This window comes from Saccostrea cucullata, unplaced genomic scaffold (assembly GCF_032062105.1).
Source record: "Saccostrea cucullata isolate Sc308-1 unplaced genomic scaffold, CSIRO_AGI_Scuc_v1 ctg5517, whole genome shotgun sequence".
NCBI lineage: Eukaryota > Metazoa > Mollusca > Bivalvia > Ostreida > Ostreidae > Saccostrea > Saccostrea cuccullata.
In genome coordinates this window covers 12,995-85,083 of record NW_026939745.1, presented here as the reverse complement: position 1 = coordinate 85,083, position 72,089 = coordinate 12,995, and the positions used below count along the sequence as shown (strand labels likewise).

At 32.3% G+C, this 72,089-nt stretch overlaps 4 protein-coding genes and 1 long non-coding RNA gene across 5 annotated transcripts; 3 read left to right on the top strand and 2 right to left on the bottom strand.

Annotated features, from left to right (window-relative positions):
- Positions 1–12,920: 12,920 nt before the first annotated feature.
- Positions 12,921–13,670, top strand: LOC134253858 (uncharacterized). Its single transcript, XR_009989183.1, has 2 exons — positions 12,921–12,983; positions 13,563–13,670. It is a non-coding gene; the product is annotated as an uncharacterized LOC134253858 (long non-coding RNA).
- Positions 13,671–22,015: 8,345 nt separating this feature from the next.
- LOC134253856 (uncharacterized) lies at positions 22,016–24,673 on the top strand. Its single transcript, XM_062736446.1, has 2 exons — positions 22,016–22,118; positions 23,859–24,673. Exons 1-2 carry the CDS (start codon positions 22,022–22,024, stop codon positions 24,089–24,091), a joined length of 330 nt encoding a protein of 109 aa, XP_062592430.1. The 5' UTR covers positions 22,016–22,021; the 3' UTR covers positions 24,092–24,673.
- A 7,596-nt stretch (positions 24,674–32,269) lies between these two features.
- LOC134253852 (uncharacterized) lies at positions 32,270–34,919 on the bottom strand. Its single transcript, XM_062736442.1, has one exon. The coding sequence runs from the start codon at positions 34,896–34,898 to the stop codon at positions 32,997–32,999; it is 1,902 nt and encodes a 633-aa protein (XP_062592426.1). The 5' UTR covers positions 34,899–34,919; the 3' UTR covers positions 32,270–32,996.
- Positions 34,920–41,560: 6,641 nt separating this feature from the next.
- LOC134253859 (uncharacterized) lies at positions 41,561–45,361 on the top strand. The gene is made up of 3 exons (XM_062736448.1): positions 41,561–41,871; positions 42,581–42,751; positions 45,129–45,361. Exons 1-3 carry the CDS (start codon positions 41,568–41,570, stop codon positions 45,359–45,361), a joined length of 708 nt encoding a protein of 235 aa, XP_062592432.1. The 5' UTR covers positions 41,561–41,567.
- Positions 45,362–49,260: 3,899 nt separating this feature from the next.
- LOC134253853 (uncharacterized) lies at positions 49,261–54,279 on the bottom strand. Its single transcript, XM_062736444.1, has 2 exons — positions 54,226–54,279; positions 49,261–51,538 (listed from the first exon to the last, which is right to left on the bottom strand). The coding sequence occupies exon 2, from the start codon at positions 51,414–51,416 to the stop codon at positions 49,455–49,457; it is 1,962 nt and encodes a 653-aa protein (XP_062592428.1). The 5' UTR covers positions 51,417–51,538; positions 54,226–54,279; the 3' UTR covers positions 49,261–49,454.
- Positions 54,280–72,089: the final 17,810 nt, after the last annotated feature.

The window sequence follows — 72,089 nt, the reverse complement described above, 5'->3', positions numbered from 1 at the left end:
GCGCATTGTTTTCTGCACCAAAGCCGCAAAAATATGAAACCCGCTTTTTAAGGTACACATACACAGTATTTTGTATAATCTGGTTTGGTATGGGAACACCCCCCCCCCTTGACAACAGCTGAATCATCTGTATCCATCAATCTCCTATGTCCAGTTATCAGGATTCATGGAAAATTCTAAAAATAAATGTACCTTTAACACCAAACACTATACCTCTGTAAACAAACATCATGGCTGCTAGGTCTTTATATCAGTTATTACCTCCCCTCGTTTCCCATCACTTCCGTTACTGCGGTTGTATAATTAAAGAGCAAATTTCAAAACATGAAATGCAACACAGTTTTACATTCACAGTTGTTTAATTAATTTAAAATTACATTATAAGGAATGACTAATTCTTGGCCAAATTATCGAGTATAACCTGGTTTGGGTCAGTTTAAGCCTTAAGATACTCCGATCCTCAGGTTCTGAAAATCAGGCATTGACTAATTGAAAATGCTCACAAAAATTTCTCAGAATTCTCAAAGTAACGTTTTCACCCCTACTATAAATGTGTTTGGAATCTTTTATTTTTTCGGTGATTCTGCAAATTATAAAACCCGATGAGTTCCGAGTACCTCTGGCAGTGGCTCTGGCGAGAGTTAGCGAGACTATAGCGAGATAGGGTAAATTATTCACGGAAATGTGACTAGGAAATGACTAGCACGTGGAGACATGGTAAACAGAAAAGTTATGTTGTGTTTCAGTTTTCACCACCCTATAATAATTCTGTAGAAATGTAATTTAGTTGATCTCTTGAATTCATTCAAACTTAGATAATCATTCTTTTTGGTACAATTTTCTGCAGTCATGAATTAAAATTTCTTTTTGTCTAAATATTGATATTTTTGCATGGGAATCGGGACTATATTTTTTGGTGTCAGAATAGCAAATGAGGCACCCACATGACTTAAGCTCAATGGCATCATCTCGGGTCTTTCCGTCAGAGGTTGGAAAAACCAACCTCGAATGTATTAACATCACCGGATGTTAAAAATTTATATATTTCCTGTTTAGTCAAATATAGAATAGACGGAGTTAGAAGTCCCTTCTATAGCATATTTTAGGTAATATCATTACATTGAATAAAAGATTTAATTTTCAAGCTTAATTTTGAGACTTTTTGAATTAAATTATAAATTAAAGAGTTATCCTTCCTGGCTGAGGATCGAAATACCTTAAGCTTTTTTATATTATAATACCCTTCGCGGATTATAAAGCGTAAACTGACCCAAACCAGGTTATACCGGTACACGATAATTTGGCCAAGAATCAGAGTCATTCCTTAAGGAGGCTAGAGGGTCAGCAAATTATTTTTTTTATTAACCACCAGATATAACTTTGGGATATGATATCTAAAGCTGTCAACTATCATTTTGCAAAGAAAAATTAAATAAATTTTCAGTTTTAAAATTTGATCATTAGCTCTACTGGTCAGAGACCAGAAGAGCTTATGCGATAGTAATGCGTCTGTCTGTCTGTCTGTCCGTCTGTCTGTAAACAATTTTTCAAAACGCTACTCCTCCTACAATTTTAGTCTGATTTCAGTATTACTTGGCACACAAGTAGACTACACTAAGATACATAGAATAGTGCATCGGTTTTTAATTTCGATGAACGGTGTTGCCATGGTTACTAAAAAGAGAATTCTCTGTGAAATTCCTTTAAAAGGCAACTCCTTCTACAGTTTTGGTCTGATTTCATTATAACTTGGTACACAAGTAGACTACACTAAGATACATAGAATAGTGCATCGGATTTTTGATTTTGATGAACGGTGTTGCCATGGTTACTAAAAATAGAATTTTCTGTGAAATTCCTTTAAAACGCTACTCCTTCTACAGTTTTGGTCTGATTTCAATATAACTTGGCACACAAGTAGACTACACTAAGATACATATAATAGTGCATCTTTTTTTTATTTTTTTGAAAGATGTTGCCATGGTTACTAAAAATAGAATTCTCTGTGAAATTCCTTTAAAACACTACTCCTTCTACAGTTTTGGTCTGATTCAATATAACTTGGCATACAGGTAGACTACACTAAGATACATAGAATAGTGCATCGGTTTTTAATTTTGATGAACGGTGTTGCCATGGTTACTAAAAATAGAATTTTCTGTGAAATTCCTTTAAAACGCTACTCCTTATACAGTTTTGGTCTGATTTCAATATAACTTGGCACACAAGTAGACTACACTAAGATAGATAGAATAGTGCATCGGATTTTTGATTTCGATGAACGGTGTTACCATGGTTACTAAAAATAGAATTTTCTGTGAAATTCCTTTAAAACGGTACTCCTTCTAAAGTTTTAGACTGATTTCAATATAACTTGGCACACAAGTAGACTACACTAAGATACATAGAATAGTGCATCGGTTTTTGATTTCGATGAACGATGTCACCATGGTTAATAAAAGTAGAATTTTCTGTGAAATTCCTTTTTAAACGCTACTCCTTCTACAGTTTTGGTCTGATTTCAATATAACTTGGCTCACAAGTAGACTACACTAAGATAGATAGAATAGTGCATCGGTTTTTGATTTCGATGAACGGTGTTAACATGGTTACTAAAAATAGAATTTTCTGTGAAATTCCTTTAAGTAATTTTTACAGTAATGATACAGGATAATCTGATTTACATCATACATAAATATTTAAAAATGTTACACAGTTCTAACAAATTATTTACTTGCCTGGTTTTGGGAAAATAACCTTTGTCACATACATGTAATTTACAATACACATCAAGATTTACAGTTATTTAATCATTCTAGATTCGGTGTCTAATTGTAAATCTTGACACTGAATTCATTATCTTAAATTATATACATAGGAGAAGGGATCAACATTTTTTTTTCTTAAGAAATAGGTATTCAAATAGGAAACAACAATAATATTAAAAGGCATTCATTTCAGAAAAATGTGCCTACTACTACGAAAGCCCAGAAGGCTCATTCGAGATTCAAGTTTCGAAATACGAGATTCAAAATTTGAGATTCGAAATTCGAGTTTCGAGATTCAAGATCCAGATCAACCAATCAAAAGGCTCATTCGAGATTCGAAATACGAGATTCGAAATTCGAGTTTCGAGATTCAAATTCCAGATTAACCAATCAAATGCGGGTTCAACATTTGATTACTCCCCTTTATTATGTTTTAGCTATCAATAAATCGTTTAATATATTTATAACAAAGGAGTCATTTGATTAAATTACAATGCAAGAAAGAGTGTTATATATGTTAGAAAGAAAGTTAAATAATCATTGGATTTTTTATCAGTAAGATATACTTCAATTTATATTAGGACTTCTTAAATATTAAATAGAATACATATATCAGGAATATATATATTTTTGCATTGTCTACTTTATATAAAGGGTTGCTGACATAATAATAAAGTTATAAATAGTGTATAACGATTACAAAATCCCCACCCCAACCCGCAACACCTGCCAATTATTCCCGACACTGAAAATGTTACTTTAAAAACTTGAAAGGCAATGTAGCCTTGATAAATAAAAACTGCGTTCGTTTTCCTAATAGAGGGAATACATAAAAATAAAGTTTTCAATTACTTATCTTCATCTAAGGCTTTGATTTCTTGAATTAATTAACAATTAGATATACAATACAGATTGCAAATATAAATTAGAATAAATGCAGCATTCATTTTATCTTATATCAAACAGTAGATTAGTCTAAATTAGCTGCAGAACTGTAACGGGAGAGGAGAAAATGCAGCGGACCAGACCGGGATTCGAACCCGGGCCCCCTGAAACTCCGGTCAGGTGCTCTACCAACTGAGCTATCTGGCCACCGGCGATCGAACCCGGCTGACCGCCACATTCCTCCCTCCTTAAAGGTCTTTGGCCCTCCAAAGACCCCAACCCAGGCTCATCCCTGGCAGGCCTCTCACCTGTCAATTCCAGGGCATGGCACGGCACCAAATATTATGTAACCGGAAGTAGAAAATGCAGCGGACCAGACCGGGATTCGAACCCGGGCCCCCTGAAACTCCGGTCAGGTGCTCTACCAACTGAGCTATCTGGCCACCGGCGATCGAACCCGGCTGACCGCCACAGAACTATAGCGTTATGGTTTTATATTTTAGTCTCTGACCATAGCGTTATGGTCAAAGTTTAAAATATACTCGGTTTTTATTTATCAAGGCTACATTGGCTTTCAAGTTCTTAAAGTAACATTTTCAGTGTCGGGAAATATTGGCAGGTGTTTCGGGTAGGGTGGGGATTTTGTTTATCTTAATCCACTATTAGAGATTGTTCTATCTGACGTATCCGATCTGTATCCGTATCAAGATATGAAAGGCATCTCGATCCCGATGTCTCAACCATTTAATACAATTTCCGTCTCTGTTTGTGGTTAAATAAGCCACAGTCATGCATTGGAAAATAGCAAATGACAATTTTTTTATCAACAATATTAAACTGCTGTAAACCTCTATCATTTGGCAGAAAAATATTTATCAAAAAAAAAAAAAAAAAGAAAATGAATAAATAAATTCAAGTATAAAATATTTCATTTTAATTATTTTGTTTTAAAATTAAATTCATTTTGTTTCAAATTATTTGTAGGAAATCTCCTTTCTCTTTTTCCTATCGCTTAATATCAGGATATTTTATTGATATATTCTGAATTTGTCATATACCTTTACACGGTATAACGGTATACATACCCCCCCCCCCCACACACACACTGAAATACAAAATACGTTATCATCAACGCGATTGATAAAACACTGTAGCCGTTTTTAAAGAGACTATTCAAACTGATTTCATAATTCGCTTCAGGACCGTTACAAGTATTGAGTATATGCATTGAAGAGCCTGTTCAACTCCCTCCTTTCCCCTCCCCTCACATTGGCGTCAAAAGCAAATTGAAAGTAGGGGGGGGGCTAATTGAAAGAGAAAAATATAAGTTCTAAAAAACCCTGACATGCAAAAAAAGTACTTAAACACTATTTTGTGTGTGTGGGCGGGGGGGGGGGGGGAGAGAGAGAGGGGGTCGAACTTTTCATTGCCATTTTTTTAACACTACCACTTACTCTTCTTTGACTGCAATACAACATGCCTTTTGAAAGTGGAAAGGGAGCTTATCCTACGCCTGCAGCCCCCCCCCCAGTTCCGGGGTCTGTGCCTCACAATGTGCACACACGACATTTGATAACGTCTTTTGACTATCATTCATTAACATCATTTGTGGTTTGATATAAAAACTATTTCAGAATATGGTATTCAAAAAATATAATCTCAAATCTTTTTTATGCTAAGATCAAAATAAATATGGCTCAAAATTTTTAATATAATACATCTTATTTTGCTAAATCTACTTGTCCTTCGTGCTAATTTTCTTCTCTTTCTTATCCGACTTTCTTTTTTATTTATATGTACAATTTAGCCGAGATCGAGATCATTGTGCACAGTGAAGAGAAGGAACTGCTTCAATGTAGCCAAGAAAAAAATCACGCATTAAAAGAAAAAATTACAGCGATGAAATACATGTATCAAAGTTTTTCAGAGCTTGCTTTGTTCACTATAAACTCGATCATGTAACTTTCATAAAAAGAAGTTAATATGCAAATAGAATAGTTTAAGAAAGGAAGATACATCGTAACCTGTAACCTAACATTTACTTTTCTCCCCCTTTATCGACAAGTGTTAAATCAACCGAGTACTACATATACTGCGTTTAATCGCAACACTGTCGGAAATTGTACATAATCAATTCTCAAAATCCTTGAAACCCTGGATACGGATAGGCGTCAGAACCGGGGGGGGGGGGGCACCCCCACTTTCTTGCAAACATAGGCATTTAAAAGTGGGGTTTACCTTGTTTGTTGGTTTAGCCCCCCTTTTCAATTAACGCCCCCACTATTTGCCTGCACCGCCCATGATACGGCTATCGACCTACAATTTAGGGAGTGTATTTAAACCGCCCCAGAATTACCAGCTATCCAATTTTTTTCTGGAGAACTATGACCATCAAATACCTTATAATTAATGGCGTAGAAGATGATAAAAAAGGAAAAAAGGATGGAGGATTTTAGTAAATCCCCCATACACATTTGTTTTGCAATAGGGTGAAATCTTTCCCAGTTTATGTTCACTTACATGTTTTACAATTAATTTACAAGTTTGAGATCAAAAGGTTTAACTGTATATATAATTATATATTATTGGGGATATGTCGTGTAAAATTCTTGTAAATATTAATATTAATTTTAGAATGAAGAATGAATACCCTGAGAGAGAGAGAGAGAGAGAGAGAGAGAGAGAGAGAGAGAGAGAGAGAGAGAGATTTTCGAACAATTTTCTACACATTTAAATAATTCAAATCATGCTTGTTTTTCTAATTTTATTTTTAAACTTTTACCCCCCTCCCCTTCTCCCCCCAAAACATGATGCATAAGGCGTGTACAGCAACTGATATGTTTTTCATTAAAAAATATCACACTACCATTTTTTAATGAATGAGGTTAAAAATCAAACATGAAACGATGGAAATGTAACCAGATTGTTTAGACATCGGGATCGAGACGCCTTTCATATCTCGATACGGATACGGATACTTATACGGATACGTCAGATAGAACAATCTCTATTTATAACTTTATTATTATGTCAACCACCCTTTAAATAAAGTAGACAATGCAAACTATATATATTCCTGATACAGTGTATATGTACCGGGTATTCTATTTAATACAGGTATTTAAGAAGTCATAATATAAATTGAAGTATATCTTGCTGATCAAAAATCAAATGATTATTTAAATTTCCGTCTAATTAATATAACACTCTTTCTTGCATTGTAATCTAATCAAATGACCCATTTGTTATAAATATATTAAACGATTTCTTGATAGATAAAACATAATAAAGTGGAGTAATCAAATGTTGAACCCGCATTTGATTGGTTAATCTGGATTTTGAATCTCGAAACTCGAATTTCGAATCTCGTATTTCGAACCTCGAATCTCGAATGAGCCTTTTGATCGGTTAATCTTAATCTTGAATCTCGAAACTCGAATTTCGAATCTCGAATTTTGAATCTCGTATTTCGAAACTTGAATCTCGAATGAGCCTTCTGGGCTTTCGTATACTACCGATGATCTAAAGATTGTGCAACATGCCGATGATTGCACAAATATGTCTAATAATACAGTCTTTCGAAAAGTATTGAAAGTAATTTTAGAATTATCAAAAGTTGCTGGACTGAATATATTAGAAAAGGGGATATCAGAATTTATTTAAACATAGTATTTTGAAAAAAAATTAATATTTTAAAAGCTAAAATGAAAAGTGGGGCAGATACTGGACATCCTTTACGGATTCTTCTTTGCAATGTATAGGATTTTAATATCTTTCCATTATTTTCTATTTTAAAGATATGTTTATCTTAAGGCTGTTTTATCATCCCAGTTGAATTTGGTCAGAAATTAAACTTCTTGGTTTTAATCATAAAATTATATTCAATACATATGTATATTCAAATTATATTCAATACATATGTATATTCAAAAGTTTTTTCTCAAAATCAAGTAAAAGTAATATACCATCTAAATTATTTTGTGCATAATATTAAAAAAACATCCAAAATCTGTAGCACATTTTTGCCAATATATCGTATTTAGTGTAGGCACTTTGTTCATGTCTAAAAATTTAACAGACTTAGGTTTAATTTGTAAGCTAAAACCTGTGCATATATCTGATAATCAATTATTGCCACGGTTAAAGTTTCAAAAGAATGGGTCAAACCCTAAAGTCAAGGCCAAAAGGACAATAATTTTCATACCCCTTGAAAGGCCTATGAAAGCCTTAGCACCAGCTATATATAAGTTATGGTCAAGCTTAAAGCTCTGATATTTTTGGTTAAAGTAGGACAAACTCTAAAGTCAAGGTCAAAATTGGTGGTACCCGAAAAAGGTTTTGTCACAAGAAATGCACCTGTGAAATAAAAGAGCTGTAACCCTACCAACTCAATAGTAAAATCGAAGGTAAAAGTTTGCGGACAAAACAGACAGATAGACGGACAGACAGGGAAAACTACAACCCCCTAATCTTTGATTACTGGGACATAAAAATTACTTCTTTACATAAAAATGGAAATGAATAGTGCAGTGTAAAATGTCTTGGCAGGGATGTTATCATTGCTTTTTACTTTCTTTTAGATGTTTTTTTTTTTTCTAGCATTGACCCTGCTTTTACACTTGAGTTTTTTCTGGTTTGGTTGTAGATATGAACACAATTTTGAAACAAAAGAATTGGAGCACATCTATACTGACTGGAACTTTCTTGAAGATGAAAACCCTTACCAAACACTTATGTTTGCTGCAGTCCTGTAGCAAATTTGCTGCTAGCTTGCAATAAACAAAATTTTTCGCAAAAAGAAATCTTTCTTGCTCAAGTCAAGTTCTTTATTTCTTTGCGTCATACGATTCATCAGATTACATATAACAATAACTTAATATATCAACAATAATGTATGACTGTATTAGAGTGAGCATAAAGAATAAATATATATAGCAAGTAAACTATGTCAGATTTGTTTTAACAGGAAACTGTGCATTTAAAAATAACTAAATAATTCAATCTTCTAATGGAAGTTTGATATAAATATTTTCCAAGATTACAAAATTCTTTGATATTTTGTACACTTAGAAGTTGAATTTACTAGCAATGCATTTCCAAACACCGAATTTCTTATAATAATACTTTTTAGATATTTGCAGATGATTTCCACTAGTTGCGATTTTGCTGCAAACATTGCAGCAATTTCTTCAAGCTTGCAGCAAGATTGCAGGAATCATTTAAAAAAATGGAATGTTTGCAGAAAGTTCGCAAGGTTAGTAAACATGTCAAATCGGTCAATGAAATGCAGATTGTACTGGGTTGTTGCAACCGTTATTGAAATAACGACCACTATTGAAATAATTCTTTCAATAGTGGTTGGCAGTGCATTTCAATAACAAACATAGTATGCAACCACTATTGAAATACGACCACTATTGAAATAATTATTTCAGTAGTGGTTGAGAGTGCATTTCATTAAGAAACATAGTATGCACCCACTATTGAAATATTTATATCAATAGTGGTTGAGAGTGCATTTTAATAACAAACATAGGTTGCAACCACTGTTGAAACAATGTTTACTTTTGAAATAAATATTTCCATAGTGATTAACATAAAGATTTCAAAAGTGATTGAAATATTAATTTCATTAGTGCTTTAAACAATGTTTCCAATAGATATTAGAATAATTAATAGTTGCTGACAATGATTTCAACACCAAAACCACATTGCTAGCTCTATAGAATATCCCAAATATAAAAACAAATATAAGAATGAATTACACATTCTGTTTTCTAACACAATAAAATATCTTGCTGAGTTTAGTATATGAGAACTAAAGTCGCTTTGTTTTCCTTTTTTGTATAAATTTCAAATAATACACGGACACTCCGTATTATACTGACTGACCTAAAATTTAAACATGTATGCAAATGTTATAAGCAAGCTCCCGTTGAATCTGGCCCAAACGGGGAAAACCAACAGACAATTCCAATCAATTAATAAATCCTCTTTTGAAATGATTTGTTGTATGAAGTTCATTTTTGTCATTGATTTTGAAAGGAAATGATTATAAATACATGTAGACGCTGAAATTAAAATATCAAGACTACAATGAAATGAAGGAAGAAGACTGATAAATTTGAGTACAAACTTAATCCTGGTATTTTTTAATAGTTAAGTTATTTCAACAAGTCTTGCAACGTGGTTTTAGTATTAATTATCAGCAACTATCAAAATAATTTTTTAATCACTTTGGAATCATTATTACTGAAAACTTTATTTCAAATGTGAACATTACTTCAATAGTGGTTGCAACCTATGTTTGGTATTGAAATGCACTCCCATCAACTATTGAAATAATTATTTCTGGTCGTATTTCAATAGTGGTTGCATACTATGTATGTTATTGAAATGCACTCTCAACCACTATTGAAATAACTTTTCAATAGTGGGTGCTTACTATGTTGTTATTGAAATGCATTATCAACCACTTCTAAAATAATTATTTCAATAATGGTCGTATTTCAATAGTGGTTGCAGTACTGGGGTCAAGACAGAATTCGCAATTTTGAAATGTTTGAATTGAAGTTGTAGATGTTTTGACAGTATTTACTTAGGAAAATATACCGTTTTGAATGATTACATAAATATGATAAAGGTGCACATTGGCATTCACAACATCTAATTTTTAAATTCCAATTTTGCTCGCTTCGAATATGTAACGTCGCTCGCATGGCACAGTGGTTCGAGCGTCGCGAAGTAAGGAGTTGGTCCTTACGTCGCGGGTTCGAATCCAACTGTGGAACTTGGATACCGGTCCTTCTGAGGAGGCCGTATAAACCGAGTTCTCGTGTCGCAGTAGGTGCTGGCACAAAACATTCCTCCCTGCTCAATGGCCCTGAGTCCAGAGTATATGACAAAGTTTGCAGTTCTCCACCGGCAATTCATGGCGTCTCCATATGGGTGAAAAATTCTCCATAGGGACGTTAAATATTATACAAACAATCGAATATGTAACAATAATTATGTTTATGTATACCTTTCAAGCATGTTTCAGTAACTGATGTTCTTGCTATTGGCCAAATCTAAATCTTTATGAAAAAAAGTATGAAGATAACGATCAGTATTCATGATCAAAAGTCCATAAAACAATACAAAATAGGAGCAGAGCAAACACGGACCTCCAAAACATCGGAGGTAGAATCAGGGGCCATGAAGGAGTGTGCATTTCAATATTTCTTTTTAAATCACAGTGTATTTGTATGTCTCTTTATTTTTGGAAACTGTTTGATACAGGACAGTGGATCAAAGTAACTTGCCCATATTCTCTTGTATAAATTTTGTTTCATAGGAAGATAAAAACAGGTCGGTTTCAAAACGAGCACTACGAGTGACAATCTGATTTCAATAAATTGTTTAAAAAGTGTCTCCAAAAACTAAGAGCTAGTTGACAATTAACTCCAATGTTATTTTGATGACTTGAGAGGACTTGTGTGTAGAATCAGGATAATTTTAAATAAAGTTAATTTGTTGATGGCAATGATATAGTTAACTAAAGTATTTTTCGTAAGGTGTCTACAGTCTTCATGGCACCAAAACCTGATCTCACCTCAACTTGGCTTCATTTTCAAGAGCTGGCTGTTTCCTTCATATTTTTTTTGGACGCAGAGTGACCGGCGTTGCAAATAGGAAAAGAAAGACAACTTCTCGTCATCAAGGTACCGTTAAAGTCAATAAGGTGAAATATATACATTAAGGACAGTACACAGGCGTGAAATTGAAATATTTGGTTGGCTTTTTTCTCACAGCAGCCAACTTAAAATGTTTATTGAGAATAATTTAATTCTAGTTGTAACACGTCATTTGATTGGATAAAAGGTTTTGTCCATTTTGTATAACATAACTTGCCTACGCCACAATGAGTTACGTCAAAAAAACGTACCGGGGTATACTCCACTTGACGTTACTTTTAAAATATGCTATATTTGAAGCCTTTTTCCGGAGAAAAAAAAAATGTCTCATTGTCTTAATTGAAATTCAATGATAAGGAATGAAACGGTTTATAAAAAAGCGTAAACTGCCACAAGTTATATGATATCGTATAACATAAGTTGAAATGAGATTCATTCCTTATATACTCTTGACGTGTCGCACATTGTTCTTTTCTTTGAAAAAAATTAGGTCACTATAGGGATTAACCTGTCCTACATACACATTTTTAAGAAACAATAATTCTGGTGGATTTCCAAGGTTCAAAGAAATTTTATTCTTTTTAAAATTTATCACCAGTTTACTTTCAGGTAGGCGCTATATGTCCTATTCTACAACACAAAACCCTCTGGCTAATGACTCAGCTATCTTCCTTATTCTTGAACCCAACTCATGCTTTCGACGAAATTTTGATAAATTGGACTTGGCTCTAGTTTTGTCATTCATATTTAATTTGATATGGCCCTTTTTGCATCAAATTTGAAATATTTTTTTTTTCAAAATTGATCAAAGCGATCAAATTCATATTTAAATTTATCTTTTGAAGATACATGAAAATTGTGAAAAAGCCTCTGATGCCTCTTATACCTACATGATGGGGTATCACAGGATAATATGTTTTTTATTTATAAGTGATCAACCTGGGTGTAGATCGGTAGCGATCTATGTGAACGGATCAAAGGTTTTGATTATAATCAGATTAAAGATCAAATAATAGATTTTTCAATTAATTAAGATAAAAATATTTATAATAAATTTGTATAGCATGAAATATATGGAGATAACGAACCGTACACAAGCTCAACATTCTCTGAACAATACAAATTTGGAGCATGGCAATCACGGACATCCCTAAACATCAAAATTGAAAACAGGTGACATGGAAGAGAGAGGATCCGAGGCCGAGCGGACGAACATATAAATCTTAACTTGAAAAAAAAGGTTTTAAAGAATACCCCAAAACGACAACGTCTTAGACCTTAATCATTTTTATAAATGTTCACATGCTACAGTGTATATATTTCAAGTATATTATTGTACACTATATAAAGATACAAAATAAATTTTGGACATTAAAATATATTCGTATTGTTAAGGGTTTGGAAATTATGTACCTTTCAAAGTTTAATATTTGTAAAACTCATATAATTTTAATCAATATTGCGTGCTTACAATTGTATAAGAAATACATGTATTTAAATAATAGATTGAATTTCATACCAGCTTCGGATTCAATTTCGTGAATGCAAATGTTCATCCATACATGACTTTCGATCAATCAGAAATTTGAAGTACAGGTGACTCTCGATCTCTCGAAGTTCAAGGGACCGCGAGAAAAGTTCGAGAGATCGAAGGGTTATTTATTTGTCCCTATTTCATGATTGGAACCCGAATAGCAATTGTAGGTTTGGCTATTCCGCGGCTTGATCGGGTCCTTAGTGTTCAACAGATTTTTCTTAATCGGTATTCTGTCCTTGAGAAAAGAATTTCTTGTGTAATGTTTCCAATACTGGGATTATTTAGATTCTGTATAATCAAAATGAAAGTTCGTAGTCTCTGAGAACTTACTGAAACGAACATCTATAAATTTATTTCAAAAAAATTATCGTCTCAGTTTCAATTCAAAATAAGTTGTGAATTTGTTTTTAATTTACCCCGTGAATAATAACCAATTAATTATAACAACACACGGACGACCCACAGGTGTAGTGTCATCTATGTAAACACCCAATTAACACCTCCATGCCAGCCCAAAGCCTTCACGGTTTCCAGGTAAGTCCAGACTGCATCAAATTTACGCTTGACTGGCGTGTATACACGCGCAATCAAAACTTCGAGAGATAGAGAGTAAAATTCAATGAAATATGTGTAACGGGACCCAGGTTTTGGTTCGAGAGATAGAGAGCTTCGAGAGATAGAAGTTCGAGAGATCAGGAGTAAATTTGCTTAGTTATATAGAGGAAAAAAACGGGACCGGGGGTTCACTTCGAGAGATAGAGAACTTCGAGAGATCGGAGTTCGAGCCATCGAGAGTCACCTGTATTTAAGTAAAGGAGAAAGTCCGAAAACTGTCTATTCTGTGAAAGAAAGAACTGTTCGAGGCCCGAAGGGCCGAGAATAGTTTTTAGCTCACCTGAGCCGAAGGCTCAAGTGAGCTTTTCTGATCAAAATTTGTCCGTTGTCTGTCGGCGTTGTTGTCGTTGTCGTTGTCGTCGTCGTCGTTGGCGTTGTCGTTGTAAACTTTTCACATTTTCATCTTCTTCTCAAGAACCACTGGGCCAATTTCAACCAAACTTGGTACAAAGTATCCTTGGTTAAAGGGGATTCAAGTTTGTTCAAATGAAGGGCCATGCCCTTTTCCAAGGGGAGATAATCATGAATTTGTTAAAAATTAATGGCAATTTTAAAAAATCTTCTCAAGAACCACTAGGCCAGGAAAGATGAAACTCATGTGAAAGCATCGTCAGGTAGTGTAGATTCAAGTTTGTTCAAATCATGACCCCCGGGGCAAGGGTGGGGCCAAAATGGCCGACCCAAGTTTTACATAGGAATGTATAGGAAAAATCTTTAAAAATCTTCTTCTCAAGAACCACTGGGCCAGGAAAGATGAAACTCATATGGAATCATCCTCAGGTAGTGTAGAATCAAGTTTGTTCAAATCATGACCCCCGGGGTAAGGGTGGGGCCAAAATGGCTGACCCAAATTTTACATAGGAATATATAGGAAAAATCTTTAAAAATCTTCTTCTCTAGAACCACTTGGCCAGGAAAGATGAAACTCTTGTGGAATCATCCTCAGGTAGTGTAGATTCAAGTTTGTTCAAATGATGACCCCCGGGGCAAGGGTGGGGCCAAAATGGCCGACCCAATTTTTATATAGGAATATATAGGAAAAATCTTTAAAAATCTTTTTCTCCAGAACCACTGGGCCAGGAAAAATTAAACTCATGTGGAATCATCCTCAGGTAGTGTAGATTCAAGTTTATTCAAATCATGACCCCCGGGGCAAGGGTGGTGCCAAAATGGCCGACCCAAGTTTTACATAGGAATATATTGGAAAAATCTTTAAAAATCTTCTTCTCAAGAACCACTGTGCTAAGAAAGATGAAACTCTTGTGGAATAAGAGTAGTTGGATTCAAGTTTGTTCAAATGATGACCCCCAGGGCAAGGGTGGGGCCAAAATGGCTGACCCGACTTTTACATAGGAATATATAGGAAAAATCTTTAAAAATCTTCTCAAGAATCACTGGGCCAGGAAAGATGAAACTCATGTGGAATCATCCTCAGGTAGTGTAGATTCAAATTTGTTCAAATCATGACCCCTGGGGCTAGGATGAGGCCAAAATGGCCGGCCCAAGATTTACATAGGGATATAAAGGGAAACCTTTTAAAATCTTCTTTTCAAGTACTTCAAAGCTATGATTAGTGATATTTAATAATAAGGAATCATCCTCAGGTAGTGTAGATTCTAGTTTGTTCAAATGATGAACGCCTGGAGGGGGGGGGGAATAAATTCAAGCCCGATGTGCTCAGGTGAGCGCTGTGGCCCCTGGGCCTCTTGTTTCTCTCACAGAATGGACAGTTTGAGGACTTTATCCTACTTAAAACATTTTCTCTATTGTTAACTTAATAAACTGTCCCAGGTGATGGTGATGTATTTGCTATGATTACGTAACAAATTTGATTGTCCAGAAAGTTGGGGCGAAAACAATAGCTGTATTGTTTAACTTAATGGATAAAAGATAGCTCACATGATTTCTGACCACTTCCCATGTAAAGCTTCATGAGTGAAGATGTCCTCATCGGATGGAGAAAGTAATACATATTTCTCCAAAATACGGGCCAAAGGGTGTTAAATACTCTGCAGTAGGTAGACACAAGCAGATGCTTGTAGGTTTGCAGATTCTGAAGTTGGTGTTCAAGTTTTGACAAAAACTATCGCAAATCTTTGTTAACAATCAGGATTTAAGGGACACTGTGATACGAAATATTCTTTGAGAACAACAACGGCGACCCCCTTGTATGAAGTTTGAGGAAACAGTTTATAACAAAAAACGGGCCACAAATCTATTACAGTTTGATCCTACAATTGAACCAACAATAAATAGCAACAGAGAGTAAATGGAATAATTCATGGAAATATGAAGGATTCAGATGATGGCAAGTGTATGAAAAGATAAAATTTGTGATCTCTGTCCCAAAAATGATTCCACCTGCAGTGCATCTAGTGAGATTATTTCATCTGGAAATAACCTTTTTTCTTTTAAATTTTAAATTGCTGTTGGATATATTTTAAACATTCATGGAATGGATCTACCACGTCCAGCATTCATTAACAAATTTTGTGAAGAGGATGAGACGTTTGTTTTTTAATAAAGAAACTTTTGGATGTGGATGTTCTAGAGTTATTATGCATCAGGATTTACACATGTGTCTTTTTTGCGTTGGATTTGTCATTACCAAAGATGATATACTGTTGAACATTTCATATACAATTGTTTGATATTTATGAATGATTGTGCATTAAATCAAAAATTTAATTGCCTATTTTAATTATGTATTGTTTTCAACATTTAAAACCTGTACATTAAGTTACCTTTAATTGTACATTAAGTTGACAAAACGCTGTCGATTAAGTTAAGAATTGAGAGTTTTGTCAACTTAATGTACGGTTACAGGTGACTTAATGTACAGGTTTTAAATATCCAAATCTATTATGCCATGTAATGTACTAAAAGCACAAAGGATTACATAACAAAAATGTTTTAATAAGGTAAGATTGTTTGTTTGCTAGAGAGCTAAAACAGTATTTCGTCACATTCTTTTTAATAACGGATTCTTCTCATAATTCTTGTAGTTAAGAATTAATAAAATTTTCACAGAATCAAGAAGACAATATCACTAAGTGATGGTATAAGTGAGATTAAATTTGACCGTTTAATATTAGAGGCTAGGCCAGGTCAATGTCATTACCTTTTCCCTGGACATTAAGAATAAAATAATACTAATGCCATTTATGCCATTCCTACTTGTATTTCAAAAGATCGAAAGTTTTCCCTTTTGCATAAAAAGATACTACTATGTAGGGCATATATGTTGATTTTAACCAAACTGAAATAAATAATTTAACTCAAATGAATATTGGCTAATCCCTGTTTTCTCTACTATTCTCAAATTTTAACGATATTTTTTTTTTCCTTCCTATATTTAGATTTTTCTCGTGTTTAATAAAATTAATAATGTGAAATAACACATCATATGTGAAAATGTTTAAATCTATCAATAAAAATGTTGTTCAAGTAAAGCAAGGTTCAAGTAGAAAAACATTTGAATAAAATAAGATGAGGGGAAAATTGTGAATTTTGGGACCAATACCCGATCTAATTTTATATCCGATATAACCTCGTCATCAATTCATATTTTAAAAAAATTAAAATAAAATTCAAAATTTTTAGATAAAGTTATTCTTTAAAACAAAAAAGCTAATATCGACCTTAAGATGCTGCAACTGTAATTTTAAGAGATGCTTTAAAAATATAATTAAATATATATTTACATGTAGGTATGAACTAAAATCTCTCGACTTATTCAATATTCAATATATTTTTTAAATCCTGGCATGCTACTGACAAATGTCGATATTGATGTTACAGCGAATTCAACATTCTCATTGAAAGCCAGTTTTATCTGGACAAAGAACGGTGCACAGTGCCCAACAAGTAATTGAAAGGGAGGTCTCTAAAGATTCCTGTCACCAATACAATTTTCACAACCTTTGTTTTGGGAAAGATGGCATTTGGAAAAAAATTCTGATTAGGCAAATGATCAATTAACACGCGATAGTAATGCACTACTAGAGAGTATTATTTTTGACTTTTTCCTTTTAATTCAGTTTTTTATCCACCATGAGTTATCCTTCCTCTTCCAAAAAATTAATCTTTCGTCTTCATCTCAAGGCTAAGTTGTTTTATTTTCAGTAAATTTTCAATAATTGTATATTCAAAACATTGCATGTCAAATAATAGTTTTCGTGCCACTTCACAAATAAAGATATCACGCAATTAAAACATTACGAATGTGATCTACAATATATAGATACATGTATACATAGACCAAGCTGAAAAACGAGAAAACTCTGTTAGTTGTCAACTGAGAAGACATTCCAGTTCACAATGGGTTTCTATTCGTTGATTTTCTTCACGATTGCATTCAGCTGGGTCGCATATGGATATCAGCAGGACGGAACACTGATATCAAATATTGGGAAACTTCATTTTCAGCTTTTCAAATCTCTTCAGAAGAGAGCTGCCTTGGTACGAAGTGCGACATTCGAAACCCACTGCTCCGACGCCGGGTGTTCTTTCAATAAATGTACGAGAGACGCGCAGAATTCCTGCAGTTCCAAAGTGATGAACAAATTAAATTCTCTGGAACTTAAACTTGACCAATTTTCCAATGCTTCATTTGCAAAAACTACACAATGCAGAAAGGGATGGACAAAGTTTAACAACCATTGTTATAAATATGTATCGAAAAAAGTCAACTTTTTCGAAGCAGAAATGTATTGTCGCACGAAAAAATCGTCTTTGGTGGAGATAAATGACAGGAAGGAGAACGCGTGGATTCCCGGTTTTCTTAAAGATCGTATATGGATGTCTGGTACTGATTTAGCAAAAAAGGGAGAATGAAGATGGTTTTCATCGGGAGAAAGGATGAGTTTCACGAATTGGGATAAAAATCAACCACAATATAACAAGGAACACTGTGCAGTATTCCATAAAAATGGTAAATGGCACGACTACCCATGCTCTGTTCAACAAGCTTTCATTTGTGAACATTGATCAATTAAGAAATGAGATGTAATTTATTAGCCTTCAATCTACAATAAATGAATTACTAAATTATTTTTCTTTTTTATTCCATTGCCTACCAGATGGTGTCATATATATGGTTGCCTAACAAAAAGGCGTTTTATGATAAACGAGATGAATTTATTTTTCAATCGTCAATTATCCTTGCTTATATGTATGTAACAATCAACCTTTATCACTTCCATATTGGGTTTAAATCTCTTCACGTGATTCTATACGCAAGAGCATACCCACAAAAGAAGTTTTTTAATACACAGTAAGTTATTGACAAACAAGCTGATGAAACCAGAATCGTCTAGAGGTCCATATTTGCTCTGCTTCTGGTGTGTATTTTATATGGATTTTGGAGCCTTAATTCTGTTCGTTATCTCCATATATGGCATTCCAGCCCCCAAAAGATTATAGTATTTGCTGATGCTCAAGAGTCTTAGCATTTAAATGCATTGATACTTTAGTGTATAAGTTTAAAATAAGGACAGTAAATGATGGATATAAGAAAAATATTTAATGTTCATCTTAGAAAATAATTTTTGATGAAATGCTCCGAAAGTCATAATATAAGGATATAAGACCGCGGTGTTGCAACCACTATTGAAATAATTATATCAATAGTGGTTGAGAGTGCATTTCAATAGCAAACATAGTTAGTAACCACTATTGAAATACGACCACTATTGAAATAATTATATCAATAGTGGTTGAGAGTGCATTTCAATAACAAACATAGTTAATAACCACTAATGAAATACGACCACTATTGAAATAATTATATCAATCGTGGGTGAGACTGCACTTCAATAACAAACATAGCTAGTAACCACTAATGAAATACGGCCATTATTGAAATAATTATATCAATAATGGTTGAGAGTGCATTTCAATAACAAACATAGGTGATAACCACTATTGAAATAATTATTTCAGTAGTGGGCGAGAGTGCATTTCAATATAATAACCATAGGTTTCAACCACTATTGAAATACGAGCACTATACTGAAATAATTATTTAATAGTGGGTGAGAGTGCATTTCAATATGGTAACCATAGGATTCAACCACTATTGAAATATACTTCCAGTATTGAAAGAAAAGTTTTACCGCATCAGCAACTTTTGAAATAATTGTTTCAATATATATTGGATTCATTGTTCAATGCACTATTGAAATCAAAAATTTAATCCATATTGAAATTTTTATTTCAAAAGTGATCATTATTTCAATAGTTGTTGCAACCTATGTTTGTTATTGAAATGAATCTCACCCACTATTGAAATAATTATTTCAATAGCAGTCGTATTTCAATAGTGGTTACTATCTACGTTTGTTATTGAAATGCACTCTCACCCACTAGTGAAATAATTATTTCAATAGTGGCCGTATTTCATTAGTGGTTACTAACTATGTTTGTAATTGAAATGCACTCTCAACCACTATTGATATAATTATTTCAAAAGTGGTCGTATTTCAATAGTGGTTACTAACTATGTTTGCTATTGAAATGCACTCTCAACCTCTATTAATATAATTATTTCAATAGTGGTCGTATTTTAATAGTGGTTACTAGCTATGTCTGCTATTGAAATGTACTCTCAACCACTATTGATATAATTATTTCAACATGTTCAATATAGTGGTCGTTATTTCAATAGTGGTTGCAACACCGCGGATCATTAACTGACAATATTCGAAATTTGCAACATTTCTATCTGTTACAATCAAAATATTTAATGGTAGACAATGAAATGGGAGGGTATAACTCGACACGGACAGCCGAGAAAACATTCGATTAAATTTTTGTTATTGTATTTGTTATTGTATTATTGATGTACATTGTATTATAATAATATTCTCTCAATAAGACCATTCCAAATTTTTCTCTGTGTAGAGTGACAGACCATCCATCTTTCAAAAACCTACCTATACGCAAAAACACACAAGCCAAAAAGAAACCAAGGACTTGAAAGTCATAAAAGTCAATATGTAATTCTTCTGAACGATTTCATTTCATTAATCTCTTTTAAGGAATACGACTTTTTATTTTATTACTCTAATACAGTTTAATTTGCAAATTATTTCAATATCTGGCGAGGAATAAAAATGTATTTATAATATAATTCTACTGTATAAATCAGACCCCGCTTCCTTATCAGTGCTGCTTAACGATTATCTACAACATTTTGGGAAAACCTTTGTATATTACTTAATTATTTAAGAAAGCTATACAATAAAGTATTTTTAAATAGAACAAACTGCATAGGAAAATGTTATAAATCAATATGAAATGTGCATAAAGCAGAACTTTGAAAACTTCCACGCCTCCAATTGAAAAAAAAGGTCTATTCAACTCAGTTTCAGTACAATGCATCGCGGTTACGGGAGGAAGGTTATAACTACTTTTATCGAATTATGTGGTCTTCACCAAGTATAGTGAACTTTTTAAATATACTCTTTATTCTAATGTTATCTTTTTGTGACTGTTTTCTACCATATCACAGGGCTATAAATCACAATGACAAGCCGACGTCTCGGTGTGTTTCTGTTGGTGTGTCTGTCAGTACCCTCGAATGTTTTTCTCTTTGTTTACAATCCTGTATGTTTCTCTATGTGATAAGTCGGGATCGAGATTCCGGATGCTGTTATTGTTGTCCACCGCATACAAGAGGAACTTTGACCATAAATGGAACTCAGTGGATGACTTATTTATTAAACAGTAAGTTAACATTAAATTGAGTCGTTATTTACCTATCTAGAATATGGTACTTCAGACAATAATCTTACTTAACAAGTCAATGCTATTTAAATTCAGTGCATTTAACTTACAAAGGCAAAACCCAGATATGCATCATCAAAATGCGTGTCCTGTTAATATTCCACTTTAATATTCAATTCAATTGGACTTGCTTCATAATTTAAAAAAATGATAAATAAATACAAAAAACTGCATCTATTTTTTTTTATATGCACCCCTATTCTAAACTCTAAACAGGATAAAACAGGAAAATTGCATGATGGAAATTCTTAATTGAAATTTGAGGTATGATCGAGATACATCAAAATCACACCTGTATCTGTATTACTTAGAAATATATGGAGATAAAGAACAGTATTCAAGCTCAAAAGTCATTGCATTTCACACATATATAGGATGCCGCCTCAAAATGCTTATCGTAGCATACAAAATGATAATGAAGGAACTAAGACATTGATACGGTATTTTGATGAGCCAATATCATATATCGACATAATTATATTAGTTGTGAATTAATTTAACTGTATACATGTAAACGAAAAAAGAGAGAGAGACATCCATAAACAATACAAAAATATTCTAATATGTAATAAATGATAAGATTTGTTACGAAGTTTATTTGAAACAGATATTACATGTAAATACATGTATATTTAATTATTTTATGCTGATTATTGGAAAAAAAAACTTATTTGACAGCCTGTCCGAGTGGTTACTTGCTGTACACTTGCACTGACGTCACATCCTGTCTTTGTTTTGAGGAGACATCTGTTATGTATGCAGATGCAAACAACGCTTGTCTGTTGGAAAGTGCAGAATTAATAAGGATGGATTCTGTGGAGAAATACAACGTCTTGAAGAAGTTGATAGGTCAGTTAATTGAGTTTTTTCTTTTAATGTATTTAATTATTTACAAGCTATTGCTTTTTTTTTTACATTTGGACATTCCACTACACGCATGTACATAGTCCTCCCTGATAAATGTCCTAATGGATTTTCGCGAGTATCAACATTGAAGTTGAAGTTGAATAGTACATGAAAAATGGACAGAAGAGATAAACTTTAATTATTAAAATGATTAAATTATTATTAATTAATTCAATAAGTAATAATTACATACTGTGAAATCACTAATTTTCGTGGGGGTTTAATTTTCGTTGTTTTTGAGGTATGAGGAGACCAAAGAATTCATGACCACCACGAAATGTAAAATTTCATATACACAACTTCTAAGAAGTTCTCTATCTACGAAACCAAATCCCTACGAACAACATTTTTTTCCTTAAACCACGAAAAAATTTTGACCCCACGAAAATATGTGATTTTACAGTAATTAAGAGCTATACACTGTAACCACTTACAATATCATTTACACTACTATAAAGTGGTGAAAATGGGAAATGTTTTACATTTATTAAAAATATGTATAATGTTATCAAATCTAAAATTTAGATTAATGGTTTGTCATTTTAATTTTAATTTTTATTTGTTATGTTGGTGAACGACAAGGTGAAAAAAAAGAATATTGTAGGTTTGTCCAGCATTGCAAAGGTATAGAGGATAAGCTATTTTTGTTTAAGAAATTGTTTATCCAATTTTATGCCAATGATACTGTAATTCTTGTGGAAACGGCTGAAGATCTTCAGAGAATATTAAATGAATTTTACAAATATTGTGAATAATGGAAATTGTCTGTGATATCAAGAAAACAAAGATTCTTATTTTTCCCAAAGGGTAGACAGCCAAAGAATAATTTTACTGAAAATGGCAGTGCCATAGAAGAAGTAAAGGATTTTAATTATTTCGGGATTGTATTTTACCCTACTGGCTCATTATATAAAGACTAATTGGATTTGTTTCATAGAGTAGTTTTACCAGTATTGCAATATGGCTGTAAATGGCGTCATGAAAATATCGATATTATTTAACGAGTACATTTACGTTATCTAAACATATATTGAATTAGAAAAGTAGCACTAAGTTATATGATTTATGGAGAAGCTGGGTAAAAAGATAAAATCAGATTAAACCTATAAAGAAGTTATATCAAACTTTTTTGCTTTCCGCAACAATGAATTCTTTTTATTTTTGGTTACTTTTTAACTTATTAATAATTTGCTTTCATTTTCTGAACGCATAATTTATTTAATCAAAATGAAAAAAAAAAATTAAAAAGATTTGTTGACAAAGGTAATAATTATTTTCCCGGATAAGACATCTTTGACTTTCGAAAACAGTCGTTGTCAATTTTCTTTGTTGCAATCTTCAGAAAAAGGACTCTAAACATGTTGAAAATTGCTTTATTTCAACATATGTAAGCTTTGTAATCGTAAGACAAAGCAACATTTACCTCATATAAGTTTATGATACCAAAGGCTTTTTTCATACCTGGAGTATGGAGAAATTTTGGGACTATGTGTCCCGACTCCAATAAAAAGTACAATTCATTACAGAGAATGTCTCATAAAACCTATCACAAGACATCAGAATGCCATGTCTTCAATAAATGAGAAAATGACGGAGTCAAGTTATATTAGAAATTTTTCAATTGAACATTCATTTTAACATTTTCAAATAAAATTTTGTCAGTTTGATACATTTATGTTTTAGAGCTGACAGCTGACATATCGACAGCTGAGGCCTGGATTCAAGGAAAGAAGTCAAACGGAATTTGGGAGTTTCATGATGGTACACAGTTCCCGGATTTCTTCTGTCCTACAATACTAACGAACGGCCCAAGAGAAAACCGTATTAGGTTAAAGGCGTCTGATAATTTTAACTGCCATGACACTCACCACGACTATAAGTACGGATTTGTTTGTGAGTTCTTTGTCAATAATTGATAACTGCCCTTTCCAAGAAAAAAAAGGATAATGTTCATTTTAATATTTTTCTCCTACATGTTGGTTTTGTTTTCATTTTGAAGATGCAATAAAAGTACATGTAATTGGGTAGAACTGGTAGAATTTGTGAATAACATTTACAAGTGAGTATCTTCCAATAAAAATTGTGACTGAAAGACAAGGAAGTCGGAGAATAGGTGTTATTATTTTTTTGGTAAAATATATTTTAAGTAGATTTCAAACATTTAAATTAAATGGAAAGGATGTATTCTTTTCTATTTCCTTCCCTTATGCGTTTAGATAAAATTAATTAAACAATGGAACTAAATATAATGGGGTACATGTATTTGAGCACTTCCCAATTCTTAGGCATTGGGTATTTTAAAATTTTCTTATTCAGAACGTTTGAAACATAATTATATACAGCACTCAATTAGTAGGAATCAGGGAGGACATGCAGATTAAAATGATTGTGCATTACCAATAAGGCACACAGGGTAAAATATCTCAGAAAATTTAACTATAAAGACACCACTACTTATTAATATTTCAATCAAAATGGCAAAATCGTTGTTTCATTAACATCTGAAATAGATAATGAAGGATAGTTCAAAATGTATGTGTATACTAGAGTAAGGACACGAGTTCTTCCTCTTAGTCTTTTATTCAGTGTTTTCTAGATTTTAAATACATGTAATAGTTTAAGTCCGACATTATGTCATACACATATGTTTAGTATTTCGCAAAAGTAAAACGCATCTTATACTTATACGTATATTTACTTATCGTCAGAAGGTGGAAAACTTATTTAAAATATTAAGTTAAATCTGTCACTACACCGTTAGAGTCTGTTTTATTGAAATACTTCACCCGTGGTAGTAAAAAGTTATTCAATTTTTGCACAACAGCTGTTTCAGTAATAAATTGTTCCAAAATCTTTTTACTAAGAACTGTTTTTTTGTGAAATTTATAGGAACAAACCTAAAGCAATCAAGGAAAAATATGATACCCTTTTTTCAGCAACTAACATCCCAAATTGTAAAAATGTGCAATCACCCAAAGAAACTAAGTTCATGCTTTTCGCATTTTGATGCAGGTAGATTTCTGTTCAGGTGACAATGTAGCACTGTAATGCAACATTTTCATACACTATATATTTCTAATCAGTTTGACAGCACAAAAAGAATATCGAATATAAGTGATTTGTTTATTGCTCTAGTTTTGAAGAGGGTATGATTTTATGCTTGGTGATCAAAGTGCGATATTTTCAAAAGATAAAAAAAGTTTTATGATTGGACAATTTTAGAACTTTTGTTTTGTAAACGTTTCAAATTGGATATAAATATTTTCGAGAAAGAGGAAAAATATGTATGAAAAATAATTTAATTTTTGACCCCCTCAAGAAAATGATAATGCTTATAAAGTGGATCTAAAAAGCCTATTTAACTAGATTGAAGTATTTTATAAGAAACCATTTTTAAGATATTTTTTCACATTGAAATACAAATTCTCTTTCTAAGAAACATATTAAGAAAAATAATACTAGTGTATGAAATGTAATTAACTTTTTATTAATTACAATTGGATTTCGATATCCCGAACAATGATTTCTCATTTACCATGCATACCTGTACATGTATATGGAATTCATTTGGAAATATTTACCCCATTTTTCTCTATATATATAGTCAGCTCATAATTCACTTTTTTCTTTCGATGAGTAGGAAATTTATGGTAGTTGGTATTCCTCTTTAATCAAATGATTTTTTATTAAGAATATACAATTTAAGTTGTTGCATAAAAGTATAAGTCGTATGCATAGAAATAAACAATTGTTATTTGTGAAAAATATGACTCTAAATTAATTTCCATAACTAACCCATTTCTTTTCTTTGATGTTTCATAAATTAGAATCTAAAATAAAGTTTTTCTTTAATAAAAATCAATAATAATAATGCTTTTCTTTTCTTTAATTACAGTTAACCCAACATCAACAAATTATTTATGCATAGGTTATGTTTCTACTAAATTAATTATGAGGCACATAATATAATATGTAATTGGTTAATTGTTAAACACAGCATCACATAGAATTGAAATAAGCACATTAGACTAAAGCTTAAGTTTTGTAAACATCAAAACTGACACTTATGAGCTTCTGAGTAAAATGTGTTTGTAATGGATTTACAAGATTGAGACACATGACATAACAGTTAATTTCTTTATTCTCAAACGAAATTATAAGTAGAAGTGCATTGAGTAAATTGGAATTTCAATTTACACTTTCTAAACCTCAAAGAAAGATACGTCTGTGAATAATTGTGTGTTAAAGATAATTTGAGACCCACGATGCATCAGATGATTGATTTATTGTTAAACAAAACTTTTTATAGAAATGATTAGGGACATTTGGATTTGAATAATAGTTTTCTAGAAATCAGAGAAACATGTACGCATCTGTATACATATAATCTGTTTTTAATGGTTAATCTTGTATATTGAGACTTATCACATGTATTATGTAACAGATTATTAGTTTTATTATCAAAAGAAACATTTTGTAGAAATGAAATGTGCAAAACTTCAAATGAAACGGTTAATTTTATTACGTATCATATCAACCAGGGGAATAAAACGTAACAATTGGAAAAACGCAAATCCAATCAGGCAAGAATTGTTTTGAAATTTGGATTTTCTTCGATACCAGTCTCTTTATATTTTTAAAATGATTGTGTGATTGAGAATTAGGTAGGACAACATCAATTATGTACTCAAAATACACAAATACCTCAGCCTTCAGACTAGGCTCGATCGGTAGATTGATCTTTCCCAAACATTCTTCTTTAAAATAACCCCACCCCACCGAGTTCAACAAGTGTATTCAGAAGGCGTCAAATTTAAAATCTACGGGGATTTACCATTGCCAGAATGCTACCTCTTTAGAAGGGGCCATCATTATTCCTGATTTTCTGAACATTGCCGTCAGCGTCAGAGACGTAACACACATTCGGGAATACTCTGTGCTTAAAGATGTCCGACCAATACTTGCCGAGCACTTTATCTACACAAAAAATTATCTTCGAGAAACTATGTTTTTGACATAAAATACATAACCATGCTGAAGTAGACAAGAGGCCCAAGGGCCTTAATGGTCACCTGAGTATTATACAATACTATAAGGATTCAATGAAGCATAAAACAAAATAAACTGATAGACGAAGCCATGTTGCAAATGAATTTTAAAAACTTGGTAAAATACCCCTGCTTATTGTAATGTGCTACATTCAAGTGATCTCCTTGCGTTCATAGTCTTACAGGGATTATAATGAATGCAAAGTATACAAATACAATGGTTACTTGCCTATTTTGTAAGGTATTCAATATATACAAATATGCCTTGTCACCTGCCTAGTGCTACAGTTCAGTACACACATACTAGGATAAACAATGTGGCTATTTGCCAGTTGCCAAAGTTGTCACTATCCACAATAAATCACTCCGACTTTCTTTAATTCTTCGTTCATTTTGATAGAACATAAAACAAATATACTCAGTCTCTTGTCCACCATGACTCTTCTACTGGTGTGTCACATTAACGGTGCTGTATAGTTCATTTATAATTATTTAATTCCGACCACTGAGACTTTTTATTGGATTATATATGTTCATTTATCCTATACTTTGAACCACTTATTGTAAGTGTCATTCTCTTTCTATAAACTAGATCATCATTATTGCAAATTAAAATCAACTTCATTTTCAAACCCCAAAAATTTAAATCAAAAGCATTATCTGCTTGAGTAAAACAATTGGTACAATAGAGCTTATAAAAAAATTACATGTAAATACCGGTATATGGAAGCATGGAAATACAAAAAAATGAAAACAAATGATACAATTGGAAAACATAAAGTCTCTATCAAGAAAGGTGTTGAAGATCTTTAACTGTTTAAACAATTACAATGTTATTACAATGTTATTACGAAAGTTATACAAAATTTTCGTCATAACTAAGTGCGCACAATCTCAATTTTGTCGCCTCCTGGATTTGGTGCAATGGCATTTCTCTTCACGAATTTAGAAAAGACTCTAGAGCTTCTACGAAGTTCCCACAGTTTTGTTGACAGATACCCAGTTTTCGGAGTATTGTCACCATGTAAACACCGTCATCATGGAGAAACATAAATCCCGTTTTCGTTATGACACAGATCAAGTAAAGATTGTTGTGACGTCACTCGGTCACCCAGTCTGTGATGATTCAGTATAAACAACATGTGTAAGATCACTAGAGGTTGGATAAGTAAAGTAAATATTCCGTTCTTTTCAATGATTTTCTGATATTATACTACTTCATCAATGTAAGTGTACTAGTACTCATTTAAGAAGTCTATATTTTTATTGAAGCTCTCCTGAATTTGTAGCACAGAGACTTGCCTCTCGGCTATGTTAAGGACCGATATGGAAAATGTGACCAAAGCACCGTTTTAATATATATTACTTCTTTTAAAAATTTGTAACAAAGCTACTGAATACCCGTAAAAAAATGTAATAGAGTTATCCATAATGGACAGGACTAGACCGTACACAGTACCAGTTATATCGCATGTATCAACTGTTTGTCACGTGACTTGTATAAAAAATAGAATTGTTAAGGTGAATGAAGAAAATGTGGATAGTACAAGGGCATACGCTTGTTTTTCAAGAAAAAAATTGATACATCTTTAAAGATGTTAATTTCATCTACCACAAAAGTGCTGGAAGCTAGTCTGTGGTGTTTGAGAAGTACTGAAAACTTTGCCGAAAATGTGTATAATACATGTAGCTAAAAGCTCACACTTCGCTTAAATTCTGTTATGAATAAAAATAATGTTATGCAGACCAGGATAAGCTCCCAGCACATTTCAAAATATACACTATTTAAGCAATAACAATTCCATACTTCAGCTAAAAAAATAATCTATGCCCTTGCACACTTTTGATGTATATTCCTTGTCCCTGTGCAGTTTCAATGCTACTAGAAAAATTCATATTCTATACAAATTGTATTTAAAAAATTATTTTGTTTTAGTTTTAATGATTTTTTTTTAGTAAAATGATATCATATTTATTTAAGCACTCTATTTATTAATTAACCAGTGAATCTAGTACTCTGGATCACTTCTTCCTTTATAAAAAAACCTCCGCCACAAAATGTCGTTTGTCATCAATTTTTGTGTTTAATATTTAATCCAGTGTGTTAAATGTTGCTATTGAAGTTTGCACATAAAAGATGAAGGTTTTTGATTCGTGTTAAAGCTATCCATCTTTTAATTTCTATAAAAGTGTTGCAAAAACGCAAAAAATAGCTACCGTCTTTCACAAACGTCTTTCAGCAATCACATTAAGTCGATGATGGGCTATTTTTTCAATATACCAAATGTAAACGTTTGTACCACTCACACCATGCAACTGGTACTCTTCCCATTCAATTATTTTTGGCTCGCCTTAATTACGCAAGAGTAAGGAAGGATATGGAAATAACGAACAGTATTCAATCTCAACGTCCATTAAACAAATATACAAAATAAGAGCAGAGCAAACACGGACCTCCGAAACATCAGAGGTGGGATCAGGTGCCATGGAGGAGTGAGCATCCCCTACTGACCGGTCACACCCGCCGTGTGCTCGTTGTCATAATCAGGAAATAACGGAAAAAATCCGTGGTCAATTCAGTGTATAAATAATGGACTAACAATTGATATGAAAAACGTCTGTCAGCATTTCATTCAATGATAAATTGTATTTGCTGACAAGGTCATTGTATCGACCATAGAATTTACGAAAAGATGACTTTAAACGAGACTGTTGATATTTTTGTTTCATCAACTTGCTTGTCAATAATTTACCTCGTTTAAGAAATTATTCATACGTAGAGCATGCTCTTGCGTATCGAATCAACTGAGATATAAATACTCCGTATGCAGGTGATGAAGGTATATTGCTGCATAAGTAAGGGAAGTTGACGATAGAAAAGTTAAAGTCATCACGTTTATCATATAGCTTGGTTGTTAGATTACTATTAGTGTCTTTTTCAAGTAAAATATCCAAGTATGAAGCAGAAGTGTCAGACTCTGTGGTATCTCAAGCTCACCAGGATATATAGTGTCGACGTAAGAATGGAAATTGTCATTATTAATTGACAATACGTCGTCGATATATCTAAATGTCGAGTTGAAGGCCACAGCAAGTGTTTTCTTCTTTTCACGCAAAAGATTTTGCATAAATTCTGCTTCATATGAATATAAAAATAAGTCTGCTAATAACGGAGAGCAATTTGTACCCATGGGAATTCCAATAGATTGTTGGAATACCTGGTCTCCAAAAACCACATATATATTGTCAATCAGAAACTCAAGCATCTTCTTGATGTCAACTTCAGAGTACTTATGTGTGCAATCAGAATCTGTTTTAACGAAATAATTTTCCAAATGACCAATGACGAGGTAAGTAAACTTATGAGTTCCATTTTTGTTGAAGAAGCAGCTGTCAATGATATCAAAAAGCCTGGATTTTAATTTGTCGTGGGGAATTGTTGTGTATAAAGTTGAAAAGTCGTAAGTTTTTATGCTGTTGATTTTTGTAAAGTCTTGTGATTTCAAATTGTCCAAAAGTTCTTTAGAATTTTTAAGCATCCACATCTGATTTACACCACTTCTTGAATATATAGTTGTACAGTACTCTTGAAGTTTTTCCTTCACTACTGTCAATATTTTAGTGAGAAGTAACGAAAGAGGCTTGGTTGAACATTTACTGGAACCTGCCATATATCTTTGTTTGTAAGGATTCTTATGAAGTTTCGGAATCCAATATATATAAGGTAGTTCAAATTCATTTTGGTTGTGTGGAATATTAAAAGTATTCAAAACTGACAGGTGATTTTGAAGAATTTCTTCCTTAGAAAGAGAAGTATATGTATATGTAGGATTACCACTTGTAGAATTAAATCCAAGTTCTTCTAGAATGCAATTTATATAACATGTATAATGAACCTTACAAACGAAGACAATGTTGTTACCTGCTTTGTCGGCAGGAACCAGTACGTACTGATCGTGTAATCTATCTAATTCTTTTTTCACTTCTGGTTTATTGAACACAGAAGGATAGATGGTTTTCATTTTGCCCCTCAATCTTTTAATACGGGACTTTAACATGGATCTGATACATTTAATCCATTCTGACAAGGTGTCAATGTCTTCTTTTTCATATATAACCCATCGTCTGGCGTAATTTCAACAGAATCCATAATATTTATGAAATTCCGACGCCAGTTGAAGGATCGGGGTTCCCTATATTTAGGACCTTTTAAAATAAGTGATCAAAGGTCCTCATTACGAACTATTTTTACGTCACCTGTAATAACGTGTCCAGCAGGACTATAGTTATAGGGCGAAGAAGAACATGAACACGAAAGGGGATTATTTTTCAGATAGTCGATATCCAGGCCATGTAAAGTGTTTTTGTAATTGAAAAGTTTGGAAGCAATGGTCGATGTATAATTGTAACATTTTCCATTTGTGGTCATATTAGTGGTATACAAGACCGAATTCCTTCATTTTTCAACCAACTGATTTAAACTTGTCATACAGCTTGTACATGTACTAGGCAATTGGGTGAAGGTAACACAATTTTTTCATATATACTCTAGATTCCTTGAATTCGTAATTTTAGTATTAAAAAATCTTTTGCTATTATATATTGCTTGTAAACAAGTATAAAAGTATCAAAAAGGAAAAATAGAATTAGCTAGCAGGACCTCCAATATGTATATATGACACCCAACAGGAATTACCTTCTGTTAACTTCAGGGCATTGAAAAACTATCTATACTAGCTAGACTAGGAATAAAGACCAAATAATCTACTCAAAAGGTCAGAATTCAACCTCTTATATTCCAAAAATAACAATTAATTATTTTTCTTATTTATTAAATAATTAATTACAATTCAAATGTACAAGATAATGTAAAAGTGAAATGTATTCAGAAAAAAGCCAAAAAAGGACATGCTTAGTTGCTGACATTGATAAAAAAAAATAATTAAATACTAGTAAACAATTTATAGATCGTTCAATTACGGCTCAACAAATAAAATAATTTTTAACTAAGATTTATTTTCAGTTAATACAACCAATCGTCAGCAACATCACATAAAGTAAACATATTTTAATTCCATAATCGTTAGATTATGATCCTAATTACATTGTTAAAAAAATCTACTATTAGTCGAATGATCCTCTTCAGAAAAAAAAATATTATTTAGTCCTCATCCATGGCACCTGATCTCACCTCTGATGTGTCGAAGGTCCGTGTTTGCTCTGCTCCTACTCTGTATTGTTTTATGGACATTATATTGAAGACTGTTCGTTATCGCCATATCCTTCGAATTTGGCTGATTTATTTATTCTACTCAGCCTATGTTTTCGCAGTGCGTTTGACTATGGAGTGCAGAATCTGAATTAAATGTGATACGTGATAGGTAAACATAGTTTTTATATCTCAAGAATCAATTTCTTATATCAACATGTTCAAGAGACATCTATTTAAGATACAATTGAAGTGACGAGAATTGCTATATGGACTAGTGCCACTAGCATCAATTCTATTCCTATCATTGGAAAATATCATTGTTGCATTTTAAAAATAAAGTCTTTTTTTCAGCCATCAAAACATGTTCTGCTTGACAAAAACAATTTTCTTTAAGGGCTATAAAAACAAAAAATATTGTAACACGAAAATGTGGAAGGAAATTTAAAGTAAAGAAAATGGAAAAATATAAATAAATAAACTAAAAGTAAAAACATTGTCTTTCAAAAAAACAACAACGTACACGCGTATTTTGGCTGTCATAACGAAACAGAATAGCTAAAACTATATTTCTTCATTAACCAAGGTGTTAATTCTAAGCCTTGTAGCTTGATGTATTTTGTGATATGGTCTTTGTTTTAATGAATATTGATAAGACTCTAATGCTCTAAAGCAGTCCCCACAGATTTGTTGACAGATTCCCAGTATTTGCCACGAAATATCTCTGAGGTAAGGATGCACATAAATCCCGTCATCATAGAGAAGCAGAGTCTGTAGATCCTGTAGAGATTGTTGTGACCTGACTGTGTCACCAAGTCTGTGATGATTCAGTATAAACAACATGTGTATCATCACTAGGGGAGGGATTTGTAATGCCAGGTGGCCTTTCTTCCCACTGATATTCTGTTCTAATACTAGCTCATTAATGTAAGTAAAGAAATTCTCCAAGGTAATATTTTTTACCACAGTTTTCCTGACTTTATGAAATAGAGACATCCCCATTACGCAGTGTCTATACATGTCTGGATTAACGTGACATTCACTTAAAATAAATGACACCGATATCCTCTCCTGAGCCTTTTGTAAACACCTTAGAGATTGTTCATATCTAAATGTTCTGTAAAAATACATAGCTAGATACAGAATGTCTGACATGAAACCAAATTTTGCTGATAATTTTAGCAAGAATGATGCGTTCTTATATTTGTAATAAACCTTATTTCGAAAATTATTTGAATTACAATTACCCTGTACCAACAAAGCAGCGCACCGTAATAATCGTGATGTTATACATTGTAAGGAAACTGTCTGATACAATGTTAACCTTCCTCGAAGCATTTCTTCTATTCGCTTCATATTAAGTGCAAAATCCGTAATATATATTTGCCGAAGTGTGAACGAATATAATTCGTTCAATAAGCTTATATCTAATTGAATGGTAGAAATAATACTGCTCTCATCTATACAGACTCTCAATGTTCTGTTTAGAATGACTTTACATAAATAATTGCTGAATGTTGGACTTAAAAGAAGACATGAAATTCCCTCACAATACAAATTATACAAGTGACTGAACAATGAAGTTTGCACAGAACCAGTGACTTTCAATCTAAACATGTTATTATCTGGAATGAAAAAGTTGGGACATTCTCCAGTATGTACAAAAAATATTAAAAGTTTGAAGCATTCCCAGAAACAAGACAGCAAATTTTCAGGTATCCAAGCTAACGACATTTTGGACTGAATTATCCAAAATACACTCGTTTTTATGAAGTATGAACAAAGGACATGCGTATTATTTTGAAAGTTAATTACTTCTTTCAGAAATATTTTGAAGAGACCATAACACAAAAACTGACAGTGATTCATTGAATAAACAATTTTTTGTTCAGCTCGAGAGAACGAAATTCTCCATTCGAGTTCATCTGCAGGTGTGCTTCCGATAGGAACAACATGAAAGCCTCCGTTTAATATTTCTGATACAAGACTCTCGGATGGCCATCCTTTTTCGCGACTTCTCTGGACCCATTGAAGTGCTATAGGTGGCCAGTGATGTGACTGCAAACAAAACACAATGTCTGTTTCTTTATTGATAACCTCATCATTGGCAGTGAAAACTGTGCAAGAGGGTCCATGAGACATACAATTAGAAATAGGAGGTATATGTGCATTCTGGAGACATCGCACACAAATATTACGCAAAAGGGCACTAGACATATAAATTGTATTATTTATAACTAAACAGCCGCGTCTAAGGTCAGCATCCTTTATTGGACTCAACACTTTAAGTCTGACAAATCCCGATGGTAAATCATCACATTCCATAAGAAAAACAATATGCCTTGGGATATGGTAAATACCTTTCTGAGAGATATCACAGATAACTTTAAAATCTGTAGGCCAAACCATCAAATCTACATCTGAGGTAGGTAGTCGGAATCCCTCACGCCTACTACCACTATTCATTCCCGTTAATCCTAAAATTCCCGCCGGACCATTATCTCTCTTCTGAACCTTATTTCTGTAGAAGATCCAATTTTATGACACAGTCCTACATACACCGCATCTGATAGTCGAGGTATGCGATCCATTTTATTGTTAAACAAATATATTGTTTAGAAGAAATCTGAAACAGAAACATACTATTCAAACAGATATTAGCAGGTTGATTTAAATAGGTAATGACATGCTCTTTGTGAGATGGACCTACAATAAAACTGTTACAGTTGAACCGTCAATCTTTTTCTATCGTGAGAATGACATTTTTTTATGTTAAAGTTCGAAATTGATGATAAATGAAAGAATACACTCTTATTATTGCTTGGACCCTCATCGATGCATTATTTAACAATAGTTATTTTCATTCCAATGTCGACTTAATATACTAGTGAATGTTGGATAAAAACACCAGAGTCTTCCACATATAAGGATGCTTAACTGGCTATTGACGACAAGGACCAAATGGACATTTGCGGAATAGCGTACAGCGAAAAGCGGACTTCGGACTTCAGACATTTAAAGGCGGACTTTTCTAAGGGAGCAGTTTAAAAAATAAAAAATCTATATAATCTATATTTCATAACAAATCATCTGAAAATGTTCAAGCTTTCGATAACTATGAAAAAATTAATTTGAAGAATTTTGAAATTTGTATTTTGATGAGAAATTTGCAAAGAATTTATTTGTGAACATTTCTCGAGATTTCTTATATTTTAGCATGCATTATTAAATTAAAAAGTGTCAAATGTGAACTACAAACAACTACAATCTCAGAAAATGAAATGTACATAAGGTATAGAAACCACCATGCCACATAAAAGGTAAATATTGATTGATTGATTATGTATTGTTTAATGTCCCTCTCGAGAATTTTTCACTCATTTGGAGACGTCACCGTATGCCGATGAAGAGCTTTCAATTTTGACCTTTACTCGGCACTCAGGGCCATTGAGCAGCGGGGGATCTTTATCGTGCCAACGCCTGCCGCTGACACGGGGCCTCAGTTTTTAAGGTCTCAACCGAAGGACCCGCAACTTTCACTTCAAAGTGCCGAGCGCATGCATATGGCGAAGGAACAGTTGCTACCCATTTTAACGACTAGGTCAATCGCGGCCGAGATACGAACTCACGACCTCCCGATCACGGAGCAAGTGCTCGACCGACTAAACTACCTTGAACGGTAAAAAGGCAAAGAAAAAGACCTCCTGTGACTTCACACTTTTCGTATTTGGACAAAATATATCCAGTTTTTAGACAATATTGACGTATTACGCCGTTTTTCTCACTATTAACTAATCAAAATCTAAAAAAAATTAATAAGGTTTGAACATGTAAATCACATTGATCGGAAGTTGTACATGTACCTTCAGTTTGCATATTAAAAACAATTTGAATGTGAAGTTGAAAATACATTTTGTTCAATTTTGAATAAAAGAAATGTTTAAGATACTAAAAGCTTAATATCTCCAGCTATTTAATATTATAAAATATGTAAATATGTCATGAATAGGCATGTCGATTTTGAAAATGCTTGATTTTTTTTGGGGGGGGGGGATTGCAACTTACCCGAAAAAAAATTTGACAAAGATAAAAAGGAGAATATTCTAAACTTGAAAATTCTATCTTCAGGGAGGGGAGTGTATATGCGGAAGGTGGGGGGGGGGGGTACCATCTTTAAAATACATTTGAATAAGATAATTTCACTGCCTATACAATTCTGTTCCAAAACATGTGTTTTTGTGCGAGTGTGTGATTAACTGGCTTTTCAAATAACGATTTATAGCCTAATATTATTAAGCCAAATTGGAATTGAATCAGGTTTATTGAAATCATTATAATTATGAAAAAGCTGAGTAGATTAGAAATCTGCATCATGTTTCCAGCATGTTTCCATCAAATGGACATCACTATTTATTTCAAATTTTATATACATAAGGGTACATCCTTTCTCTTTTTTCATAAGTGGGTGCTAAAACAGGCATAGAGAAAAACAGTTTTACGACGGAAAAATCTTGAAAGTCAAGTATTGATAATAAAATTTAACAAGTCAAGAATAATTAAAGAAGTAGATAGAAGAGAAAAGAAAAATACATTTTCGATGCGAGTTCCGATTCCAAAGAGACTGACTGAAACATTAAACTTATCAAAGTGTTCCTCGTTTCATATTTATGAATGTCGCAGAAGTATGTCGTTTATTAATAATCATGATATTAAATGCCATTGCATTATCAAATCAAACTCAAATGTGATTTATAATTTCTACACTTTGAGATGCTTCCCGTCATTTAAAGTCCGAAGTCTGAAGTCTGTTGTCCACTGTATGCTATTCCACAGATGTCCATTAACACTAAGATATGTCGATCGCCATATGACTTCAGATTTCAATCGTAAACTAACCCTACATTTATTGCATGATTGTTTGGGAGACAAAGATTTTTTCGTCCATAGAAACACATATTACTCGAGGGCAACGCCCTGGGAAGTATAAAATAAACGTATAATTTTTAAATACAGATTTTTAAGTGAAAGAGGCATGCTTTTTTCACACATCTACCTTATCAATGGGAACTACATTGTATAATTCTTAAAATATTAGGACTACAAATTCAAAATGAACAATTAAATTGTAAATGAATATACACACCTGTAAAATAAAATCCGTGTATCAATGCGAGTTTTCCCTTGCAGCACTTTCAGTTTGTATTATCAATAAACTACCTGTGCCCTTCTTATAGATATGAACACCTAGCAGTACAAGAATTAGTACAATGTGCTAGTTACATAATTTACAGCACTTTCTTGGGTGTATAACATTTATGACATATTTTTGATAAGTTCAGATAACCGAGAATCCAAATGAAACCAAATGATATCCTTTCACAGTGTGACCAATATTAGAAAAGCTGTAAAACTCTTGAGACTGTCCTTCCAATAACGGAGAGTGTTGTGAAAATCTTCCTTGACTTTATATAAGATAGAAAGAAGTCAATAAACCATTTGACAGAGATAAAACTGTCAAAGCTTCCCTAGGAATGTTGCTAAAATCAATATTTACGATGGGTGATAAAATTAAATAGCAATGATATAGGGCTTTAGTGTTGATTTAAAAAAAAACTAGTCCTTTCCGATTTTAATGCACATCTGCAACCGTTCTGCCTATGCACGTATCACGTGATCTATACAGTCACGTGACATGCTCCATAGTGTTCTGTCACAGAAGCTAAGATTTTTCGGACTCTTCTTTTTCTTACTGTGCAAGTTATTTTTTTTTAATAACAAGCACAGTCCATTTATCGGAAATGACCCAAACTCGGCAATAGTATGGGTGGATAAGAACAACATTTTCGTAAATGAGCATGGTGACCATCATATAGAATTGATTTTCCGATAATCCAGATGAACACACCTGGAAAGCTTTGTTGAATTAAGGGTGACGACTTTGGTTTCCATTGTGCAATATTTCGCGACATTTTTTATTTAATTATATAAATTAAACAAAATTTAGATATTATAGGTATGAAAATGTTATGACAATTTTATTTTACTCATTTTAAAACCAATTTTGCAATTGATAGGTAGGTTGACGTCGTTACGAGGTGTATTTGACGTTATGATAAAATGAAGGTCTTAAAGAAAGGGGTAATAAAAATGTTTTTAAGAAAAAGTAATAAACAGACGCTCTTGAAATTTAAAACGTAGAAATTTGAGAATATCTCCATTATTTTTGCTATGTTTTCATATGAATTATTTACACATGTATGCCCGTCATATTGTGTAGTACGTTATAGAAACAGGAAAATTCGTTAATTTTTGGCATTTTGAGATGGCCCCTCTGTTAACAAGACGGTAGAATTTTGTCCCGTACTGCAGAAGGTGGTATGTTAAAAAAATTAGTATTTTTGTTAATGTGTCTACAAAGGATGTTTTTTCCTTCATGGCACCAGAACCTGATCTCACCTCAACTTGGCTTCATCTGAGCTGGCTGTTTTCTTCATAATTTATTAGACACAGCGGAACTATCATTGCAAATAGGAAAAGAAAGACAACTTCTCGTCTTCAAGGTACCTTAAATGTCAATAATTAAGGAATAACTGTCTTATTTTTCGAATTCATGAAGTGATCAATGGATTGGCTTGTGTGATTATTTGCATAAACGCCGAAAGCGTTTATGCATATAATTATCACACGAGCCAATCCATTGATCATCTTCATGAATTTGAAAAATCTGACAGTTATTCCTTATATTTACATGCTTTGATTCCTCCAATCCTGGGGCTCCAAGCATGCTTCTCTATAGGTGTTGTCCCGCCCTGCACGTGGTTTTTTTGGAACTGCGCCAGCTATATATGGTGAAAACGAACCGTACACAAGCTCAAAATTCACTGAACAGTACAAATTTGGAGCATGGCAATCACGGACATCCCTAAACATCAAAATTAAAAACAGGTGACGTGGAAGAGAGAGGAGGCCAAGGGGGCAAACATATAAAACTTTACTGTGGTTTCATCAATTTTCGTTGGCATCAATTTTCGTGAATTTTGTAAAACAGACGTTTTCGAGGATACGTAATTTCGTGGTCAAAAGCATTGCCAATACAAATGAATGTCATATTTCGTATTTCACTGAACATTTGAATTCGTGGATCTGCTCAACAACGAAATCCACGAAATTGGTGCTCAACGAATATTGATGAAACCACAATATTTGAAAAAAAGTTATAAAAATTCCGCAAAACGACAACGTCTTAGACCTTAACCATTTTGATAAATGTTCACATGCTATAGTGTATATATTTCAAGTATATTATTGTACGATATATAAAGATACAAATTAAATTTTTGGACATCAAAATATATTTTATTGTTAAGGTTTGGAAATTATGTACCTTTCAAAGTGTTATACTTGCAAAAATCATTATACAATTATTGCACGATAGTGAGGGAGACATGAAGATTTCTTCGCTCATGAAAAATCATATTCCCCGAGGGCAACGCTCTCTGGAGCTAAAACCTGACCAATTTTCCTATTCTTTACTTGCAAAGACTACACAATGCAGATAGGGATGGACAAAGTTTAACAACCATTCTTATAAATATGTATCAAAGAAAGTAAAATTTTTCGAAGCAGAAATTTTCTGTCGCACGTAAAAAATCGTCTTTGTTGAAAATAAATGACATGAAGGAAAATACTTGGATTCAGAGTCTCCTAAAAGATCACATCTGGTTGTCCGGTACTGATTAAGCCAAAAGGGAGGAATGGGGATGGATATCATCGGGAGCAAGGATGAGTTTTACAAATTGGGATCACGATCAACCACAAGATAACATTGAACACTGCGCAGTATTGATAAATAGAAATGGTAAAAGGCACGACTACCAATGCTTTTATCAAAAAGATTTCTTTTGTGAACAGTGATCAATTAAGAAATGAGATGTAATTAATTAGTCTTCAATCAACAATAAACGAATTACTAAATTATCTTTCTTTTTTATTCCATTGCCTGCCAGATGGTGTCATATACACATGTATATGGTTGCCTAACAATAAGACGTTTTATGATAAACTCATTTATTTTTCAATCGTCAATTATCCTTACTAACATGTATGTAACAATAAACATTTATCATTTCCATATTGGGTTTAAATCTCTTCACGTGATTCTATACGCAAGAGCATACCCCACAAAAGATTTTTTTAATACACAGTAAGGTGTTGATGGACAAGGTGATGAAACAAGAATCGTTTAGCATTTAAATGCATTGATACTTTAGTGTATAATGTCAAAGTAAGGACAGTAAATGATTGATATAAGAAAAATATTAAATGTTCATCCTAGAAATTAATTTTTGATGAAATGCTCCGAAAGTCATAATATAAGGATATGAACGCGGAACATTAACTGGCAAGATTCGAAATTTGCAGCTGACATCATTTCTATCTGTTACAATCAAAATATTTACCGGTAATGATAGACAATGGAATGGGCGGGTACAACTCGACACGGACAGCTGAGAAAACATTGGATTGAAATTTTCGTTAATGTATTATTGATATATATTGTATTATATAATAATATTCTCTCAATAAGACCATTTCAAATTTTTCTCTGTGTAGAGTGACAGACCATCCATCTTTCAAAAACCTACCTATACGCAAAAACAAGCCAAAAAGAAACCAAGGACTTGAAAGTCATAAAAGTTATGTAATTCTTCTGAAGATTTCATTTCATTAATCTTTTTTTTTAGGAATACGACTTTTTATTTCATTACTCTAATACAGTTTAATTTGCAAATTATTTCAATATCTGGTGAGGAATTACAATATATTTTTGTGTGTAATTTATAATATAAATCAGACCCCGCTTCCTTTATGCAGCCTTATCAGTACTGCTTAACGATTATCTACAAGATTTTGGGAAAACATTTGTACAGTACTTTATTATTTAAGAAAGCTATACAATAAAGTATTTTTAAATAGAACAAACTGCACAGGAAAATGTAATTAATCAATTTGAAATGTGCATATAGCAGAACTTTGAAAACTTCCACGCCTCCAATAGAAAAAAAGGTCTATTCAACTCAGGTTCTGTACAACGCATCGGTTACAGTGGAAGGTTATAACTACTATTATCGAATTATGTGGTCTTCATCAAGCATAGTGATATTTTTAAACATACTCTTTATTCTAATGTTATCTTTTTGTGACTGTTTTCTACCGTATCACAGGGCTGTAAATAACAATGACCAGCCGACATCTCGGTGTGTTTCTGTTGGTGTGTCTGTCAGTAGCCTCCAGTGTTTTTCTCTCTGTTTACAATCCTGTATGTTTCTCTATATGATAAGTCGGGATCGAGATTCGGGAAGCTGTTATTGTTGTCCACCGCATAAAACAGGAACTTTTACCTTAAATGGAACTCAGTGGATGACTTATTTATTAAACAGTAAGTTAACATTAAATTGAGTCGTTATTTACCTATCTAAAATATGGTATTTTAGACAATAATATTACTTAACAAGTCAATGCTATTTAAATCCAGTACATTTAACTTACAAAGGCAATACCCAGATATGCATCATCAAAATGTGTGCCCTGTTAATACTCCACCTTAATATTCAATTCAATTAGAGTTGCTTCATAATTACATGTAAAAAAAAAAAGGTAAATAAATACAAAAAAATGCATATACATTGTATTTTTTTACATGCACCCCTATTCTAAACAGAATAAAATAGGAAAACTGCATGATGGAAATTCTTAATTGAAATTTGAGGTATGATCGAAGTACATCAAAATCACACCTGTTTCTGTATCACTTAGAATCATATGGAGATAACAAACAGTATTCAAGCTCAAAAGTCATTGCATTTCACACATAAATACGTTGCCTCCTCAAAATGCTTATCGTAGCATACAAAATGATAGTAAAGCAAACAAGACATCGATGAGCCAATATCATATATCGACATATATTAGTTGTGAAGTAATGTAACTGTATAAATAGAAAAAAATGCTTCCATAATCAACATAAATAAAATATTTTATTTGTAATAAATGATAAGATTTGTTTCGAATTTATTTGAAACAGATATTAATTACATGTATATTTAATTATTTTATGCTGATTATTGGGGAAAAAATTTATTTGACAGCCTGTCCTAGCGGCTACTTGCTGTACACTTGCACTGACGTCACATCCTGTCTTAGGTTTGAGGAGACATCTGTCATTTACGCAGATGCAAACAACGCTTGTCTTTTGGAAAGTGCAGAATTAATAAGGATGGATTCTGTGGAGAAATACAACGTCTTGAAGAAGTTGATAGGTCAGTTAATTGAGTTTTTTCTTTTAATGTATTTAATTATTTACATTATTTTTTTTTACATTTGGACATTCCCCTACATGCATGAACATAGTCCTTATGGATTTTCGCAATTATCCACATTTAAGTTGAAGTTGAATAGTACAAGAAAAATGGACAGAACAGATAAACTTTAATTATTAAAATGACTAAATAGTTTTTAAATATTAAATAAGTAATAATTACATAATTAAGAGCTATATACTGTAATCACTTACAATACCATTTACACTACTATGAAGTGTTGTAAAATATATGGAATTTCCATATTTCACACATAAATAGGGAGTTATATTTGATAAATTTTTGTCATTTTGATTTTGATGAGCAAATTAATTTTTATTTGTAATGTTGGTGAATGACAAGAGAGAAAAACCAATACAAATAATTCTATTGTCGGATAAGATTTTAATCCATTTTATGCATTACAACAGGAAATTTTTGTAAAAATTGTCATATACACATGACTTCTAATTTTTGTGGGAATTGCTATCCACATTGAAGTTGATCTGGTACAGAAATATTAAATGACTTTTACAATTATATTGTAATAATAAAATTGTGTGTGATATGTAAAAAACATTCTTTTTTTCCCAAAGGTTACCACAGAAATATGAAAAATTTCGGGGAAAATTTCTGTGACTGAACATATGACAGTGACATAGAAAAAAGGATTTTAAATTGTTCTATTTTATGTATTTATATTTCTGACGTGATATTATAAAAAGACTAATATAGTATTTGAAAATCCGTCCCAAATACCACTTTTGTTAAATCATATGCAGTAATTAAAAATATGCTATACACTGTAACCACTGAAAATATCAAATTATTTACACTACTATAAAGTGGAGGACGGGATTTACGAAAACTTTATCCGGACTGTAAAGAACGTATATATATCACACTATATCTCATAAATACCTGCAGTTTTTGGTTTTTTAACAAAAAGGAATTTATTAATTTTAAGCCAGAAAAAAATGGTTTTTGGATGTAAGAAAGATAACTTATCAAAGGTATTTTGGGAAAATGTTAGATGAAAGCTCAATCTCAAATTTTTTTATAATTGTGACGTCGAAGATTTTGCTGCTTTTTAATTTGTTATGTTTACAGCATTTTGATATGAAGACCATATAAGGTAAAAAAAAAATATTATTTCTGTGCAACAAGTCCGCGTAATTTTTGAACGGCCCTCGTACAATATCATTTACACATTTACACTACTATAAAGTGGTGTAAATGGGAAATGTTTTACTTTTATTAAAAATATGTATAGTGTTATCAAATCTAAAATTCAGATGAATGGTTTGTCATTTTAATTTTATTTGTAATGTTGGTGAACGACAAGGTGAAAAAGAAGAATATTGTCGGTTTGTCTGGCATTGCAAAGGTATAGATGATAAGTTATTTTTGTTTAAGAAATTGTTATCCAGGTTTAGGCCAATGATACTGTAATTTTTGTGGAAACTGCTGAAGATCTTCAGAGAATATTAAATGAATTTTACAAATATTGTGATGAATGGAAATTGTGCGTGATATCAAGAAAACAAAGATTCTTATTTTTCCCAAAGGGTAGACAGCCAAAGAATATTTTTACTGAAAATGGCAGTGCCATAAAAGTAGTAAAGGATTTTAATTATTTCGGGATTGTATTTTCCCCTACTGGCTCATGATATAAAGACTACTTGGATTTGTTTCATAAAGTAGTTTTACTAGTATTGCAATATGGCTGTAAATGGCGTCATGAAAATATCGAAATTATTTAACGAGTACATTTACGTTATCTAAAACATATATTGAATTAGAAAAGTAGCACTTCAAGTTATATGATTAAAGGAGAAGCTGGGTAAAAAGATAAAATCAGATTAAGCCTATAAAGAAGTTATATCAAACTTCTTTTTTGCTTTATGCAACAATGAACTCTTTTAATCTTTGGTTACTTTTTAACTTATTAATAATTTGCTTTCATTTTCTAAACGTATATTTAATCAAAATGGAAAAAAAATTTAAAAAGATTTGGTGACAAAATTTTTTCCCGGATAAGACATTTTTAACTTATTTGAAAATTGCTTTATTTCAACATATGTAAGCTTTGTAATTTGAAAGTTTATGATACTCTTTTTTCAAACCTATTTTGGGAGACAATAAAAAGTACAATTCATTACAGAGAATGTCTCATAAAACCTAATACAAGACATCCGAATGCCATGTCTTCAATAAATGAGAAAATGACGAAGTCAAGTTATATTAGAAATTTTTCAATTGAACATTTTTTTTTTAACATTGGTCAGTTTTTAACTTTCAAATAAAATTTTGTCAGTTTGATACATTTATGTTTTAGAGCTGACAGCTGACATATCGACAGCTGAGGCCTGGATTCAAGGGAAGAAGTCAAACGGAATTTGGAAGTTTCATGATGGTACACAGTTCCAGAATTTCTTCTGTCCTACAATAATAACGAACGGCCCAAGAGAAAACCGTATTAGGTTAAAGGCGTCCGATAATTTTAACTGCCATGACACTCACCACGACTATAAGTACGGATTTGTTTGTGAGTTTTTTGTCAATAATTGATAACTGCCCTTTCCAAGAAAAAAAGGATAATGTTCATTTTAATGTTTTTCTCCTACATGTTGGTTTTGTTTTCATTTTTAAGATGCAATAAAAGTACATGTAATTGGGTAGAACTGGTAGATTTTGTGAATAACAGTTACAAGTGCGAATCTTCCAATAAAAATTGTGACTGACCGACAAGGAAGTCGGAGAATAAGTGTTATTATTTTTTTGGTAAAATATACTTTGAGTAGATATCAAACACTTAAATTTAATGGAAAGGATGTATTTTTTCTATTTCCTTCCCTTATGCGTTTAGATAAAATTAATTAAACAGTGGAACTAAATATAATGGGGCACATGTATTTGAGCACTTCCAAATTCTTAGGCATTGGGTATTTTAAAATTTTCTGATTCAGAACGTTTGAAACATAATTATATACAGCACTCAATTAGTAGGACCCAGGGAGGACATGCAGATTCAAATGATTGTGCATTACCCATAAAGCACATAGAGTAAAATATCTCAGAAAATTTAATTATAAAAACACCACTATTTATTCATATTACAATCGAAATGGCAAAATCGTTATTTTATTAACATCTGAAATATATAATGCCGGATAGTTCAAAATGTATGCGTATACTAGAGTATGTCACGAGTTCTCCCTCTAAGTTTTTTATTCAGTGTTTTCTAGATTGTTAATACATGTAATAGGTTAAGTCCGACATTATGTCATACACATATGTTTAGTATTTCGCAAAAGTAAAACGCATCTTATACGTATATTTACTTATCGTCAGAAGGTGGAAAACTTATTTAAAATATTAAGTTAAATGTGTCACTACACCGTTAGAGTCTATTTTATTGAAATACTTCACCTGTGGTAATAAAAAATGATTCAATTTTTGCACAACAGCTATTTCAGTAATAAATTGTTCCAAAAAATTGTTACTGAGAAACGTTTTGTGAAATTTATAGGAACAAACCTAAAGCAATCAAGGAAAAATATGATACATTTTTTCAGCAACTAACATCCCAAATTGTAAAAATGTGCAGTCTCCCAAAGAAACAAATTTCATGCTTTTCGCATTTTGATGCAGGTAGATTTCTGTTCAGGTGACAGTGTAGCACTGTAATTCAACATTTTCATACACTATATATTTCTAATCAGTTTGACAGCACAAATAGAATATCGAATATCAGTGATTTGTTTATTGTCTTAGTTTTGAAGAGGGTATGATTTTATGCTTGGTGGTCAAAGTGCGATATTTTCAAAAGGTAAAAAAAGTTTTATGATTGGACAATTTTAGAACTTTTTTTGTAAACGTTTCAAATTGGATATAAATATTTTCAAGAAAGAGGAAAAATATGTATGAAAAATAATTAATTTTTGACCCCCTCAAAAATGATAATGCTAACTGTATAAAGTGGATCTAAAAAGCCTATTTAACTAGATTGAAGTATTGTATATGAAACAATTCTTAAGATATTTTTTTTCATATTGAAATAAAAATTCTCTTTCTAAGAAACATATTAAGAAAAAGAAACTCATTGTATGAAATGTAATTAACTTTTCATCAATTACAATTGGATTTCGATATCTCGAACATTAATTTCTCATTTACCATGCATACCTGCACATGTATATGGAATTCATTTGGAAATATCTACCCCGTTTCTCTCTCTATATATAGTCAGCTCATAATTCACTTTTTTCTCTCGATGAGTAGGAAATTCATGGTACTTGGTATTCCTCTCCAATCAAATGATTTCTTATTAAGAATATACAATTTTTAAGTTGTTGCATAAAAGTATAAGTCGTATGCATAGAAATAAACAATTGTTATTTGTGAAAAATATGACTCTAGATTAACTTCCATAACTAACCCCATTTATTTCCAAGATGTTTCATAAATTAGAATTTAAATAAACTTTTTCTTTAATAAAAATCAGTAATATTAGTGCTTTTCTTTTCTTTAATTACAGTTAACCCAACATCAATAAATTATTTATGCATAGGTCATGTTTCTTCTAAATTTATTATGAGGCACATAATATAATATGTAATTGGTTTATTGTTAAACACAATATCACATAGAATTGAAATGAGCACATTAGACTAAAGCGAGGCACATAATGTAATATGTAATTGGTTTATTGTTAAACACAATATCACATTGAATTAGACACATGATGTCACAGTTAATTGGTTTATTGTCAAACGAAACATTGAGTAGAGGTAAATTGAGCACATTGGAATTTTAATTTAAACTTTCTAAACCTCAAAGAAAGATACGCCTGTGAATAACTGTGTGTTAAGGATTATTTATGAGACCCATGATGCATCAGGTGATTGGTTTATTGTTAAAAAATACTTTTTGTAGAAATGATTAAGGGCATTTGGAGAAATCAAAGAAACTTATACGCATCTATTTAATCTGTTTCTGATGGTTAGTCTTGTATATTGAGACCTATCACATGTATTATGTAACAAATTATTGTTGTTTTATTAGTTATTATAAAAAAGAAATATTTTGTAGAAATGAAATGTGCTAAACCTCCAATGAAACGGTTATTATTATTCTGCATCATTTCAACCATGAAAATAAAACGTAACATATGGAAAAACGTAAATTCAAATGAGGCAAGAATTGTCTTGAAATTTGGATTTCCTTCGATACCAGTCCCTTTTTATTTTCAAAATAATTGTAAGTGTGTTTGAGAATTAGGTAGGACAACATCAACTATAAACTAAAATTTTTAACTTTCCGTTAAATGCTCGATGGTTGGTGATATTGAATCTTAACATACATTTTTTCACATTGTTAAGGACTATTTTTAGTCTTGTTGATTTTATACCTGTAAATTATGGCTTTTTACACAAAAACATAGTTTAACACACAATACAATTTTTTTATTCACTAAAATGTCATTAATCTGTCCTACAATTGGAACATCGCTACTTTTTGCAATATATCTCAAAATACATAAATACCTCAGTCTTCAGACTAGGTTTGATCGGTAGATTGATTTTCCCCCAACATTCTTCTTTTAAATATACCCCCGATGTCAACAAGTGTATTCAGAAGGCGTCAATTTTAAAGTCTACGGGGATTTAACATTGCCAAAATGCCGCCTCTTTGGAAGGGGCCATAAGTATTCGTGATTTTCTGTACATTGCCGTCAGAGACGTAATGACGTGACACAGATTCGGGAAATATTCTGTGCTATACCACCCAATACTTGCTGAGCACTTTATCTACACAAAAATTATCAGCGAGAAACTACGTTTTTGACATAACATACATACCCATACTGAAGAAGACAAGAGGCCCAAGGGTCTTAATGGTCACCTGAGTATTATACAATACTATAAAGGATTTATTGAAGCATAAAACAAAATTAACTTATAGACGAAGCCATGTAACAAAAGATTTTCAAAAACTTGGTTAAAATACCCTTGCTTATTGTAATTTGCTGCATTCAAGTGATCTCCTTGCGTTCATAGTCTTACAGGGATAATAATGAAGGCAAAATATACAAATACAATGGACACTTGCCTATTTTGTAAGGTATTCATATGCCTTGTCACCTGCCTGTTGCTACAATTCAGTACACACAGACTCGGGTAAACAATGTGGCTATTTGCCAGTTGCCAAAGTTGTCACTATCCACAATAAATCACCCCGATCCTCTTTGATTCTTTGTTAACTTTGAAAGAACATAATTCAACTATATTCAGTCTCTTGTCAACCATGACTCTCCTATTAGTGTGTCACATTAACGGTGCTGTATAGTTCATATATCCTATACTTTGAATCCTTAATTGTAAGTGTCATTCTCTTTCTATAAACTAGAACATCATTATTGCAAATTTAAATCAACTTTATTTTCAAACCTAAAAAATTAAAATCATAAGCATTATCTGCTTGAATAAAACAATTTGTACCATAGAGCTTATAAAAAATAACATGTTAATCTATGAAAGCATTGAAATACAAAAAAAAAAATGAAAACAAATGATACAACTGGAAAACATATGCATGTAGTCTCTATCAAGAAAAGTGTTGATGATCTTCAAGCAATTACAATGTTATTACAAAAGTAATACTAGCATGTAAAATTTTCTCCATAAGTACGTGTGGACATTCTCAATTTTGTCGCCTCCTGGATTTGGTGCAGTGGTATTTCTTTTAACGAATTTAGAAAAGACTCTCGAGCACCTTCGAGGTCTCCACCGATTTGTTGACAGATCCCCAGTATTTGCCAAGAGATATCTCTGAGCATTGTCTCTATGTAAACTCCGTCATCTTGCAGCAGCAGAGTCTGTAGATCCTGTATAGATTGGTGTGACCTGACTGTGTCACCCAGTCTGTGGTGATTCAGTATAAACAACGTGTGTAACATCACTAGAGGCGGGATAAGCAAGGTAAATACTCCGTTCTTTTCACTGATTTTCTGTTCTAATACTAGTTCATCAATGTAAGTGTACTCATTAAAAAAGTCAATATTTTTTATTGAAGCTCTCCTGAATTTGTAGCAAAGAGACTTGCCTACCATGTGCTGTCGATACGCATCTACATCAACATGATTATAATGTATAACAAATGGCAATGACATCTTCTTCTGCACTTTCTTTAAACACTTAAATGATTGCTCATACCTCCATGTTCTGTAGAAGTACATAGCAAGATACAGAGTATCAGACACATAACCAAATTTGCATGAAAGTTTAAGAAATTGTGATTCTTTGTTGGCTTTGTAATAAACCTTGTTTTGTGTTAAAGCACCGGTAGGATGTATAGAATTCTCTATAAACATGGCAGTTTTCCTTAAAATATCTGATGTTAAACACTGTAAAGTAACTGTCTGATACGGTGTCAACCTTCCCCTAATCACCCTCTCTATGTGTTTCATACAAACTAAAATTTTCTTATAACAGGATAATTTATGTTGAAACACAGGTAGTTCTCTGACAAAGCTCATATCTAATTCAGCGCTAGATATGAACCTGACCTCGTTTGTACAGACACTCAATGTTCTGTTTACAATGGGAATACTAAGAAAACGTCTGAGGGTTGGACTAAACAGAAGACATGATATCCCTTCATAATACAGATAACACAACTGTCTGAACAATGAAGCTTGCACAGAACCGGTGATTTTCAGTCGAAACATGTTGTTTTGTGGAATAAAAAAGTTTGGGCATTCTCCGTTATGAACAAAGTATATCAATAGTTTAAAGCATTCCCAAAAACAAGCTAATAGGTTTTCAGGTGTCCAAGCCAAAGACCTTTTCGTCTGAATTACCCAGAATACAACTGTTTTTATATAGTACGAAGATAGAACTTGTGTATTGCACTGAGAATTAATGACCTCTTTAAGAAATATTTTAAAGAGACCATAACACAAAAACTGACAGTGATCCATTGAGTAAACGAGTTTTTGTTCTGCTCGAGAGAATGAGATTCTCCATTCTTCTTCGTTTTCAGGAGTGCTTCCTATAGGAACAACATGGAATCCTCCACGTAGTATTTCTGATAGAACATTCTCGACTGGCCAACCTTGTTGATGACATCTCTGCATCCATGGTAGAGCGTCTGTCGGCCAGTGGTGTGACCGTAAACAAAGTACATTGTCTATTTCTTTGTGCTGGGCTATGACATATGTAAAACAAGGACCATGAGATACATTTCTCAATGAAGGAGTAAATGAGATGTTATGGAGGGAACGCAAAGTATATTCACGAAATAAACAACTCGATATATAAACTTCATTATTGATAATAATACATGAGTTTCCTAAGATTTCATCCTTTGCTTGACCAATCAAAATTAGTTTGGAAAATCCTGGGGGTAGATCATTGCACTCCATCAGAATCAAAGTGTGTTTTGGGCTACGGTAGAGATTAATCTGAAAGTTTTCACAAATAACCTTATGATATGAAGACCAATGCATCATATCTATATCTGAGGTAGGTATTCGGAATCCCTCACGCCAACTTCCACTCTGTATATTCTCTAGACCCTTCATTATTTCCACAGGTCTGTTTACATCCTCCGCAGTATCCATTATCTCTCTCCTGAACCCTGACTTCTGTTGGGGTTCCTAGTTGACGACACAGTCCCACATAGACCGCTTCTGATATTCGAGGGATATGGTCCATGTTGATGTATCGATTATCATGAAGAAATCTGAAACGGAAGCATAACTTTATTCAAGGACGGTATGTGTCTCCTGCTTTTAGATTCATTTAATATAGAACTAAATCTAAGAATGGTCAGCTATTTATCTGCTACATGTACACACATATATTTCATGAAAAAAATAATAAATAAAAATTTAAATCACATGAGGCGATAAAATTTTACAATCAAATAGAAATACAAATTCCTACCCCCCCCCCCCCCTCCAACCTAAAAAGATATTAATGAAATTTAAATTACATGTATTATCAATTAATATTTATTAATTAATTTAATAAGAAAGTGATTTCAACAATTCTTCAAAAGATACTTCAGTTCTGTCTTTACTTATTTTCGAATACAGATCCCGATGTATTTTCATATTATTTTTGTTTTTGTTTTTGTGGTTTTTGTATTTCATGCAGTGTCAGAGTACATTGTCATGAGCATATAAATATGTAATAATGCTAAAAATCAAATCTATACCCCTCTTTATTCTAAAAACATAAATAAAATGTAACCATCTGTCGTATTTTTGCAAGGAAGGTCAAGGGTCAAGGTCAAATGGACTGTAACGCTGGTATGTAATATTTCGGACAAACAGTGTACATTCTAAATAGCACCGACTTACCTCTAAAATGTCAAAAAGAAGTTCTATATCGGCATTATCAACTTTTTCAAGAACAAAAAGGTCGGAACCATGGTAAACAAGAAGCCCATGGACCACATCGCTCACCTGAGAAGCTTTAACCATACCCTTCTAAATCAGATTTCATCCTTGTAACACCTTTTGTGACCCCATCATACCCCACGGGTCATAATTTGAACAATTTAAAGTCTAAACTACCCTAGGATGTTTCAGCTTTTCTGGCCAAGTAGTTCTTGAGAAGAAGATTTTAAAGTTTTTTCCCTATATATTTTATGTAAAAAGTTGAATCCCTGTTGTGGCCCCATCCAACTCCAACCCCCCCCCCGCCCCCCCCCGGGGGGGGCATGATCTAAACAATCTAGAATCTACATTACACCAGGATGTTTCCACATAAGTTCCAGCTTTTCCGGCCAAGTAGTTCTTGAGAAGAAAATTTTCAAAGTTTTTTTTCTATATATTTCCATTCTTGAGAAGAATTTTAAAGTTTTTTCCCTATTTCTTTGTAAAACGTTGATTCCCTATTGTGGTCCAGCCCAACCCCTGCGGGTCATGATTTGAATAATTTAAAATCTACACTACCCCAGGATGTTTTCACATTCTATATATTTCCATGTAAAATGTTGATTCCCTATTGTGGCCCCGCCATACACCCGGGGGTCATGATTTGAACAATATAGAATCTACTTTACCCAAGAATGCTTCCACATAAGTTTTAGCTTTTCTGGCAAAGTAGTTCTTGAGAAGAATTTTCAAGTTTTTTTTCCCTATTTCTTTGTAAAACGTTGATTTCCTAATGGGACCCAGCCCAACCTCCGAGGGTCAAGATTTGAACAATTTTTAATCTACACTACCCCAGGGTGTTTCCACATAGGTTTCAGTTTTTCTTGAGAAGAAGAATTTCATAGTGTTTTCCTATATATTTCTATGTAAAAATTTTATTCCCCATTGTGGCCCCGCCCAACACCCGGAAGTCATGATTTTAACAATTTAGAATCTACACTACCTAAGGATGCTTCCACATGAGTTTCAGCTTTTCTAGCCAAGTAGTTCTTGAGAAGAAGAATGATTATTTCAAAGATTTTCCCCATATATAAGATTATTTCATAGTTTTTCCCCATATATTTCTTTATAAAAGGTTGATTCCCTATTATGGCCCCACTCAACCCCCGGGGTCATGATTTGAACATATTTTCTTTTAAAAAGTATGAATGTTAATAATACTAACAATCTTAGCCAATCAGCTAAAAATAAATGAGAAAATGTTAAATGTATGTTTATATTACGATGAAGGATAATTATTTCATAATTATTTATATATTGATAGGAAATTCAATAAATAATAGGCCGGTATGCAAATTTGGTAGGTATTTCTAGAGTGTTTAAACCGCGGTCTACGAATTTTTGGGACAATCCATTTTTCAAATATTTAATTGAAAAAAGAAATCAACAATTTTAAACCTGCCTGACGAAAGTGCCTTTTCAAGGGTTTAACGGGTCATATTTAAAGTATCCTTTTATTGAACGAATAAAGGATACACAGGCTTCATTTATTATAAGACCTGAAAGGAATGTTGAATACAAATTGATTTTTTGTAAACGAGATTTTGACGCCATTAAGAAGATAAACAAAAACATGCTGAATTTGGTTGTGTATATTTTCGTAAATTATCATAAAAATGTTGATTATGGTTTCCCATAGCATTTTTTGAAAGTGTAATTGACTGTTTAATTATTGAAAAAAAATACTAGATGTTATTTGGAATATGACTTTGGATTATAACACTATGGGTTAAATTTAGTAAAAAAAAAAGTGCATGCGATATTAATATCTTCTTTTTTTCAATCTAATTTTTCATTATTCTATAGGCTTAATGATCTTCAAATGTATAAGGAAATATTATACCTTTATTTCGATAATATAATTATTCCTATCATATATCTGTATAAATCTCTAATCAGAGTGACATAAGAAAGAGCTTACGGTCCCGGAAAAGTCGACCATTTTACAATTAAAGGATTCAATGAATTGTACGTAAAAGATTCAAACCTGTTCAGGAAAATATCTTTATTATCACCATGACATTTCCTGAGCAGTACTTTCGCTTTGTGTTATAAATAAAAACATTATCTGTTTTCTATTTTTAGATTTAAAGACCCGGAAGACTTTATATATATACATTTACATTACATCTGAAAAATGTACAAAATACACAACAATTTAGTACCTATTTTTACATTCAAAATATAGTACCTGATAGAGGCAATATTTCACAATATTCTACTAGAAATTCTTCGAATTATTCTTTGCCAAAATGCAGATTAGAATTATTCAATAAATCCTCTATTTCAGATACAGTCAGAAAGTGGAATGCACTTCAACTCAACATAAGGGAGGCAACTTCCATGGAAAGTTTTTAAAAATGCTTGTCAAGCAATATTGTAAAACCTCGAAGGTATTTTTCTTTTGGAAAGAGATTTTGGAATATTATTCACACAAGGTTAAGACATAATTGTATTTTAAATTCTGACCTACTAGTATTTCGCTGTAATTTAATAGACAATCCAAATTGGTCATGTAGACAAATAGAGGATCCCTATCATTTGTTTTTTGTTGTAGAAAATATGCAACGGCAAGATATTCTCTAATGAATAATTTATTATCATTCAACAATTTGTACATTATAGATGTCCATTTGATGTTATGGGGTATTGAATCATAATCTGATCAACAAAATGTAGAAATTTTTAAAGTTATTCATACCTTTTTAAAAGAATGTGATAGATTCTCTGAAAAATCTTAATTATTTTGTATATATAGAAATGTATCCAAGAGTTTACAGTTTTTGGCACTACTTATTGATTTGTTACTAAAAATTATTGTTCTTTATTTTGGCAATGTTATAAAAGTTTGTATAAGGAGAAGACTATCTAAGTTGTTAGAACTTGAGTCTTATCCTTCTGGCTTTAATTGTCAATAAAATATGTTCAATTCAATTCATCTGAAAAATCTACAGTACATTCCGTGGTATTACAAGATTATATTAAATTTACTCTTACTTAATCAAAACAGCGAACGGGGTGAAAGTAAAATTATTCAATTCCCTATAAATCAAAATCAAAAATATAAATTAAACAGCATTTCCAAAATATAATCAAGCTTTACTGGAAATAACGTCATATAGTATTTTTTTTAAAGCGACAGCTTTTCTATTCAAAAAAAAAAAAAAAAAAAAAAAAAAAAAACCGAATTTTTTCCTCAAATATTTAAAAGGTTCATTGTTTCCAAACCTTTTACAATAAGAATTTCTTATTGTAAAAGGTTTGGAAACAATGTACCTTTTAAATATTTGACATTTGCATAACACAAAATTTAAAACAATATTATTGCGAAATTATAATCAAATATCTGAAATATTGAATTTCATAATTGCTACTGGTTCAAATATATGAAAGTAAATCTTCTCGCCCATACATTTGTTAGCATGATTTTCGATCCATCAGTAGTTTTAGACAAGGTAATAATCTGTCTGCTATAGAGTTTAAGGTAAGCTCAACTGGAAGTGACTCAAAGTATTTTAAAAGGGATATTGTTTAAGGAGGAATACCTTACCTAAATTATATTTAATAGACCGTTAAGACATATCATAAACTACAGCTGTATATATGGTTTCAGCATTCAAAGACTTGTATTAATGAGCTCTTAAATATTTTAAAAGATGTATTTTGTTGCATTCTCTTTTCAGCGGAAATGAAATATGTGTAAACACTTGAACCCGAATTTAGACAGAAAAATTCTCAGAATTGGGATCGTGGCAACATTTTAAAAACTGGTTTCAATTTTTTAAGTTCTATTTCCAACAGAAAAAAATAATTTTGAAAGTTGTTCCCCTTTGAACGATTCCAAACAGCTTATATTGATACCGTTTTAGCTCACCTGAGCTGAAAGCTTAAGTGAGCTTTTCTGATTATCCATTGTCCGTCGTCAGTCTAGCTGTCGTCAGTCTGTCTGTCCGTCCGTCTGTTAACTTTTCACATTTTCAACTTCTTCTCAAGAACCACTGGGCCAATTTTTACCAAACTTTGTACAAAGCATTCTTAAAAAATTAAAATTGTTAAAATAAAGGGCCAGATCCCCTTCCAAGGGGAGATAATCGAGAAAATACAAAAATAGTTAGGGGTCATTAAAAATCTTCTTAAGAACGGCTGTGCCAGAAAAGCTGATACTTATAGGAAAGTTTCCTGTGGTAGTGTAGATTCTGAATAGTAAAATTCACGACCCTTGGGGGTAGGGCGGGTCACTTTAGGGAATTCAAGTGTTACATAGAAATATATAGGAACAATCTTTAAAAATCTGTTTCTCAAGAACCATTAGACAAGAAAATCTGAAACTTATGTGGAAGCATCCTTGGGTAGTGTAGATTCTAAATTATAAAACTCATGACCCCGGGGGTAGGGCGGGGCCACCATAGGGAATCCGAGATTAACTGAGAAATATATTGGAAAAATCTTTAAATATCTTCTTCTCAAGAATCAGCAGACATGGGAAGCTGAAACGTATGTGGAAGCATCCTTGGGTAGTGTAGATTTTAAATTGTTAAAATCATGACCCCGGGGGTGGGGCGGGGCACATAGGGAATCCAAGTTTTACATAGAAATATATAGGAAACATCTTCTTATCAAACAGTGGGCCAGGAAAGCTGAAAATCATGTTGAAGCATCCTTGGGTAGTGTAGATTCTAAATTATTAAAAAAAAAAAAGAAGGGGTGTCAGGAGGGGTAGGGCTCCACAATAGTTGTAAGAAGAGGGGAAATCTGGTAAAGAACTTGTAAGATCTGGTAAAATCACCAAGATTACTCAGGTGAGCGATGTGGCCCATGGGCCTCTTGTAGTATGGTATTAATGAAACCTCTATACTCTACATTTTTTTTGCTGGATTTTGAGAATATTGTATAAAGGGTATATATTAAGTGAATTTTGCACGCAATGTATGTACATTTAATTATATATTTTTTGTTCAATACTGGGTATATATATATATATATATATATATATATATATATATTATATATATATTTATTCAAATATAAGCCAGGGTTTTACATTACCCCTACAACCCAACCTGACTAGGGGGTATGGGGTGTTATAACTTATGTCACATTCACTCACCCATATATACAGATAGACATTCACTCAAAAGGCAGAAGAAAAGAGAAGGAGAGGAAGAAGGTTACTCTGGCTGTTTTTTATACAAAACATATATACATTGTTTGATATAGTTACATCATTTTTTTTAAATATAAAACATAGTTCTACTCAAATATGTTTCTATCTATGTATGTTTGGGTATTTTTCCTAACAAGAAAATAAAATTTAAATCTAACAACTTGAAAAAAATCAGCTGTGCATACATTAATTGGCATATATTTGCATTCACTCATCTAATATTATTGCAGAAAAATTGAATCAAGGAGAAATACAGAGATATAAATATACTTTGAAACAATATTACAAACTACTCATACATATACAAACTTATTCATCCAGTTTTGTGAAAACCTTCCATTTCTCATCAAATAATCTAGTACATTTGTTTTTAACTGCTCTTTGTTTTTCAATTTTATACAAATTAATCCATACAGCTTTAAATTTGTTTAAATATAAAGGATTTTCTTTACATCTGTAACAGTATATATAATATTTCAAATGACAAATTATTAAATTAATCATTTCACTTTCAGCACAACCAAACAAAAATGTTTTCTTGTCAATTACAATATCCAATGAAAAAAATCATTAAACCAAGCATAAACATTTGTTAAAAATGTATTTACTTCTACACATTCATAAAAGAGGAGTCTAGTGTTTCACTTTCTCTATTACAAAAGCTGCATAAATCATTATCTATTTTCTTAATTTTTTTCAAAAAGGTGTTTGTTGTTAAGATTTTATGATTTATTCTGTATTGCAACCACTGTAACCTTCTATCACTGGTCACATTAAAAACATTTGAATTTATTCTTTCCCACCCTTGTTTTGATATTAAAAACTGCTGATCGCATTTTTTTGACCAGTGGGCTTTTCTCCACTATCATTTAGAATTCTGTATACTTTCTTATTTTCTTTATTATCCAATAGAAGAGGGATAATATGTAATGGAATAAAAGGTTCTTGTTCTTTATTTAAGTTTGTAACTGAGAAGTCTTTCATACATTTTTTAATTGCTTGTGTTACACTTAAAAATTCTAAAAAGTTTGTTTTTACATTTTTGTATACATTAATGAAATTGTTGTAGGTCATAAACTTGCCCTCTTCATCCAACAACGAATCAACAGTATGAACGTTATTTTCAAACCATGATTATATAAAAATAGACTTTTATTCACCTTAAGATTTTCATTAAACCATAAAACATTTTTGCACATTTCTTTGGCCATGTTCTTCTTTTCATAACATGTACACAGCTGTTTCCATGACTTAAATACATCAATCCAAAACTGATTTTTATATTTATTAACTCTCTGCAAACAATAACTTGGTCCAAATATAATCAATTGCGAAATATCAATATCTGATCCAATAACTGACTGCCATTTGGCTTTAGCTTTGATTATTTTTTTTATCCATGATATTTTCATACTTGCATTAAAATGTTCAACATTAACCATTTTCAATCCCCCATTCACATATTCTTGAGTAACCACAGATTTTTTAATTTTAGAAACTGGGCTATTCCATAAGAATTCAAAAAAGATATGATTTAGTTTTTCAAAAATATTTTTAGGTGGGGTTGGTAAGGATATAAACAAATGTACTATTTTTGACAAAGCTAGAGACTTAATGACTGTTATTCGTCCTAATGGTGTAAGATTCCTTCTTTTCCATTGATTTAATAAACTCTGAATGGACATTATTTTTGAGTTGTAATTTGCTTTTAGCATTTGATCTAAGTCAACATTAAATTCTATTCCTAGAACTTGAAAGGATTTACTTCCCCAAATCAGTTCTGTATTATTCATTAACTTTTCTTCACAGAACCTTTTACTACCAATCCAAATAAGCTGACTTTTAGTATAATTAACTTTTAAACCAGACAAATGTTTGAAATCATTAAGCTTCTGTAGAGTTATTTCTAAAGTTTTCATAGTTCCATCAAGAAAAAGGGAAGTGTCATCTGCAAATTGTGATATAAGATGCATTTCATCTCCAATTTAAATACCTTTAATTCTGTCGTTGCCTCTTAATTTTATTGCCAATATTTCTGCACATAATAAGAATAAATATGGGGATATTGGGTCTCCCTGTCTACAACCTCTTCCATTATTGAACCATCTTGATAAGTTACCACCTTGATTAATTGTTGTTGTAATATTCTTATAAAAAACCTGAACCCATTTTCTAATAGATTCTCCAAAATTGAAAAATTTCATTACTCTAAATAGGTAATCCCAAGACACTGTATTAAAAGCTTTTTCAAAGTCAATAAGAAGAATCATTCCAGGGATATTTTGGACTTGAGTATAATTCATAATATCATAAATCAATCTTGTGTTTTCTGATATATTTCTACCTGGTATAAAACCTGTTTGATCCCCGTGTATTATTTTTGGTAGGACAGATTTTATTTAACTAGCAATACATCCTGACCCAATTTTATAAACTGTATTTAGTAATAAGTACTGTTTTTGTTCATTTGGTTTTGGTAGACAAACTATTACTCCTTGTTTTTGTGTGACTGATAATTCTCCTATCTCATAAGCAAAGTTCAAAGACCTTACTACAAATTGACCTAAGTCTTTCCAAAAAAACTTTAAAAATTCAGTAGTAAATCCGTCACTACCAGGACTGGTGTCATTATTCATTCTTTTCAGTGTTTCTGTTGCTTCTCTTAAAGTTATCTCCCCCTCTAATTTTGTACTTTCATTTAAAGATAGCTTATTGACTTTATCAAACACTTTATCTCTTTCCCATTCTCTTGTGTTTAATTCTGTATTTTTATTTTCGTATAATTTTTCATAATATTTACATATTTCCTCTAAAATATCTTCCTGATTCAAAATTATTTCATTATCTTCCTTTTCTATTCTTTGTATTATTTTATTTGTAAAGTTTCTTTTCTTTAGATTACAGAAATATTTAGTGGGCTTTTCTCCTTCATCAATCCATTTTGCCTTTGATCTTATCATTGCTCCCTTTAATTTTTCTAATCTTAGTTTTTCTAATTCTTCCCTGGCCTCCTCTAAACTACATGTATATAGATCCCCCTATTTTGTTTGTACCTTCCTGTTCTTCAAGATTTTGTATAATATTTAATAACTCTGTTTCCCTGCAATTTTTTCTTTTCTTCAAATAAGAAGAGTATGATATAGTTTGTCCTCTTATCTCCATTAATAAAATCTCTAAAAATAATTGATCATTTATCTGTAAGCAAATTTCATTATCAGGGATGTGTACAACATTGTCTCTCTCATAAACAGGTATCATATACTGTTGTTTAATATTAACAATTGTTTTTTTTTTTCTTTCTCGACATATTGTTTATCATACAAAAGTGAATTATTGAATTTCCATAGACCTTTACCTTTTTTGAAATCTTGTAATTTTAGTGAAAGGATTACTGGGGAATGATCTGATCTATAACTTGCATCCACAAAACATTCTTGTACGCTACTAAGCAGGGAATTGGATACAAGAAAGTAATCTAACCTAGCCAACTTCGTGGGATTTTTCCTTCTCCAAGTATACCTATTTTTTTCTGGATATAATTTTCTGAAAATATCTACCATATCTAATTCCTCCATTGCTTTTAATGTGGCATCTCTAGCATTGGGATTATTTATGTTATTTTCTTTATAATATTTACAATCTAGTTTGGGGTTCATAACAAAATTAAAATCACCACAAAATATATAACTGTCATTTTCAAAATCTTGTGCTTTTTCAACTACGGTTTCAAAATAATAGTTTCCATTGCAGTCCCTTTTTTCTCTATGTACCTCAAATTCAAATGTATTGTTAAATAATACAGCAACACCCCTTGCGTTTGATTCAAAGGAGCTAAAATAACATTTTTCGTATCCCCATTCATTTTGTACAATATTATGTATGTCTTCAACAAAATGCGTATCTTGTAAACAATAGATATCATAATTTTTAGCTTTTAAAAATTTCAACACATCCTTTCTTTTTTCTTGATTACCCAAACCCTTTATCTCATTCATTGTACTTGAAATTATCACTTACGTGGAAGTCAACTAAGGTTTATAAATCAAGCCAGAGTAAGAAGAGAGAAAGAAAAAATAACAAAACATAAAAATGTGAAGAAAGCATTGGCTTTCAAGTTAAAAGCTATATACCGGTTAAACATGGCATTCTGTGGTATTAAGGTTTCGTCAAAGGTCAACATGTTCTAAAATTTATTTTTACAATAGCCCCAAAACTACTGTATACAGGGAAATTTTCGCCCCCGTTTTATTTTCGCCCCTTTCGCCCTCTTCTTGATTGGGCGAATTTAAAACTGGACGAATTCAAATTACATAGCATAATTTCTTAAACAGAACTATGAATGGGCGAATTTAAAACGAGGCAAAAATGTTTGCAAGTGCAAAAGGGCGAAAATAACATGGGGCGAAATTAACCCTGTATACAGTATGTGATGTATAAAGTTAATACTTTAGCAGTTTATAAATTTTTCATTGATTAAGAGATAGAAAGTATCACTTGATAAAAAAAATACTTGGAATAATATTAATTGAGAAAAATTCTTCTTAAAAATGCATATATTTTCAAAAAAATACACCTAATTAATTCAGTGCTCTTAGTGAAAACCATCATTGCAGAAACAAAATATGTTTATCAATGAAGGGATTGTTGGACTTGGATAGCCTCTGGAAAGTTGTTTTCCCTGTTTATTTTGTCCAAATGAATTTAGACTTGAAAGTGAAAGTATATTGCAAATGGAGGATTCTATAGGGGTCGTCTTTATACATGTCATGCTTTTAATAACAGCCTCTCAGAGACCATTCACGTCCAACTTGCCCTTCAATGATAAACATATATTTCTACAATGTTGGTTTTCACAAAAAGAACAGAATTAAGCAGGTGCATTTTTCTATAAATATGCACATTTTTTGATACAATTTTTCTCAATAAAAATCTTTTTTAAAATACTTGTTATCAAGTGATACTTTCTATCTATTAATCAATGATATGTTTATAAACTGTAAACGTTTTGATATTATACTACACATATTTTTAGAGCTATTGTAAAAATAATTTTTTAGACATGTTGACCTTTGACGAAACCTTAATGTAAGGAAAGAAAAAGTACCAACACGAGACTGGAGAGTGGAGTGGCCAATCGGCAATCCTCGGCTGACTCCGCTACGCTCCATTCAAACCTCGGATGTGATTGGTGGAGGAATACGCATCAGATCCTTACATTTCTCCGCCGGAAACTGCCTTATCACTCATTTCATATTTCGCTCTGCATAACGTCCTTCGACAATGTTTCTTAATTTGTGGTAAACAGGTTTTGATAACAAACTCATGTTAGTAAGCTTTGAAAGCAAGAAAAAACTTTTGAGTGTGCCACAAAATAACGCCGATTTCAAATGTATGACATTTGAAAGAAATTCAAATAAGATCACATGACTGAATCAGCAAGATGGTAACTCACCGTTGACGTCCGAGGTTATGTGCGAGGTACGAGTCATCCGAGGAACTCCGAGTGGTGGAGTGGCAGCAAACGATTTCTACACTGTTTACATGTTTAGATTTTTGAGAATTACGAACCCGAATGAAATTTTTACAATCTGCCGACTTCTGTCCATATCTTAAATTCTTACAATTTAGGGAGTTTTTACACATAGACTTACTCTCAGAGATATCATATAAATATAATTCAAATTGTTTTTATGCTTTAACTCAAGTTATTAATGAGTCACTGCATGTTTACTTTTTTAAACAAATGTTTCTTTGGATTAGCAGTTTTTAGTTTTTGTTCTTTACTACATTTTACCCTTTCCTGATGCGCTCTTCAATGTTGTCAAACAAGTCAAATTTGAGTTGAAGTCCATCATTAGTTTTTCCATAGACACTTGTGTTAAAATACCATGCTGACTCCATTTCCTCATTTTCACGGATTTGTTTTATTAACTCAAGGTTTTTCTTCGTGACATCATATGTGAAACGGACGTCCCCTTTCAGTTTCTTCTTTAGTGTCATTAATGCTATTTTCACATCGGGTGAAGCAAGGCGCACAATCACGGGTTTATCTCTGAACTCAGTGTTGTGTGATGGAATCCGATGAATTGCAGTAATGTCTCTCGGGTTCAGCTGCAACCCTAGGTCAGACTCCACCAGTTGCACTAAATCCCTACGCAGATCTTGATTTACTGTCGTCCGAAAATTAAAGATTTTTATGTTGTTTTTTCTAGAATATTGTTCATTAAAATTTGCCATTTTAATTGCTTCTTGGATGCCATTTTTGTTGGAGTTCACTTCTTTTTTTAATTTTGTATTTGTGTCTTTTAATGATTTTAGATCTTGCATCAATTTCTCATTTTCCATTTCCATTGCTTTATATTTCTGTTCATAGTCTTCCTTTAATTCATCTACCCTTTTGTCTACTTGTTTTTGTATCCTATCTTCAAAAGAAGTAAGAAGACTGCATGTTGACAATTTCTGTCACCACACACTTTAGCTCCTCCTTCCCAACAATGGATTCCTTGAGGGAGTCAATGTCTGTTTTTGTTGGGAGATCAGATAACTGTTTCTTAATTGACCCCAACTCATCATTTAAATGACCAGTAACAAAACTGGTTTCACTCAAGCTACATGTAGACACATCAGACATGGCATGCTTGACTGGTTTGTCACTGGCCTGTGTGGACGCCTTTCTTGAAGTCTGAGTACTTCTCAACCCTGCTTGGACTGTAGCTGGTGGTTTAATTTTATCCCCAGGCATTGTTTGAAACTTTTACAATGTAGAATACAAATTTTAACCAAAATTCACCTTTCAGGTTTCAACTGCTCCTCCAGTTAGAGAAATCACTAGAAAAAAACACCTCCTATATCATATGGAATAAAAAATTTCCATGAATAATTCCAAAGTCTCCCAAAATTTCCACAGATTATAGCCCAGCTCTTTTACACTGCTGATAGCTCGGCGGCCATATTTAATCTCCTAATACTGGGTATATTTAAGTTGCCTGAGTGACACAGTGGTAAGAGCGTCTGCTCCAGAGTCGCAGAGTAAGGTGTTGATCCTTACATCGTGGGTTCAAACCCACTGCAGGACGCGGAGACCGGTGCTTCAGATGAGACTTTATGAACCAAAGCCCCATATCACAGTAGGTGCTGGCATGAAAAAGATTCCCCAGTGCTCAATGGCCCTAGGTGCTGAGCATACGTTAAAACAAGCAAACAATACAAGAATATTTAAACTTTCATGTATTTCAAAATATGTATTGCCTTTGTTTTCATCTAACATAAACGAGCAGGTTCCACGCAGGAAAAATATCCCAAATGGGGTACGTTTTGACAAAAAAAATCAATGATAAAAGTACATGTCTAAAAACAAATGCCTGATAGTTGAAAGCTTAAATAACATTGTCATTGGTCACTTCCAGAATATTTTGTTAAAAAGCATTCTGATTGTACATACAGGTACATGTACTCTGAAGTCGACATCTAAAAGATGCTTGAATTTCTGATTGACAGTGTTGTTTTTGGAGACCAGGGGCTCGTAACATAAAGCTTGCTAAGTTTTTGACTTAAGTAGGGTCGTAAGTACGGTTTAGGCACAATCTTAGGACCTATCTAAGTACTACTTAAGTATGTCTTAACCCGTAACATAAAGCGAACTTAGGTAGGTCCTAGCTAAGTCGAACTTATGTTAAAAATATTTCATATGAGTCAACCTATGGTTTTTGATTTTATATAGATATATTGCTAAAAGCTATTCAGTTAGGGTTTTAATTAATTACATACATGTATTAAAGTTGACGTCCTTACCTATCGGTTTGTGTTATGTTAGATTAGATTTCGTATTCAAATTATAATCATGTTATAAATTATTCGGAATGTTTAAAAACAAATACCTCACGGTCAGAAATTGGCGATTTGTGGTTCATTGTTAATGTTATCGACAATTGTTTTATCACCTGAGATATTTTCACTTTACCTTTTGTACTCTTTTGTTTTGACAAATGTTCACTTAACCTGTTATTATCGCAAACAAGAAAAGATAATTGTCCGCCTATCCACTTAAAATTGAAACTCTATCAAGTTCAATACATTTTGAATCCCCGCTATGTATCAGGTCATGCGTGTCAGAAGCAAAACCTGCAGAAGTTTTATGATATACTCATTTGCAATTTAATCAAGGATACAAAAAAAAAAATCGGATATTTTTTCGGACATGTATGTCTCCACTTAACAGCAATTCTCTCTCTCTCTCTCTCTCTCTAGAACTGTAATGAACCCTGTCTAAATCGTTAGATACATTTATTCTACTTTACAGATCTATACTTTTTTATTACTGTTTTAGTCATAATCCTCTTTCTTTTCTTTTTTTAACAAATTATTTCAACTCATATTTTCAAATTAAACATGCCGATCAATGGTTTATTACTGTGTTCAATTTATTTCTATAACCAAGGTCCCACTAATTTTAGACGTATCCTTAAAATTAAATTTTGTATTTACATGTATGCTGTGTTGGGAATGATATTGGAATCAGTGATCACCCACCCCCCCCCCCCCCCTTCCCCAACGAAAAAATAAAATTCTTAAATCACCGTCCAATAGAGATAATTATTTTCTTTAATGCATAATATGTATAGAGGAATGTTTTAACATCGAAAATCGGCCGCCTAAGTTTTGCTAAGATTACCAAATCTTAGTACGCTTCTAGTTACGGTCTTAAGTTTTAGACTGTACTTAAGTCCTACTTAAGCACGGTCTTAGACTTAAGTAGCCTTTATGTTACGACCCCCTGGCTTGGAGGTTATAAACCTTGACTCGGGCTCCAGCTCCAACTATGGCTCCAACTCAAAATTGTACTCCTAGGAGTACGAGATCAAAATCTTAGGTTATAAAAATTTTCGAGTACGTACTGCAGGGGTAGAAACTCCCTAAAATTACAACTCGCAAATAATAGTATGCATTCACGTCATTAACCGTCGGGTGGCGCTGCGGTATTAGAGGTGGTTACGCAAACGTTTGAATTTGTCAAGCGCTTGACTGAGTGTAAACAAATGGTAGCGTGGCGAGACACTGTGGTTTCTTCTGGACATATACCTCCAAATTAATCAATTTGTAACGATTGCCGACTCTCTGTGGTGTGCCAGGATGTTGTAGAGGTTGCGGACACTCATTATTTTCAGATCTAGACATTTGTTTGAGACGAAAAGTGACGCTAAATCGGTCATGAAGATGATCAGCTGATTATGGAAGTTTGGTAAACACGATGTCACTTGTCACCAGAATTTCAGAGTCGGCGATATGAAGGATTAGATTTTTGGTAAAATATTGATTTTGATTAATTTTAATTAGTATCTTACGAAGTATATATCATTAAATCATATAGATTTAACCAGAAAAATGAGTTACTATATACAGCATAAAACACATTGACTTGGTGACTTTTTAACTTTGTCTTAAATTAAAGAAAAAGTGAACTCCCTCTTTATTATTTTTTTCGTCAAAAGACATTTGAATTATTTATATTAATAGTGTCTTAATAGCTTGACACATGGCAATATTATTTAATATATTATTTCAAAAGTTTGAAATCTAATTAGAATGTCTAAAGCTTTTGTTGCTTTGTGATGTTGTTGTTAAACACAGAGACGCAGAACTGGTAAATGTAATAGGATTAAATCTGATGAATTTAATGTACAGTGGCAGTTTTCTTTTAAAAATGTACAAATAGAGTATGATGTGCTTATGTCCCCATAGAATTAACTTGATTTGTTAGCAAATGGAATAAGTACTGTAATTTATGATTTAATATCAAAATTCAATGTTAAATTTTATTATACATTTTATATTTCAACATCAGAAATATTAATAATGAGATATTTTCCCCCCCTTTATTAGTATGAGTAGGGTCTTTGATTTTCCCTGGGTAAATATTGATTATTTTATATAATATTCTATTTAACTCATTACCATATTACAAAACAAAAATAATATTTGCCCAGTTCCTTGTTTACAGGAGATAAAAGTAGACTAAAGAAGGATGAAGTAAACTTGACATCCAGTTTTGGATTTTAAAACTCAAGCAATACAAGTCCTACAGCTCCGTGGCTGCAGTCAAGACAAGAAGAAGGTACAAAGACTGAACTGTTCCTCACGAGTTGTGAACTAAAGTGTGCATCATGAAGTTTAGACCAATACCCCAATGATGACTAGCAGTCACTGTGATGTTTCTTTAAGATCAGCCATATTCTTTGACAAAGAGATGAAAAATTCAGTGCAAGCATTTAAGCTGTTAATAAATGATAACCATCATCCACTGAGTAAATCTTTAATTAACTAAGGATGACTGATACATGTATGTACCTGAAACATATAGAAATAATATTACAGTAATTTCTCATATTGGTAATATTGTAGCTATTAGCATTTAGCTATTAGGTTATTAAGTGAGATGTGCTTAGAAATAAAAGATGAACAACTATTACTTTTTAAAGAGCTAAGTGCACTATTGCATTTTTTCTGCCCCCTGATTTCTCAAAATTTGAAGTGAATCATATATGCTTTTTTAGAACATCACTGAATAAAAGAGAATCCAATCTGACTATGTCTGGGATTTTTTTCAATTTTATGCGTCGTTGTATAATAGAATACAGTCTCAGAAGTAGCAATGTTTGGGGAAATTTTCAAAATTCGGTGCAATTCTCGGTGATTTTTCTTAAAATTAAATGTGAGCGCATGCTTGTTCAGGATTCATATTAACAAGTAAGAAAGATATTACACATAAGAACTGACAGTAAAAAAATCTTTCCTGAACAACACTGCGCTCGATGTTTAATATCAAGAAAATCCTTGTGCTGCGCGGTGCTTTTTCGCGCGAGGAAATTCGGTCGTAAGTGACAAATGTTGTTTGTTTTACATACTTTACCTATTTTAGCGCTCTAGTTAAATAAATTAATACTTTTCTTGTAATAATTAAATGAAGGATCAAAAATCATAGTATGTTGCTGAATCTAGACTAAAACTTGGTTGAATTAATAAAAATCAATATCGTCTGAGGATCCGAGTTGCATGGAAACCTGCTTTCCGAGAAAAAGGCCTACATGGTATCCTTGACAATACAGAAATTCAGAAAATATGCAATCCTTCAGCATGCCGTGGCATTATCCTGTTATTCGCTCCGCGGAGTGAATAATATTTGACGTTGTTGACGTAACGTCAAAACATTCCTTGGATGCAGAAATAGCAAATAAAACTAAAACAAACCTCAGTACGATCCATTTATCTTAGGTCAAGGTCGAAATTAAAAATAAGATATCAGGTGAAACTAATAACAGTAATGAGAAAAAGCATTCCTTACTAACATTTATATAATAAAAATGCAAATATCAAGTGTTTTGTTATTCTTAAAATTTAAAGAATACAAATATATGAATTAAAGAAATCCAAAACATTCTCCGTTTTCATTTATATATATTTAATGAATGAATATAGTGTGAAAATTATTCGCACCGGTGCGAATAACAGGAGTATATATATACAGACGAAGTTCCAGATTTCAAGCTAAAATGCCCAGGAAAGGGAAGAATTCCCGGGAAAAGGGTTTCTTTGGGGGAGAGAATATAAAAAAAATGGGGCTTGGATATTTTTGGGGGGAGACACTCTAAAATACATTTAATGAATGAATATAGTGTGAAAATTATTCGCACCGGTGCGAATAACAGGAGTATATATATACAGACGAAGTTCCAGATTTCAAGCTAAAATGCCCAGGAAAGGGAAGTATTCCCGGGAAAAGGGTTTCTTTGGGGGAGAGAATATAAAAAAAAATGGGGCTTGGATATTTTTGGGGGGAGACACTCTAAAATACATTTAATGAATGGATATAGTGTGAAAATTATTCGCACCGGTGCGAATAACAGGAGTATATATATACAGACGAAGTTCCAGATTTCAAGCTAAAATGCCCAGGAAAGGGAAGTATTTCCGGGAAAAGGGTTTCTTTTGGGGAGAGAATATAAAAAAAATGGGGCTTGGATATTTTTGGGGGGAGACACTCTAAAATACATTTAATGAATGGATATAGTGTGAAAATTATTCGCACCGGTGCGAATAACAGGAGTATATATATACAGACGAAGTTCCAGATTTCAAGCTAAAATGCCCAGGAAAGGGAAGTATTCCCGGGAAAAGGGTTTCTTTGGGGGAGAGAATATAAAAAAAATGGGGCTTGGATATTTTTGGGGGGAGACACTCTAAAATACATTTAATGAATGGATATAGTGTGAAATTTATTCGCACCGGTGCGAATAACAGGAGTATATATATACAGACGAAGTTCCAGATTTCAAGCTAAAATGCCCAGGAAAGGGAAGTATTCCCGGGAAAAGGGTTTCTTTGGGGGAGAGAATATAAAAAAAAATGGGGCTTGGATATTTTTGGGGGGAGACACTCTAAAATACATTTAATGAATGGATATAGTGTGAAAATTATTCGCACCGGTGCGAATAACAGGAGTATATATATACAGACGAAGTTCCAGATTTCAAGCTAAAATGCCCAGGAAAGGGAAGTATTCCCGGGAAAAGGGTTTCTTTGGGGGAGAGAATATAAAAAAAATGGGGCTTGGATATTTTTGGGGGGAGACACTCTAAAATACATTTAATGAATGGATATAGTGTGAAAATTATTCGCACCGGTGCGAATAACAGGAGTATATATATACAGACGAAGTTCCAGATTTCAAGCTAAAATGCCCAGGAAAGGGAAGAATTCCCGGGAAAAGGGTTTCTTTGGGGGAGAGAATATAAAAAAAATGGGGCTTGGATATTATTGGGGGGAGACACTATAAAATACATTTAATGAATGGATATAGTGTGAAAATTATTCGCACCGGTGCGAATAACAGGAGTATATACAGCTGTATATACAGACGATCTTTCCATGTTCAAGCTAAACTGGATTATTTGGTGGATATTCATTGTGAGAAAAGTATTTAATGGATGGAAATAGAGGTATACTTATTAGCACCGGTGCGAATAAACGGGGGAAGATTTTTACAAAGGCCATACTGAGTATAACTGAACCATAGCAATAAGGTAAACACTATTCATGCATTCGGTCATTGTTCCTATTGTTAAGTAGTAAACGTGAAAGCGTGTTTTTTTTTTCGATTTTTGTTATGGTATTCAATTTGAATTAGGTCTGATATAGTAAACAGGAACTAAAATCATGTATGTACAGAGATTCATTCACTGTTCGAATGATATTGTAAACTCACTTGGATATACCTGTACCACTTCAAGGCATGGATTCCTTAATTTATAGAACAATAAAATTTAAGTAGCATAAAAATATGGTTTATTCCGTTACAGGTGTATGAATAAACATACAATTTATCACATTTCTACATGTTTTTGAGTCCTACGCAATGAAATTTAACATGTAAGCAAACAATGGACAAAACAAGATGATATACCATGTGGTTTATTCCGTGACAAAACAAGCGTAAAAACATAACATATTACATTTTATTCCCTGATAAATGTATAAACATAAAATTATTCATGAAAATATTGTTTATTCCGTTAAATAATATAGAAATTAAATTGATAACAGTTTTCGTTTTCCTCATGCATATAAGAGACATTTACGGAATAAACGTTATATATACTAAATAATTCTCTCACATTTAAAATTTTAATCAATAAATCATGTAGTTTATTTCGTAATAGAACAAACATAATTATATAACATTTTATTCCCTGATAAATGTATAAACATGAAATCATTTATGAAAATACTAGCTGTTTATTCCGTTAAATAGTATATATAGAGAGTAAATTAATTGATAACAGTTGCCGTTTTCCTCATGCGTATAAGAGAAATTCACGGAATAAACGCTATACATTGCATTGAATAATTCTCTCACATCTAAAATTTTATCCAATATGCCCTGTAATGAAATTTAGTAGTGATAAAAAAAATTACCACGGAATAAAGGCTAATATCTGAAAGTATTTATGTATTCTTTCAACATGTTCAAAGTCAAGTATAAATATGAAGAAAAACGTAACGTCAACAACGTCAAATATTATTCATTCCGCGGAGCGAATAACAGGATAATGCCCATGCCGTAATTACTGCAATATTAGGTAAGTGATCAAATGGTGAACATTTAGATGTATGTATAAATAAACATACAAAGCAAACAGATTAAAGTGTTCTTTAGGCCTACATATCAGCTGCTGTTAAAAAATGAATGTGCTACTAGGCTTTTTTCGATTTTTAGAAAGGAAAATGGAGCTACTTTTCAAAAGAATAGCTAGGAATACCAAATCGAAATTAATGGTAACAGTTAAAGTCCATGGATTAATGTATAAACACCAGATATAATCTATTTATAGGCTACTGCATATCGCTGGATTTGTTTACAGTTTCCTAGCAATATACAAGGGAAATAATCGGCATTGAGGTCCCACACGGGATATTTCTAAGCTTCTTGAATCAAGAATTTATTGTTATAGGTTCTTTATATTTCATTTACGTATATTTGATAGAATAAAAATTAGATTGGAATATTGACATAATTGAGAATTAAAAAATTAATACATGTTCATATTAGTTATAATATTTTTAATCATACATACTTCTAAAATCAATGAATAAATCAATTTGGTTCTTTTTCAAAATTGATTTTAAAAAAGACG

Bases quoted from the DNA above. Each gene is read 5' to 3' on its own strand.
- LOC134253856 (XM_062736446.1), top strand. From the start codon at position 22,022: ATGTATGCAGATGCAAACAACGCTTGTCTGTTGGAAAGTGCAGAATTA. The intron at 22,119-23,858 runs GTCAGTTAATTG...TTTATGTTTTAG, and splicing joins CGTCTTGAAGAAGTTGATAG to AGCTGACAGCTGACATATCG.
- LOC134253852 (XM_062736442.1), bottom strand. From the start codon at position 34,898: ATGAATAGTGGTAGTAGGCGTGAGGGATTCCGACTACCTACCTCAGAT.
- LOC134253859 (XM_062736448.1), top strand. From the start codon at position 41,568: ATGTGGTCTTCATCAAGCATAGTGATATTTTTAAACATACTCTTTATT. The intron at 41,872-42,580 runs GTAAGTTAACAT...TTTATTTGACAG, and splicing joins GATGACTTATTTATTAAACA to CCTGTCCTAGCGGCTACTTG. The intron at 42,752-45,128 runs GTCAGTTAATTG...TTTATGTTTTAG, and splicing joins CGTCTTGAAGAAGTTGATAG to AGCTGACAGCTGACATATCG.
- LOC134253853 (XM_062736444.1), bottom strand. From the start codon at position 51,416: ATGGATACTGCGGAGGATGTAAACAGACCTGTGGAAATAATGAAGGGT.